The 72,089-nt window shown below is 44.1% G+C and overlaps 1 protein-coding gene, 1 long non-coding RNA gene and 1 other non-coding gene across 4 annotated transcripts; 1 reads left to right on the forward strand and 2 right to left on the reverse strand.

Moving 5' to 3' along the window:
• Positions 1-8,530: 8,530 nt before the first annotated feature.
• BNC1 (basonuclin 1) lies at positions 8,531-37,202 on the reverse strand. Of its 2 annotated transcripts, none has more exons than XM_025271179.3 (5): positions 37,013-37,202; positions 20,757-20,856; positions 19,474-19,709; positions 15,234-17,098; positions 8,531-10,765 (listed from the first exon to the last, which is right to left on the reverse strand). In XM_025271179.3, the coding sequence occupies exons 1-5, from the start codon at positions 37,019-37,021 to the stop codon at positions 10,084-10,086; spliced, it is 2,892 nt and encodes a 963-aa protein (XP_025126964.2). In that variant the 5' UTR covers positions 37,022-37,202; the 3' UTR covers positions 8,531-10,083. The 2 variants fall into 2 exon arrangements, with proteins under 2 accessions (XP_025126964.2, XP_025126965.2); XM_025271180.3 differs by lacking the exon at positions 37,013-37,202 and adding an exon at positions 35,731-35,823.
• A 79-nt stretch (positions 37,203-37,281) lies between these two features.
• On the forward strand, positions 37,282-50,306 carry LOC123465225. The gene is made up of 3 exons (XR_006640364.1): positions 37,282-38,542; positions 39,890-39,986; positions 47,746-50,306. It is a non-coding gene; the product is annotated as an uncharacterized LOC123465225 (long non-coding RNA).
• Positions 50,307-67,531: 17,225 nt separating this feature from the next.
• On the reverse strand, positions 67,532-67,603 carry TRNAW-CCA. The gene has a single exon. It is a non-coding gene; the product is annotated as a tRNA-Trp (tRNA).
• Positions 67,604-72,089: the final 4,486 nt, after the last annotated feature.

A 72,089-nucleotide genomic window follows, 5' to 3' on the forward strand; every position in this document is an offset into this window, starting at 1 on the left:
GACAGTAAAGAATCTGTCTGTAATGCAGGAGACCCGGGTTCAGTCCCTGGGTTGGGAAGATCCCCTGAAGAAGAGAATGGTTACCCACTCCAGTATTCTTTCCTGGGAAATCCCATGGACAGAGGAACTGCTGGGCTACAGTCCATGGAGTCGCAAAGAGTCAGACATGATGGAGTGACTAACATTTTCCCTTTCTGATCTAGGAAGTGGTACTGTTAAAAGATGCCCAGGTGATTTCAACATGCAAAACTACATTTAAGAATCACTGCTTTATCTATGGGAATCCCAGGTGACACAGTGGTGATGAATCTGACTGCCAATGCAGGAGACATAGGAGACACAGCTTTGATTCCTGGGTCCGGAAGATTCCCTGGAGGAGGAAATGGCAACTCACTCCAGTATTCTTGTGGGGAAAAATCTCAAGGACAGAGGAACCCGGTGGGCTACAGTTCGTGGGGTTGAGAAAAGAGTCAGACATGGTGGAGCACACACACATGGCCTTATCTATAGCAATTATAATGTTAAAAAAAAGAGAGAAATGGAGGATGAACCTATGACACTTAAGAAACATGTTGCTGAAACTAACACAACATTGTAGATCAACCCTACTCCAATAAAAAAAAAGAAATCTCTACACAATCCAAGCAATATGCGTGCATGCTGAGTCGGTCACGAGTCTCACTCTGCAACCCCTTGAACTGTAGCATGCCAGGCTCCCCTGTCCATGGCATTTTCCAGGCGAAAATACCGGAGTGGATTGTCATTTCCTCCTCCAGGAGATCTTACTGACCCAGGGATTGAACCCACATCTGCATTGGCAGGTGGATTCTTAACTGCTGAGCCACCTGGGAAGCCCCTCCAAGGAAAATATTTTGTATTAAAAATGTGGTATTAATTGAAATATGACTGGAGATATTTAGATAAAAATAAACTTAACCTATTAAGAATTCCCATAGAATTTTAAAATTATCAAAGAAATCCATTAAACCATTTATGTGAAATGATATGTATATATAATAAACTACATTTATAAATAAAAATTTTAAAGTTTGAAACACTAAAAAAAAAAAAACCACGTTACACAATCACAGTGCACGGCCTTTGCTTAGATCCTAATTCAGTAAACAAAGAGTAGAAATTAAAAAAGAACCAATGATATTAGAAAACAGTCCCCATAATACCTCAAAAAGTTAAATACATAGTTTTGATATGACCCAACAATTCTACTCCTAGGTACTACCCAAGTGAACTGAAAATGAAAGTTTACACAAAAAGTGGTATATGAATATTCACAGCAGCATTGTTCAGAGTAGCCCCAAAGTGGAAACAATCCATCTGTCCACCAACTGACAAGTGGAAAAACAAATTAAAATAGTTATGGCATATCCATATAATGGAATATTACTTAGCCGTGAGAAGGAAGGACATGTTACAACATGTATGAACTTTGAAAAAATTACAGTCAGTGAAAACAGCCAGATGCAAAAGACTATGTTTTATGACTATATTGTATGATTCCCTTTATATGACATATCCAGAATGAGCAAATTTATAGAGATAGAAAGCAGATTAATGGTTTCCAGGGGCTGGTGTGAGGGGCGATGGAGAGTGATTGTTATTGGGTACAGTGTTGTGTTTGGGGGTGATGAAAATGTTTTGGAACTAGATAGAAGTTGCAGTTGCAAATATTGTAAATATACTAAATGCCACTGAATTGTTTCCTTTAAAATAGCTAAAATGGTAAATTTTATGTTATGTGAATTTTATCTCAGTTAAAGAAAAAAAAAGAATCAGTGACCTACACAATTTCCTGATAGAGTCGAAGAAGTCCGGAAAATCTGCATGTGAGGGGAATTAGTTCATTCAGAATAAGCCCTAAGATGGGTCATATTTACCCTCCCCATGGTCTATTTTTTGGGGGGGGGTTCTTTTTTAAATGGAGGACAATTGCTTTACAATGTTGTGTTGGTTTCTGCTGCACAACAACGTGAATCAGCTGTACTACTACTACTACTACTAAGTCGCTTCAGTCATGTTCGACTCTGTGCGACCCCATAGACGGCAGCCCACCAGGCTCCCCCGTCCCTGGGATTCTCCAGGCAAGAACACTGGAGTGGGTTGCCATTTCCTTCTCCAATGCATGAAAGTGAAAAGTGAAAGTGAAGTCGCTCAGTCGTGTCCGACTCTTGGCGACCCCATGGACTGTGGCCCACCAGGCTCCTCCATCCATGGGATTTTCCAGGCAAGAGTGCTGGAGTGGGGTGCCATTGCCTTATCTGTAAGTATACATTTATCCCCCCCGCCTTCCCACTATCCCACCTGTCTAAACCATCACAGAGCACCGAGCTGAGCTGCGTGTGTTATACAGCAGCTTCCCACTAGCTATCTATTTTATACATGGTAGTTTACATATGTCAAAAGCTACTCTCTCAATTCATCCCACCCTCTTCTTCCCCTACTGTGTCCACAAGTCCATTCACTATGACTCCCAGTGGTCTTTGACCCTCTGCTAGAGGAGAGTGAATGGTTTTTGGAAGCTTGATTGCAGGAGTAGATATGATCAGATCCCTATGACCAAGGGTAAAGAAGCTAGTTTTCATCGGTCAGTTGAAGTTGTATTGATTTGAGTTTGCTCGCAGAATCTGGGAAGCTCATGCTGTTTTTACATTCAAAGGCTGATGGAGAAAATGACTGCTGAGAGATGAGTTCTCTTCAAGTGTGGGACTTCTTTAATGTGAATATAAACAGAAGGGTGATCCACACAGCTGCAGGTTTAGGGATGTGCAGCAAATTGACAGTTAAGTTACACTGATGTAGCCACATGTCTGGGAGGGGAGACAGAGCACCCAACCTCCAGAAGGGGAGGTCACGGGGAGGTCATGACCCCATGCCTTCAGTCAGATGGACCTAGCAGGGAGGGCTGCTAGGGAGAGAAGTTGTACAGAGACCTCTCTTCTGGAAATTCCACTTGTATAATTTTTTTTTTTTTTTTTGGTTTACTGTCTGTCTTCCTTGTTGTTGTTCAGCTAGGTTGTGTCTGACTCTTTGCAACCCCAAGGACTGCAGCATTCCAGGCTTCCCTGTCCTTCACCAACTCCTGGAGTTTGCGCAAACTCGTGTCCACTGAATTGGTGATGACATCCAACCATCTCCTCCTCTGTCGTCCCCTTATCCTCCTGCCTTCAATCTTTCCCAGCATTAGGGTCTTTTCTAATGAGTCAGCTCTTTGCATCATGTGGCCAAAATATTGGAGTTTCAGCTTCAACATCAGTCCTTCCAATGAACATTCAGGGTTGATTTCCTTTAGGATTGACTGGTTTGATCTCCATGCAGTCCAAGGGACTCTCAAGAGTCTTCTCTAACACCACAGTTCAAAAGCATCAATTCTTCAGCACTCAGCCTTCTTTATGGTCCAACTCTCACATCCATACATGACTACTGGAAAAACCATCATGACCTTTGTCAGCTCAGTGATGGCTCTGTTTTTTAATACGCTATCTTGGTTTGTCATAGCTTTTCTTCCAAGGAGCAAGCATCTTTTAATTTCATGGCTCCAGTCACCATCCACAGTGATTTTGGAGCCCAAGAAAAAAAAGTCTGTCACTGTTTCCATTGTTTCCCCATCTACTTGCCATGAAGTGATGGGACCAGATGCCATGATCCTAGTTTTTTGAATGTTGAATTTTAAGCCAGTTTTTTCACTCTCCTCTTTCACCTTCATCAAGAGGCTCTTTAATTCCTCTTGGCTTTCTGTTATAAGGGTGGAAAGTGAAAGTGAAGTCGCTCAGTTGTGTCCGACTCTTTGAGACCCCATGAACTGTGTAGCCCACCAGGCTCCTCTGTCCATGGAATTTTTCAGGCAAGAATACTGGAGTGGGTTGCCATTTCCTTCTCCAAGGGATCTTCCCGACCCAGGGATCGAACCTGGGTCTCCCACACTGCAGGCAGACGCTTTACCATCTGAGCCACCATGGAAGCCCATTAGGGTAGTATCATCTGCATACCTGAGGGTACTGATATTTCTCCTAGTAATCTTGATTCCAGCTTGGAATTCACAGCCCAGTATTTCGCATGATATACTCTGCATGTATGTTAAATAAGCAGGGTGAGAATATTCCAGCTTTGATATATTCTTTCCCAATTTTGAACCAGTCTGTTGTTCCATGTATAGTTCTAACTGTAGCTTCTTGACCTGCATACAGGTTTCTCAGGAGACAGGTAAGGTGGTCTGGTATTCCCATCTCTTTAAGAATTTTCCACAGTCTGTCTTTCTTGCTGGGCTTTAAATTCCACAAAAGCAGGGACTATGTCTATTGCATTTGGAGTTCTCTGCTGATTTAGAGCCAGAGGCCACAAATAAAGCCCTTGGTGAGCAGTGAATGTTGACAGCAGAACTGCCCAGTGAGGGTCTGGGGGCAGGGGAAGGCAAGCCAGCGAGTAAACCTACTACCCATGGGTGCCTAGAACCGGCTCTCTTCACTCAACACCAAGAGGGAGGCAGAGGGAGGTTGCCAGGGGCTTCTGAAAGTGATGACACCTGAGCTCAGTCTCCAAGGAGGACCAAGGGTTAGTGGGTCAGAGACTGGAAAGGCAGTTTCTGCAAAGAAAGCAGCAGTTGCAGGGCGTTCGGGACCTGACCAGCCCGGGGATGGTGAAGCAACTGCAGGGGTGTCTGCCTGGTTGAAGCCAGGCTCCAGGGGAAGCACCTGGAGGGGTCACACCGTCAGATCTTGGACTGCTGTCTGGAGGATGGGCTTGAGAGAGAAATAAAAGGAGGAGGCTGCTGAAGGACTCTCAGAGAAGGGAGTGGAGATCTCTTTGATGAACTGACATTGATGGTGAACAGGAAAAACAAGGAGGATGTGAGAGCATTTTTTAGAAAAACTTTTGGCTGTGCCAGGTCTCCGTAGTGGTGCAAAGGCTCAGTAGTTGAGGTGCGCAGGTTTAGTTTCCCTGAGGCACATGAGATCTTAGTTCCCGCACCAGGGACTGAAACTGTGTCCCCTGCGTTGGAAGGTGGATTCTTTATTTTTTAAAGTTTATTAATTTTTAATTGGAAGATAATTGCTTTACAATATCCATCGATATGAATCAGTCATAGGTATATGTCCCTTCCCTCTTAAACCTCCCTCCCACCTCCCACGCCATCCCACTCCTTGAGGTTATCACAGAGCACTGGGTTTGAGCTCCCTGCATTTGCTCCCAGCAAATGCCCACTGCTTTCCTATTTTCCATGTGGTAACGTTAGTCTAGGTCTTCATGCTACTCTCTCTGTTCCTCTCATCCTCTCCTTCCCCCACCATGTCCACAAGTCTGTTCTCTATGTCTGTGTCTCCACTGCTGCCCTGCAAATAGGTTCATTAGTACCATCTTTCTAGATTCCATATATATGTATTAATATTGTTTTTCTCTTTCTTACTTCACTCTGTGTAATAGGCTCTAGGTTCATCCACCTCATTAGAACTGACTCAAATGTGTTCCTTGTATGGCTGAGTAATATTCCACTGTGTATATGTGTACCACAGCTTCTTCATCCACTCATCTATTGATGGGCATTTAGGTTGCCGGAAGGCAGATTCTTAACCACTGGACCACCAGGGAACATCCATATTGGAATACTGTTGCTTTACCATGTTGTGTTAGTTTCTGCTGTACAGCAAAGGGGATCAGCTATATGTTACATACCTCCCCTCTTTTCTGGATTTCCTTCCCATTTAGTGTAAGCGTTTTTTGTAGGTATATGTGTTGAGATTTGGTGACTGAGTGCTGCTGTTGAGAGCGAGATGTAGAGAAAAGTCTAAAACAGGAATGATGTTATTGATGAAGACAGCGCTTACGGCTAACGTTAGATGAGTGTGTACGCGCCAGGCACTGTGCTAAGTGCTTTGTGTGACCATGTCATTTGAGTCTCATCATGAGCCACTGAAGCAGGGATTATTTTTGTACCCATTATACAGATGAGGAAACGGAGACCCAGGGAAGCTGTTACCTGGCCAAGGTCAGTCAGAACTAGAGCTATGCTTGTAACCACACTCATGACAGCCCCCCAGGGTTTTAGTTTGGTTTGGTCAGGCACCACTCCCTCAATTTGAGGAAATTGAAAGAAAATGGTTGGTGGGGAAATGACAACTGAGTGGAGGACAAGTTGAGCTGGAGATGCTGTGGATTATTCCGGGGTAACCAACAGTCAAGAGGGTAGCTCTAAAGGGATCCTGCTGGGGGTGCTGATTAAGGAGGCATCAGCCTGCAAAGAGCAAGTAGTCTGAGTCATGGGGATAAAGGAGCCAACTAAGCAGGAGAGTGAGGGGACAGATCAGGGTACAGCAAGGAACCAGATGTGTCCTATAAACATGACCATCTGGGAGTCACTGGAAGCAACAAGTGTGCAGTGACAGGAGAGCAGCAAAATCCACTATTATGGGACTTTCCTGGCAGTCCAGTGGCTAAGATTCCGTGTTCCCAAGTAGAGGGCCTGGGTTCAATCCCTGGTCAGGGAACTAGATCCCTTATGCTGCATCTAAGAGTTTGCAAGCCACAAAGTCTGCATTCTTTGCATGCCTCAAAGAGACCACAGGACACAACAAAGATTGACGATCCCATATGCCACAGCTAAGATCCAGCACAGCCAAAATAAATATTTTTAAAAATTTACCAAAGTTCTTGGCTGCACAAGGAGGAAGAAAGAAGAGTCACCAGAAGGGATTGGGGAAGAGGGGACAGAGAGTAATTTTTTCTCTCTTTTAATCATTATGATGAGAGAGATTTGCAAATGTTGCAGGCTAGAGACAGAACCCTTAGAAAGATGACTCTGATAATCGATGGGAGAGAGGAGTGACAGAGTGACATCCTTGAGGCAGCTGGAGGGATGAGGTGGGAGCATCCGTCTTCAAAAAGAAAATGAACACTTGAGTTCAGAGAAAAATACAGGTTTGACTCTACCTTGAACAGGCCCTGGGAGCTTTAGAAAGGGAAGGGCTGGCCAAGGGCTCCAGCCACCGGGATCTATGTCCATTGCTGCGCTTCCCATGGGCTGCTTGCAGCCAATGATGAAGCATGACAGGGACCCGATTTTCAGGGAACCCACCTTGGGAGGTAGGAGACTGCTCAGATGGTTCATCTGGGCTCAAGGACTTGCCACAGGCCTGGCCGAATCTTCCTCAGGTACAAGGCAGGCTCACATACTTTCACCCAACCTTCCCTCCTTCACTTGGGGTCAGACCTGCATTGTTTGCCAGCTCCTCCAGCTTTTTCCAGCTCCCTTCCTATTTTTCTCTCAAGTGTCTCTTAATATAATCTGTGTATATCTACTGTGTACATTTAGATCTACTGGCATCTGCTTCTTGGAGGACCCAGACTAACATAGCCACCCACAGGCACACAGGGGTAAAATCAGGAAGGCTGAAGGACTTTCCTGGTGGTCCATTGGTGAAGACTGCGTGCTCCCAAAGCAGGGGACCCCGGTTTGATCCCTGGTTGGGAAACTAGATCCTGCAGCCCACAGTTAAGCGTTTGTGTGTTCCAATTCAAAGAGTTTGCATGTAGAGACTTCCCTGGCAGTCCAGTGATTAGGACTCTGCCTTCCAGTGCAGGGGGTCAGGATTCGATCCCTAGTCAGGGAGCTGAGATTCAACATGACTTGGGGCCAAAAGCAAACAAACAAAAACCCACCAAAACATGAAAGAGAAGCAATATTGTAATGAATTCAATAAAGGCTTTGAAAATGGTCCACATCAAAAAAAAAAAAAAAATCTTAAAAAAAAGCTTGCATGCTGCAATGAAGATAGAAGATCCCAAGTCTTGCAACTAAGACCCAGCGCAGTCAAATAAATAAATAAATATTAAAAAAAGAATTCCCTCTGATGAGGGGCTTCCCTGGGTGGCTCAGCCGGTAAAGAATCCACCTGCAATGCAGAAGACCTGGGTTCGATCCCTGGGTCAGGAAGATCCCCTGGAGAAGGGAATGGCAACCCACTCCAGTATTCTTGCCTGGGAAATCCCATGGACAGAGGAGCCTGGCGGGCTAGAGTCCATGGAGTTGCAAACAGTCAGACATGACTTAGTGACTAAATCACCGCCAACATATAATGGAAAGGTAGAAAAAAGATGTGAAGAAGTTGAAGGATAATAAAAACTTTAAAAAACTGAATATTTAAGAAAGAGGCGGCTTAGCTCTTTAATTGCATTTCATTTTGAGCATTGGCCATAAAGCTTATCTTTGACAGCACAGTATTTTTAAAAATCCCAGTATTTTCCTTGATATTTGATAACCAAGCCCCTCCTCCCAGGGAAGTAACGACTTAATTTCTTTGGAACTCATGAACCGCTCAGTTCCTGTGTGGATGTGGTGTGCGTGTGCATGCTAAGTCACTTCAGTCACAGCAGTTACTGATTCCTGTCCACTAGACCTCCCCTGAGTGCTGGGATCTGTCAGATGCACAGTGTGTGTGTATGATGACCACATGCACTCATATGACAGGCAGGATGTGTGACAAAACTGCTCTGACAAATGTTTGCCTTTTTAAACAAAAAGTGTGCCATATATTTTTATTAAATCATAGAAAACTCATTTGTATACAAATTTTTCCATTTTGGGGATACTGGAATATGAAACACCTGTGTAACAAAACATTTCAAAGATACATCTCACTTTAAGCAGAGACAAAGTTTAAGTTGTCACATTTATTTTTTTTTTAAATGTTGAAATAATCATTAACACATTATTGGCTTTTTTTACCTTTGGGCCAGAGGAATAGAATCTATTTTGACTCCCCGATTCTCATTACTCAAACCAACCATGAGTTTAAAAAGTGATTAACTTGAAAGTTTAATACAAAATCATTTTCTTTTTTGCAACCATGGGCTTTTAGGGCAAATGCCAAATTTCAGGAGATGGTCTCCTTTCACAGGACCTGTTAAGCTTCTTTTCTACAACAGCAAACATGTATAATGGTACAGAATATATTTCAGAATAAGTTAAATATTAAGACATACAGTATGGCAATAATGTCCTACTTTTCTTTCTACCATGTAAATTTGAAAGTTCATCCTAATCTTACACATCTGTAAAAGGGTGAAGACTGAGGGATCCAGTGATACTGAAAATACACAACAACTGTCAGAACCACATTCTCTAAATGCTTTGGCTGATTATATACAAATGGTCCTGCCAGCATCATGCCTGCATTCGTTCCACGGGGGCTCTAAAAGAACAGATTCCGGAGTTCACCAAGCGAAAACAGGCAGTGGTTTTGAATTTTAGGCTGTCACTCTCTCTGCTTCTGAGCAGAGACTCAAAGGTCACACTGTGACATGTCTGCACTCACCCCAAATACTCACATAACATAAACACAAATTAAATACTATCAAACTTATTTTAAATTAAATTGAAGACCACTATTTTTAAGTGCATGAAGTACTCACCGCTAGCTTCCTGAACGTGTGTTATGGAGCAAGAACTAACATCCCAGGGAACATCCGTGTTCCTACATGTTAAGAGGCCAACCCTCTTTTTCTGAGAACTCCCTGGAGTAACACGTGAGACCTATAGGGGGAAGAAAGCAATTCTCCAATCTAAATGGAGGGAGTCTCAGTCATTTTCCCAAACTTCAGTTTGGATTTCAGACTCATTAAGGCAGGAACTCAAAAAATGTGATCTTTGGGACTGGCTCCTGGTGTCACCTGTGGTGACAGTCTGTGTCCTCAGGACACTTCATTGACCCTTAATACTACAACCTCCCTTCCAGCTCCCCCCTGGGTCCTGGGCCCCTGTGGTCAAGACACAGACCTGGCACTCTCCCAGGTGATGTGTAAACAAATCTGGGAAAACCGCGTTTCTGCAAGTGTTTGCTGTCAGTGAAAAACTTCTTGGGCTGAGAAAGATAACAGGAAACACTGCCCCTATGACAGCTTCTCACAAGGCCTCTCTTCTGTTCATCCTGCTCTTGAAGACTATGAAGTCAACCCACACACTCTTTGCCTTGCTTGCCCCAAATGGTATTAAACAGAGTGAGAAACTTTCCTTTGGACTACCTTATTCCTGAATTCCGACCAGTGCTTATTCAAGCCAAGTGGTCTACCGTCTTGTTACCGCAGGTGACTAGGAGAGGAGGTGAGGCTTCTGTGCAGGTTGGGGTTCTGGCTGTGTCTGTTCCGACTGCGGACAGATGAGAACATGGTGTTGCAGCCGGGGACCTTGCATTTGTGCAGCTGGCGGAGGTGCACGGTCTTGTAGTGGGCCCGGAAGGTCCCCTTATTGCTGTATGTCTTCTGACAGAGGTGACATGTCAGGGGCAGCCCGGAAGGCAAGCTGGCGAGGCTCTGGTCAGCTTTCCCCATCAGGACGCAGAGTGGGTAGTCCTCCCCGGGCACCAGGCCTGGCCCATCACAGGTCCCGTCGCAGTCCTCCGTGAGCACGGCGCCCTCCTCGCTGGCCCCGTCTGAGTCCCAGGAGGAGTGGCTGCTGCTCTCCGACTTCACACTCGAGGTAGTGCTCAGATCCAAGACAGTGCCCTCGCTAGGCAGACCAGAGGCATAGGTCTGTAGGCCGGCACTGTGGACCTGGGCTAGTGGGTACACCAGACTGCCCATCCGGCTCATCCCCTTGAAGATGACAGACGTCTGGGAGGCTTGCGGTGTGAAGGCTGCCTCCTGGTATGCCTCCTGGGCTGTATCTTTCAGGAGGTAAGCTGCCCGGAAGGGGTCTTCGCCTCTCTCCAGCACTTCTTGGGGCAATACTTTCTGGTGGAGGTTTAGGTTTGAACTGTGTCTACAAGAGTGAAAAGGTGGTTAGCAATGGGTAGGGCTGTCATCTTTGTTGTTTTAAAGACAGTCTTCGTTCTGAGTAGAGACACTAGGCAGATACCGGGAAAGCTTGTGGCGTGAGGGAAGTGATGCTAAGGGGCTCAGGATGCAGGGCCTGTGTGGTAGACACTGCCCACTGCCATCCATCGCTTGTCCCAAGTCAGCATCTGACAAGGGGAGTTGACAGAATGTGTAGTTCTCTTCAGCTTGCACAGTTTGACTGACATGTAAGCTCCTGTACCTCATCTTTAGAGAATGGCTCGACTGCTTCAGTTAGGCCCATTCAACTGGTACACTGGAACCAGGAGATCCCAGAAGAAAACTGACCAGTTTTTTCTTCACAAACAGTAAAGAACTAAGCAGAGGACTTGATTTCAATGAAACCAGGAGACATGCTCTTCTAGAGCTGTACTGTCCCAAATAACGGCTACTCATAAGCAGCTACTGAGCGCCTGAAAGGTGGCTAATGTCATATACTGAAATGATAATATTTTGAATAGACTGAATGATAGGAAATACTTTACTAAATTTACTTGTTTCTTTTCACTTTTTTAATGTGGCTACCATAAAATATTAAGATTTCCTATGTGGCCTGCATCGTGGACTAGAGTATCTGAATGAAACATCACCACATGGAAGTTCTACAGGTGAGAGGCTAGAAGTGGTATATATGTGTGTGAGTGTGCGTGTGTGTGAAATTTAGTTCATATTTGCAACATTTCACTATATACCAGACAGGAATTTTGCAAGTGCAGCACTGTGAGCACACTGCCAATCACCCACCCAATGGTTAGTCCTGAAGGGCAGATAATGAGTATCCATTATGACACATGCCTTTTACTCATAATATATCATTTGGATGTAACTTGTCAATCAATGCTGGCCTTGCTCAGAGATCCCCTAACTTCTGACGAGCAAAAATACCCCTTACTATAGGGCATAGTCTCAAAGGTGACTGGAGAATTATTCTGAGCAGGGAACATACCTCCCCCAGTACAGATCAGGATGCGTGCCAGGGTCAAACTGGGAAAAATATCCTCACCAAAATAACAAGAAATCAGATTTTCTCTTCTAAATCTCCAAAGATGTCTTCAGTGGGGGGTGGGGGGGAGGGATGTTACTCAAAGTGCATGAAATTTGTTACTCAACTTCTTTTTAATCCTTGTACACTTTCTTTTTTGGGGACATAATCAGAATTATACTCCCAGATCACCTACTTTGCAAGCAGCTCTTCTCCACTGCAACTCTGCCCTGTGATTATGTCAGCGTCCTGGGTTGAAGGGGCAGGTATGTCTCGGCAAAAAACCAGACACTGGATTGACATATAGATTCCAGGATATACAAGTGGTCAAAAAAAGGTCAGACAAACACATTTACTGGAACCCCACATAGATGTAACAGAGGGATGTAACAGAGGGATGTGATGTAACAGAGGGAACCTCTGGGTCCTGTGCTCAACTCCTGAGGATTCTATGAACACCAAAAGCTAACACGTGGGCAGCGCTCTCTCCTTCTTAACCATCCTGAGGGTTAGATGTACTTTCCAAGGTGCCATGTCCCCTAAGGCCAGTGACAACCACATCTGCAAAACCCCAGGACCATGTGCTGGGCTTTCTGTTTCCAGGACTTTGCTAACACCGTGCCTCCTGCCCAGGTCTGCATTTCTTCACTTCAACCTCAACCTCACACTCCAACTCTCCCCTCCCCTGCTCCTGACTATGTAGATTAGCTGATACCAGTGGGTTTCAAAGTGTGATCTGGGTACCCTGAGTGGTCCCTGAGATCTTTTCAGGATGTCCCTCAAGTCAGACTCATCTTATAACAATACTAAGACATGATTTTCCCTTTCAGCCTCATTCTCTCACTGGCATGCATGTGTGTGTGCTAAGTCACTTCAGTCGGGTCTGACTCTTTGCAACCCCATGGACTGTAGTCCACCAGGCTCCTCTGTCCATAGGATTCTCCAGGCAAGAATACTGGAGTGGGCTGCCATGCTGCTACTCCAGGGGATCTTCCCCACCCAGGGATCAAACCTCATGACTCTTAAGTCTCCTGCACTGGCAGGCGGGTTCTTTACCACTAGTGCCACCTGGAGTGGTATTCCAGAGGCCACATGACATGTGATATTTCAACAGACTGAATGCAGAAGCTGACATGAGAATCCAGTCGTCTTCTACTAAAGATACTAGCAAAGTGTAAAACAAAGCCACTTCTCACTAAAGTTCTTGATCCGGAAAATGTAATTTTTCATAAAATTGTAATAAACTAATTTATTAAGTGATGTGATGTACATATTAATTTTTTCAGTTTTAATTTCTAACACAGTAAATATTGATAGATATACACCCAAACAGACATAAGTTCTTGAGGTTTTAAGAATTCGTAAAGGGGTTGTGACATGAAAACTTTTCCAAGTGGTTGATTTAGACATAATGCCACATAAAGATGGTTTCTAGGAAACCATCCCTAACTTCTGGAAGAATTTGGTGAGATGCCCTCCCAAGTGCCCATTACAGTCTGTATCCCCCAGTTAAAGCAGCCACCACAGTCAGTTGTAATCGCCCGTGTACTACTGCCTCCCCACTGGCCTTTGTGGGCAGGGACTGTGTCCAGAGCACCCAACACAGAAGGTGATTAAACACCTGCGGGCTAAGTACCCACAGTGCGGTGGCAGTCCCCTGGATGGGTCCTAGGAAGCGCTGTGGGCAGTAACTGTGGCTTGAAGACAGGAAGGCAGCTTCCCTCACAGCAATGCAATTCTCATCTCTGACTCAGAAAAATGGTGGTGGACCTGGGACTGCTAGCCAAGTCCTGTTCAAGATGGTATCGTTTTAATCACAGATCCCAGGGAAAACGCAGTGCCAGTTCTAGATTACTAGAATTAGTGGTTTACATTTAGCATGCGAGATGCTTTCCTGTGGTGTGGGGAGGAGGCTCACATCTCAGATAGATCCAAAAACAGGAAAATATTAAATATGTGAAAAATAAATACGAATAGTATTTTAAATTCAATATGCCTAACTTAGCAGGTGATGTGGGTCAGAACAGTATCATAAATAACAAGGATAATCTGACTGATAGGACTATCCCTTCTTTATAACAACAGCTTATTCATGAACAAATTCTTCTCTCGGAGGCTGGAAGAAGAGGACCAGCTCACTAATTAGGTGTCCTGGAGGCTGGGTGCAACACCCAGCAACGGAAACAGGAATTTGAACAAATATCACTCCTGCCCTATCCCCTCTGCTCGAGACAATGAGTGTGTTCTTGGGAGCCCTGTCTAGGAATGTGTATGGGAGTCTATACCTTTTCACCCTGTTAATAAATTAGGGGCTACAATTTGGACTAAGGCAATGGGGGTGTTGAGCTGCTTGAAATAAAGCTTGTTTGGACAAATGTAACATTTTAATGTTCTGTGAACCATTTAGCATCTCTAATGCTGCAGCTGAGGGCTGGTTTCATCAGAGGGCTGGTTCTCTCCCTAAAACCTCCTGGTATCATCTTTTGGTAAGCCTCTTCTTCCCTTTACAGGCTGGGGAGGTAGGCGACCTGAAGCATGTTTCTGCGACCTAAGTTCATCAAGAAAAACAAGACAGGAATGCCAGTGCTGTGTGACCACAGTGATGAGGGGTACTCTAACCCCCGGCAGTTGGCGAGCAGTCTGATTGAAAACCCAGCACTGACAGACCTCTCATCTTTCAACTACATGTCACAGACATGGAAATAACCTGTTAATTGCCTTTACTCTTTGATAACTCAATATTTCAGACATCTTCAATCAGGCAGTTATTATTCTTTTCAAATAGAGCAATTAAGTAGAAATCAGAGAAAATGCTTCATTCTGTGGACTTCAGTTTGAAATGAAAGTCAGACAAGTTTTGGGAAGCTACAATCCTAACGTGAAAAGCTCCCTGCCTCCCTTGCTCCTCTAACGCGTGACCTAGTTCATGGTTCCTGATATCCCAAACCACTGGGACCAGATGTGTTTCTGAATCCAGAATTCCTCAGGCTTTAGAAAGGCAGAGTGATGCATACACTGTGATATCACGGTAATGTCCCCATAAGAAATCCATTAACATTTCTGTACTGAATATGTACAAAACCCCACACAAAGGGAGACTCTAAAAGATCAGATAACCTCATGTAATTTCACATCAGGTCTTGTGACTAAATGAGTTTAAACACTGGAGCCGAAAACGCAGGGACCTGGATCTATAGGACACTCTTCCTCAGACCGTGGCCCCTGGAATAGCTCAGTGTCCCCTGGGAACTTAGCAATGCAAACCCTCACACCCGGTCCCAGACCTGCTGTGACAGAAAGAGTAGGGGTGGGGCTCCGAAGTCTGCTTTAATGACCCTCCCGGTGACTCAAGTGCACATTAAAGGTTAAGACCCGCTGCCCTGGAAGCAAAGGTCGCCACCCGGCGTCTCACCTGTCCCTGCTCCTGCGGGACTGGAAGGTGGCCTCGCAGCCCTCCACGGTGCACGTGTGCATCTCCCGCGAGTGCATGTTTTTCTGATGCATCTTCACGCCGCAAGCGTTTTTAAAGGTCTTCTTGCAGATGTCACATTGGAAGCGATTTTCCTCCTTCGACCTCACTGATGCCAGCCGACCCAAGTGCTCCGACTCTTTGGCATCTTCGAAACAGGGAAAAGCCATTCCTTGGGTGGACAAGGCACCGAAGAGCCCCCCGGCCAGTAGGTGCTGCTGCAGTTTGATATAGTCGGGAAAAGGCACACAGGGCTCCACCCTGGTTGTGAGGTGAGGTTCACGGCCATCCTCCTCTGCGTCCTGTGGCACAGTGTTCAACACTGACTTCTGCCCAGTCTCCCTCTCCGAGTTGTGCGTGGCCTGCTCAGGAGTCTGGCGGATGGCTCCACTGGACTCAATTCCTGGCTCGAGATAGCAGGGCCTCTCTTCCTCAAGGCGAGGCCTCTCGGAGCTTCCTGCTGGCGTGTGCAGCTCCTCTGGGGCTCCATCTGACCGGGGGCTGCAGGTCTCCAGCTCGTCTTCGCTGACCACCTGCAGGGGCATGTCTTCGTCAGAGCTCAGAGGCTGCCTCTTCTCGTCTGCTGTCTCCATGGTCTCCTTCTCTATTTTGATGGGCATACTGGACTTGCGGGATTTCTTCTTGGGCAGGGTGTCAAACGGCGTTTCGTTGGAAGCCAGCTGTTCCGGGATGGATGAGGACAGCAGAGGGAGGGAGGGCAGCATCCCTGGGGTGTTGGCCAGCTCGGCCGGAGTGGCCGGGCTGCGGTAGAAAGGCAGGACTGGCTGGACAGTCTTCAGGTTGGGGAAGAGCACCCCGTTGTGGCTGAGGCTCGGGAAGGTTGGCTGGCTCCGGGAGTCTTCCACTGCCCCAGCATAGCCAGGGAGAGGCCGGCAGTCTGGAGGAGTCACCCCGAGGCCTGGGCGCTTGGCACTCTCCGAGGCAGCCAGTGTCAGGCCGCTCCTCAGGTCTTTGTCCCTGTTGTTTCTGTTCATAGGCATGTGCAGCCGGGGGTTGGGGTTGGCGCTGTGGCGGTTGCGGCTCCTCAGGGAGCTGAACACCATGTTGCAGCCTTCGATGGTGCACTTGTGCTTGATCTTCAGATGGACGGCGTTGTAGTGGATCTTCAGCGTGCCCTTGTCGTAGAAGGTCTTCTCACATGCTGTGCAGAACACCCGGCCCTTCTTTGTGCCCAGGCTGTTCCTCTCGGGTTTCACTTTGGCCTCTGGGGACAGCTGTGTCCTTTCGAGCTTCGTGACGATGTTGTATGAGCTGGAGTCGCTGAAGTGGGTGCTGTCTTCCTTTTTGGTGACAGCATCGGGACAGTTGAGACACGGATCTTTTTCAACCTGAAATGGGGTAGAACTGGAAGTGAGGAAGCTGCTGTCAGGGAAGGCTCCATGGACTTCCTGTTTGGGGTCCTGGCTTTGGTCTTGACTCTGCTCCAGCACATAGGGGTCGGGCAGTGACCCTATCAGTGCTGGGGGCAAGGGGTTGAAGAACTGGAAAGGCAGCATGAAGGTCATGTTGTTTATAAGGTTCTCAAAGGGGTGCACGCTGCTGGGGTTTCCTTTGTCCACGGGAGTGGGGAGGCTGGCACTCCGATGGCTGCAGCTCTCGATGAAAGCCCTGATGTCAACGTTGGCCGTGGAAGGTGGGATGACAACAGACTGCTCTTCTTTCTCCTGAATTGCCATGAGCTCAACTATGGACTTGGTCTCTCCAAAACGAAGGAACTGCTGTAAGGTGGCCACCTCCTCCTCACTGGTCATGATGCTCCAGTGATCCAGCACTTTTCCCGATGCATCCTAAACCCAAACCAGAATTTAAAAGGACAGTTAATTTACTGTTCCTTACCCTTCCCAGGTGGCTCAGCAGTAAAGAATCTGCCTGCAGTGCAGGAGACGTGGGTTTGATCCCTGGGTCAGGAAGATCCCCTGGCATAGGAAATGGCAATCTACTCTAGTATTCTTGCCTGGAAAATCCCATGGACAGAGGAGCCAGGTGGGCTACAGGCCATGGGATTGCAAAACATTCAGATACGACTGAGCGACTAAACAGGAACCACCACAGCCCTTTTCTCTAAGAAAGGAGCCATGCCATCTGGTTAGGGCCTCCACTAGCATCATGGAACACTTTTGTATATATTAGAAAAAGACACTCCTGGGAGTGCTGGGTTCGATGAGTTCAGTCCTCACTCACCCCACTCTCCTAGGAAAGAAACTCTCTGTGGAAAAATAAACTGCACAAATGTGAGTGGTGGTCCAGAAAACAGAAATAAAATTATATCTCCCAAGCCTAAGGGAAGTTTGGTGATTATATTCCAGCCTATTTCAAACCAATTCGTAGTCTTGCATTAGGCATAATAATTTTCTCCCACTAAAATTAAAATATGTATCATTTGATCAACAGTAACTTCTTTATCTAAAGAGTATAGATGGGAAATCAGGCCTAGATATAGCTCAAGTATTTATTTGCTGCAGGTTGAATGATCTTTCCCAAGCAACTAACATCAAAATACAAATGAACCTGTATTGATCTATTGCCTGTGTTCACAAAGCAGAGCGGTAATTACACTGGAGTGTTGGAGATTTTTCAAACTCTAGAAAGACCTAACTTTTCCCAAAACTACAATAAATATTTTATCACAGAACATGTATTTGATGGCCTACTGAGATTTTTCACAGTGCATGTAAGAGTTTTGAAGATGATGAGGAATGTAACATCATAAATTTTTCATGCGCTGGAGGTTCAAGGTAATTGATTCCATATTTTTAATCCTAACACTAGAAAGCAAGATTATTAGGATCATTAAATATTGATCTATGTCATAATGTAAGAGCATAATGCTGCTCTACATAAAAGGTGGTTTCTGGCCTGCTAGGGTTCCCGCACTCGAGGTAAGCCAACAGGGTTCCAGAGGAAGCCTGCAGGTGTTGTCAGAGTCAGAGAGAAGTGGGTTTACATTTCCAGTCTGCTGCATGCAAACTGAGGGACTTCAGCAAGATCCAGAAGCATTCAGCCTCTCTTTTCCCACCTGGAAAATGGGGATAATCGACCTACCTTGTGAGATGACTGAAAGAAGGACTAAGTCAGTAAATGGTTGTTTTTTGTGCTTGTTTCAAGTTTATGGCCTCGCTGAGTTAGACTGAATGTATGTGAGTCTTGGAAATACATTCCTCTGCCCATCTCACTGAAATTTTTACCAAAGTCAGCTGACATTTTCTAGCATAGTGACAGGGAAGAAAATGCTGTAGCTGTTTCCTATGTCAGAGAAATCCAGGAAACATGTTCTCTGCCTGTGAAAACACCTTGACAGCCTCTCTGGATAGGAAGCATAAGGTCGACCCCTGGAACACAAAGAGAGGTGAAACCACTCTGCAAAGGAGAGAGATGAGAGAAGGGATGAAAGGCATAGGATGATGGAGTGATGCAGAGGAGAGGCAAGAAGGCTAGAAGAGAACTGGTAGGAGAGACAACGAGCGAGAGCACGCCCACAGAACTATCACAAGTCATCGGGGCCTGGGAAGGAAGATCAGCAACTGGGTGGATGGCAGAGGGCTTTAAAGGACAGGAAGGCATGGGATGAAATTGAAACTGTCTGCTGTGCCTTTCTGCAATGTTAAGTTCCTCAACCCCACACCCTCAGTAAAACTGGAAACCAATGATGTCATGTGTCAGTAAATGCTCTGAGGATGATAAAAGAAATGGAGGCAGTGCCAAGGATGGGGCCAACAGCTGACTGTGCAAGTGAGTGTGCAATGTTGGCTGTGCAAGCTGGCGAGTGAAACCCAAATCAGAGAACATGTAATGGTCCAACTCCCTGAAGTCTAACAGATACCAGTGCCTGTGTGCTCAGTCATGTCTGACTCTTTGCAACACCATGGACTATAGCCCGCTAGGCTGCTCTGTCCATGGGATTTCCCAGACGAGAATACTGGAGTGGGTTGCCATGCCCTCCTCCAGGAGATCTTCCCAACCCAGGGATCAACTCACATCTCCTGCACTGGTTCTTTACCACTGTGCCACAAGGAAAGCAATGGATTTCTCCCAGAATGTGAGATAGGGCTGAGGCCAAGACGAATGACGATGAAAAGGAGGGATGACTACTGGCGGCTGGAGCACTGATGGCACTGGGTTACACCTGTCGTGCTCTCAGGCAGTGGCACCCACATCTCCATACCTGTAGCACGTATCCTCGGATGTAATCCTGGAGGGTCCAGTCCAAGGCGTGCAGGATCTGGAGGACTTCGTCTTGCTTCAGCACACTGAAGAGCCGGTCCAGAAGGATCTTCAGGCGGACAGGGATGGCCTGGGTCCCATAGAGCATGAGGCTGCTGATGTCGAACACCACGTTGGACTGGACGATCTCCACCTGGCTTGTGGGGTACATGGCAGGGATCCTCAGCTTACTCAGAGCTGAAAAAGGAAATTGAAAAAATGTTGTTTTTCAAGATTCTACCTTTAAGAGGAAAACACCGCTTGGGAAGTCGGCTAAGGGCTAACTCTCAGTTATTTGTGCCAATGGAAAAGCCACAAATATGCAAACAATTAATAATCTTAATGGCTATTTGGCTCCATGTTATTCACAGGAACCTCTAAGGTAAAATGGAGTGCCCTGAGAGGCCTCTTTTCCCCCTTTCCTGTGGCATGCCTAAGGAGTACAACAGCCACAGGTAAGGACCACACCTGGGAAACTGGTAAAAATGAAGGTGGCAGGAGTGTAATCAAGAGGATGAAAACCAGGAAGCACAGGGCCTGGGGGAGAACCTGGACTTGGGTTCTCCCCCAACACCTCAGACTGGGGTGGAGCCCCAGTCTGCCACCCTCCAGCTGTCAGGCTCGGCAATTGAGCCCATGCTGTCCAATGCAACAGCCACCACTCAAACACAGGTGTTCAAATTTAGATTTACATTAATTAACATTAAATAAAACTAAAAATTCAGCTCGCCCGTTTTGCTAGTCACATTTCAAGGGCTCATAGCCACATGTGGCTGGTGTAGTGCTGGGTTGTCAGGTTTAGCAAATAAAAACACAGGAAGTTCCTGTTAAACTTGAATATAGATTTCAGATAAACAACAAATAACTGGGATATACTTAAACCAAAAATATTAATTGGGATATACTTAGGCTAAAAAAATTATAGTTTAACTGAAATTCAAATTCAACTGAGCATTCTGATTTTTCATCTAGCAACCCTGGGCTAGAGGCTACTTACTGTATATGCACAGAATATTTCTTTCATTGCAGAACAGCCCTGAAGCACCACTTTCTACATCTTCAGAAGGCAGTGGATAAACACTTTCAGAGTTAAGATCCAAAGAGATAACACATAAAGCTCTTAGCCTGTTTCCTGGCACAGAGCAGTAACTTCAGATGTTAGCTGTCATTCGTGGATATTAAACCTGTTCCTGAGTAAGTGCGTTAGTTAGAGGAAACACTACAGGCCAAGGGGGAAATGGTTACCGTGAGCCACCCATCCATGTCTGCACTGCTCACACTGACGGTGGTTGATCTTCCCTGGTTTGAAGCTTTGGCAGCTGCAGTTCAGAGTACAGCCGATAGCCTACAGGAAGGAACAAGGGGACACCTGGCATGTTAGCGATGTGTGGAACACACACAGCATCTACAGAACAGAACGCGTTCCTCCACTGAGCAGCGTTGGCTAAATGACCTGTGCCCACTGCATGCCAGGCCCAGACATGCATACTGTCCCTTGGAAAGAGGAGCAGCTCATCCTGGCTCTGGAGACAGCAACATACTACACAGATATTCCACATGCAAGGATGGGTTACAACCCTAGAGCTCTTTATAAGAAAGGATTACAGGCAGGAAGGAGATATCCTGCTTATTATGGAAAGGGCATGGAGAGGGTAAAGAAGAGTCACATTCTCACTAAATCTATAAGTAGACCAGAACAGCCACCCAGAAAGGGATACTGGGGCTGCCTTGAAACAAGTAAATAGGAAAATGATCCGAACTGAGAGTAATGCACATGTGTACTTCGTTACTCCCTCCCCCAAACAGGGTAGATGCTGAATATCAAGACAGACCTGGGGACATGCAATGGCTGACCACACCAAGGATCATTCCCTGACTGGACTGTGTGACTGACAGCCAGACGCAGGCTGGACAAGCCCTGCATCAGTGCCCAGGTGCAGGTTAAGGTGGTGGGAGTGTCTTGGGGGTGTGGAGTGTGCAAACATACGACTGAAATAGAAGATACAGATGTATGTGTCAACAAAGTTCTAGGATTAAGAACAGAGGTTCACATATATTTTTAGGATGGATTTTTCAAAAAGGGATAAGAGGCCTGAGGAATGTAATCTATTATTAAAGAGAAAAAGCTCTCACTGGAGCTCTGTCAGTGAGATTTCTGGGAGGAGGCGCTGGGCGAAATCGTTACTATTCAAGAGAGCTTGGACAGCTGGGGAGTGCCCGGGTGTTTGCAGGCATGAGAAAGCCCGACGACTGGGGTTTAACCTCCATGTGGCAATTAAGGGACTGTGTGGCCTTGTGTGTGGACAGGGAAGGAGAGAATCTGGCTGAGGACACATTAAGGAGCATATTAACTAGTCTTCACTTAAAAATCAGTTGTTGGTAGGAGTGTAAAATGGTGCAGCCACTTTGGAAAATAGTCTGACCGATCCTCACAAACAGTTACCTTACCACCAACTGATTCCACTCCTAGGTTTAAGCTGAAGAGAACTGAAAACCTATGTCCACACAAAACTTGTACCTGAACTTTAAAATCAGCATTATTTACTAGCCTCAAAGTGGAAACAACCCCCATATATATTGATTGATGAACAGATATACAAAATGTGGTATGTCCATACAATGGATATCACTAGACAATAGGAAAGAATGAAGTACTGATATCTGCTAGAACATGTGTGAACTCTGAAACATTTATGATAATGAAAGAAACCAAGTACAAAAGGTCACAGGCTGAATGATTCCACTTATGTGAAACGTCAAGAACAGGCTAATCCATAGAGACCCGAAGCGGACTAGTGGTTACTGGGGTTGTGGGGAGCAGGTAGGATGAGGAGAGACTGCTAATGGGAAATGGGGGTGTTTTTTATTGTTTTTAAAGACAGCTTTAAGTTGACAATATATTAATAGTTCACATATCATACAACACCCATTTAAAGTAAACAAATGATTTTTAGAATATTCAGAGTTGAACAACCATCATCACAATACAATTTTAGAACATTTCCATCATCCCCAAAAGAAACCCTGTGAACAAGTTTATGACAGACATATGCTTTCATGTCTTTGGGATATATTCTTAGGAGTGGAACTGAGGGATCATATAGTAACTCTATGTTTAACTTTCTGAGAAACCCCCAAACTATTTTTAAAGGTTTATTTTCCCACCAAGGTATGAGGGTTCTGATTTCTCCACATCCTCGCCAACACTAGTTATGGTTTGTTTTTCTATTGTAGTTATCCTACTGGGAATGAGGTGGTATCTCATTGTGTTTTGATCTACATTTCTCTGATGGCTAATGGTGTTCAGCATCTTTTCAAGTGCTCAGTGGCCATCTGTGTGTCTATTCAGATCTTTTGCCCATTTTTAAATTGGGTTGTATTTTTAGTATTGAGTCATAAGAGTTCTTTATATATGCTAGGTACAAGTCCCTTACCAGATATATGAGTGGCAAATACTTTCTCCAATCCTTGGATTATCCTTTCACTTTCTGCATGATAGTCTTTGAAACACAGATGTTTTCAATTTTGACCAGTTTCTTTTTGAGGTAATGGAATGTTCTAAAGTTCTTAGATAGCAGTGATGTTGCACAACTCAATGAATACAGTGAAACCACTCAGTTGAATTTTATGGTATGTGAATTATATTTTGATAAAAATATAATTTTTAAAAATCAGCCCACTACACTATTAGAATGGTTGAAATCCAGAACACTGACAGTATCAAGTGATTGTGAGGATATGCAGCAACAGAAATCTCATTCATTTTGATGACAACGCAAAACATAAAGCAACTTTGAAACTCAGTTTGGTGGTTTCTTACAAAACTAAACACACTCTTACCACACAATCCAGTAAACTGCATTCCTTGGTATTTAAAAGGCATTGAAAACTTATCACACAAAAACTGCACATGGATGTTTACAGCTGCTTTATTCATAATTTCTAAGATTTAGAAGCAACCAAGATGTCCTTTAGCAGGCAAATAGATAAATAAACTGTGGTATGCCCAAACAACAGAATATTATTCAGCATTAAAAGACATGCACTATTAAGCCATGAAAAGTAAATGTACATTACTAATTGAAAGAAGCCAATCTGAAAAGACTCCATGCTGCACGATTCCAACTATATAACATTCTGGAAAAGGCAGAACTATGGAGACAGAAAAAGTTGGATTAAAGCTCAGCATTCAGAAAACTAAGATCACGCATTCGGTCCCATCACTTATGGGAAATAGATGGGGAAACAGTGTCAGACTTAATTTTTTTGGGGCTTCAAAACCACTGCAGATGGTGACTATAGCCATGAAATTAAAAGATGCTTACTCCTTGGAAGGAAAGCTATGACCAACCTAGACAGCATATTAAAAAGCAGAGACATTACTTTGCCAACACAGGTCCATCTAGTCAAGACTATGGTTTTTCCAGTGGTCATGTATGGATGTGAGAGTTGGACTATAAAGAAAGCTGAGCACCAAAGAATTGATTCTTTTGAACTGTGGTGTTGGAGAAGACTCTTGAGAGTCCCTTGGACTGCAAGCAGATTCAACCAGTCCATCCTAAAGGAGTTCAGTCCTGGGTGTTCATTGGAAGGACTGATGTTAAAGCTGAGACTCCAATACTTTGGCCACCTGATGCGAAGAGCTGACTCATTGGAAAAGACCCTGATGCTGGGAAAGATTGAGGGCAGGAGGAGAAGGGGACGACAGAGGAGGAGATAGTTGGATGGCATCACCGACTCAATGGACATGAGTTTGGGTGAACTCCAGGAGTTGGTGATGGACAGGGAGGCCAGGTGTGCTGCGGTCCATGGGATCACAAAGAGTCGGACATGACTCAGCGACTGAACTGAACTGATGGAGACAGAAAAAAGACCAGTGGTTGCCAGGGGCTTGACAGGGGTTGGGGAATGAATAGGTAAAACACAAGAGGGCATTGAAAATGCTTTGTACAATGATGTAATGATAGATATACAATGTTGTACATGTTTTTCAAACCCGCAGGATGTACAACAACAAGCGAGAACTCTGAGGTTAAACCATGGATTTTGGGTGATTATGATGTGTCAATGCTGGTTCATCGATTGTTATCAACCAATGAGGGATGTTGAAAATAGGGCAGGCTATGTTTATGTGGATGTAGGGGTTATATGGGAAATCTTTGTATTGCGTTGGCCAAAAAATTTGTTTCCATTTTTCGGTAAGAAGTTACCAAAAAACACAAAGTTTTTGGACAGTGCAACACTCTCCTTTCAAATCTTCTGTGAATCTAAAAGTGTACTAAAAAAAAAAAAATAGTCTTTTAAAAAAAAAAATCAGTGACCTTACTTAAATACAGGTTAAAATTGGCATGATTTGACTGTTATCTATAGTTTCTTTTGGATTACAATGGGCCTGAACAGAAGAACTAGACAGAGATTTTCAGGTGAGGGAATAAGGCTGCTGATAACTGAGGTGTGCAGCAGGTAGCAACAGTATTACCTAGTCCCTTCAAGAGGCTATGAAAAAACAGGATATCTAGGGGAAAAGGGCTTCGCTCTGTACTAAGTCATAGACTATAACACAAAGAACTCCAGATGATCAGAACAGCCTCCCACTCTAATCATGCATACATTCTCATCTGGGGCACACCATCCCCCAAAGGTGAGAACTGGTCTATTCTTTTTATGTATAAAGCACACATACACATACATAAACAGATATACAGTAGATGGTGTGACACTAAAATTTCGTTGGTGAGGCACAGTTAGGAAAAACATTTCCAAAGTCTCCTTAGACGTGTGTGGGGAAGACGTGTGTGGGGATGAATAATGAAAAAGATTGAGAAATATTGCTCTAATGAAAGACATTATATTACTTTTTCATTATAGAGTTTCTACTTGTGTATATACATAGGCAAATGTATTACATACATAAATACACACATCTAGACTCATATACACATAATTATATAGTTATCTTGGCTGGAAGTTAAAGGATAAAGATGAGTGAAGGTTTAATTTCTATTACACACTGTCAAAATTTAGAAGAGCATCATTAGGTTAGTTTGTGGCATTCCTATGTCGCCCAGCTTCTAAACTTCTGCAACTCTCTGAACATCAGCTCACAGGTGAACCAATCATCTATATTCTTTTTTTTTTTCCACAGATCTCAATAGCTACCAGCACACTAAGCACTAAACTTCTGAAATATTTCACCACCTACATTCTACAAATATGACTGTCTTCAAGGAAATTTTTAAAAGAAGAAAAGTTCTTATTTTGGATAATGTCCCTCAAGATGCATTCACTTTTTAAAAACAAGGTATTTGAACTATACAAAGTGAATTCACATTTCAAAAAACAGGACCTATCTGAATCAGAGAAAGATGTCCTTGAGCACACACCTCCTCTACTCACTAAAAAGTGCTTGAAAAGCTCACTACTTCGGACCCAGCACAGCAAAACTATAGAAGGAACAATTCCAAACCCATTTCATAGCCTAAGGTTGAAAGTAATTTTTTCTGCCTCTCCTGACACCTAACTCTGTGATGCTGTTTTTGCCAGCATCACAGACATTCTGAGCTGGGTAATTCTCTGTGATGGGGGCTGTCCTGTGCATTGTAGGATACAGAGAAGCACCCATGGCATCTACCCACAGTAACACCTCCCTTCTTCCCCAGCTGTGAAAACCAAAAAGCCTCCAGACATTGCCAAATGCCCCCAGCTGAGACTCCGTGATCTAACCTGACTATTCAGATACAGAAGCTTCTAGTTTGGGGCCTGAATTTTAAGCAGCTTTATCTATAATTCCAGTGTATGAATGCTGCTTTATAAAAAAAAAATCATGTAGTTCTATATGAACTTATTTGAATAAGGCTTAATACAGCTCATTAAACATCTATGGAAATACATCTCAGAGGAATTATTTATGAACTAAAAAAAGCTGATTACAGAGTCTAAGAAAACTTCCAATATTAAAGTCCTTGGGTTTTTCCACCCATCTCAGAATTCCACGATGTAGTAAAATTATAGCACCATTATCTAAAGACAAATTAAAACTCCTAGAGTGAAATCAAACCAAAAATTCTAAATACAGGACGAAAAGTACTCATGTAAATCAAAATGGAAAACTTAAAACTTATATCCTTTCTTTTAGAATTCTGATACTCATTCCATTCTTCAGAAACATAAAGCAGATGTTTACCACATTCTGAATTCATCAAGGCATGATTATGCTTTTTACGCACTCATTTTAATCAGACTATTTCTGAATTGTTATTAGTCACTTTGATGCTCTACAAATCAACATTCAAAATTCTGGCTTGCTTTTTTGTCACTGTCATTTGCTCATTCATCCACCCAGAAATTACTGACACACCTAGCAAGGGATGGATGCTTTAGTTATTTGCAGTCTTGGGCTGCAAAGTCTGGAAAGTTATGACCTAGATATTAGGTAGATTTGAGGGCCCCACTTCCTCTCCTGGATACCTGTCATCTACCTTGAGCATGGCTAGATGCTGCCATGGGCCTCCTGTCAGAAAGGCTGACTGCAGTTCCTAGCAGCAGCCGGAATGGGCACATGGTGGGGAGCATGCACAGACATCCACTGCTGGACAGTGCGGGCCTTTGATGGGATTTGAATTATTGAGCTTGAGAATAGAAACTACCCACTTCAAAGCTATTTTCATCTCTAGTACATGCAAACATTTTCATATCACTGAAGATAAATTCAGGGGGATACTCTTGGGGGACCAGATGGAATGCGGCAGGGGAAAATCACAGGACTTTTGGGGTTTCCAGACTCATGATACTGACCATCTGAGGGGAGTCATTTGTAATCTGGCTCAGGAACAGAACTGAATTGCATACCAGCCAGACAGCTTTGTAGCATCAAGTTAATCTGCCTTAATAGTAGCCACTAGCCACGTGTGGCTATTTAAAATTAATTAAAATAAAAATTCAGTTTTTTAGTCACTCTAGTCACATTTCAAGTGTTCAGGAGCCACAGGTGGCCAGTGGCTACTATACAGGACAGCAGAGACAAGAACATTTCCATCATCACACAAAATCCTACTGGACAGTTCTGAGTCCAATGGTGAGAAGAGCTACTCTTCCAGCATGTGTCTGTCCACACGGTGGCATTCGTATGGAATAGGTAATCTCATTCAGTCCACACTGCCTCACTGTGGGGCAGGAATTATTCTCAGGAAACTTAAATTTACAGAAGATTTGTAATCTGCACAAGGTCACATAGTTTGTGATGGTGATTATTTATCATGTGTGAGGGACTGCAGTAAGCAGTACCAATGAGCTATTTCATTTCTTACTATTTCTTTATCAAGGAAAAACCCAAGGACTTTCTATTCTCAAGCTCAATAATTCAAATCCCATCAAAGGCCCACACTGTCCAGCAGTGGATGTCTGTGCATGCTCCCCACCATGTGATCCCATTTTATAGATGAGGAAACTGAAGAGCTTATGGGCTACTTGAAAGTGGTCTCAAATTTGGATATTGAGGGCAGATTATATCTTGGAATACCAATATTTGGTACTAACTGCATTTGTATTTATGGTTTTATTTAATCTCAATGGCAACTATAAGAACATTAAGGTTTCACATGGTAAAGAAACCCCATTCATTGAATAAATATTTATTGTTTATGAGCCAGGCTTTCTAAACTCTGGAGGCTAAAGTGTTGAATGAGAATGGTAAGTCCTTGCCCTTGAGGAGGAGGGAGACAGAATAAACAAGTAAACAGACAATACCTTTTCAGAATAAGGCAGGTGCTATTAAAGAAACATGCAGAAAACTTTGCTAGCAATTTTCCTGGGTGGCATGGGGAGGTGGGGTAGTGCCTTTCAAACAGGGTCATCATTAAAGGCTTTTGAAGAGAAGACACCTGAACTGAGTTCCAAGGGATGGCAAGGGGCCAGTGAAGAACTGGAGACCGAAGGCAGAGGGCAGAGCAAGTGCAAAGGCTCTGGGGCATGAAAAGAGGCTGGAGGTGTTCAGGGAACAAAAAGGGGCAAGGGCAGCTGGAGTGGAGTTATAAGTTCCATGGTAGAAAATGACGGTCAGAAAGGTGACAGAACCACTCTGCACAGGATCTCATGGGGAAGGCCAAGGAGTATGGATTTTGTCCTGAGTCTAACAGTGAGTCATTGAAAAAAGTATGAAACTATTGTAACACCTCTGGATGCATAGCTGGGGAAACTGAACTCCTTCCTAAACTCCTTCTCATCATACTGAGCATCTTTCTCTGAGAGACACTGCAATTAATGAGGCACATTAATGAGGATATACAGATAGAGAGTGGAAAAGACCAAAGAGAACAGCAAAACTGCTGTTGCTGCCAGGCCTATGACAGATCTTAGGTCCTCTGGGCTCTGGTGATCTGACTCTGCACAGAGAGAGCTACCAAAAATACCTATGATAAAAACCTCCCCAAACGTTGTTCCATAATGAATCATCCCTGAAAGGGGCAACAAGACAAGTGAAACTCCAAACCTCGTGGCTAGCATTGGGTCTGCTATTCCGTAAGCTTTCCAACTGGTATTAAGAGAATAAGGAATGAACCAATGAGAAAGCCACACCATGCTTATTAATCACAGACACACATCCAATATCCTTTGCCTGATCTGCCTTGGTAAAGAATCTGCCTGTAATGCATGAGACCCAGGTTTGATCCCTGGATGGGGAAGACCCCTGGAGAAGGTAATGGCAACCCACTCCAGTATTCTTGTCTGGACAGAGGACCTGGCAGGCTACAGTCCATGGGGTTGCAAAGTCCAGATAGTTGCTCATGAACGAGCGACTAATAATTTTGGTGGCCAGATCACTAAGGACTGATGTGTGTAAGTATAAGTTGTTGCATAGAGGTTTACAGAAAGCTCTTTACAAATGGGAGCTGACTCAGCTGGAGGACTTTTTTTTGCCATTCTTCCTTCTTCCCTCTTGGAATAAGAGCATGATGCCTGGACCTCATAGGTGCACATAAGCCCAACCTTGAAATCAGGCCCTAAGGATGGCTGAGCAGAAAGGATGGCAACTATTATTTAGGAGCTTTTTCACTAAGCAGCAGCCAAGTGCCATTCCTAATTTACACACTGATCTTCCTATTGATTGTTAAGAGTCCCTTGGACAGCAAGGAGATCAAACTAGTCAATCCTAAAGTCACTGGAAGGACTGATGCTGAAGCTGCAGATCCAATACTTTGGCCATCTGATGCGAAGAGCTGACTCACTAGAAAAGACTCTGATGGGAAAGACAGAGATGGTTGGATGGCATCACCAATTCACATGAACTTGGGCGAACTCCTGGAGATGGTGAGGGACATGGAGGCCTGGCATGCTGCAGTCCATGGGGTCACAAAGAGTTGGACACGACTTGGTGACTGAACAACAACTTCCTATTGACTGTGGAGAAGGCAGCATAAAAATTATGCAAAAAAACTACTATTAATAGTAGAGATCACCGAGGCCAAGTTTAGAGTTTATGGTCCTCTCTTTGAGTGTGAGATTCTAAGGTTGGGCCAGATTCTCATTTCTAAGAATCATAATTTCCCAACTTGAAATCAAAGGATCTGGTCTGCTAAATCACAAATCACTTTTTAAAAGTCACCAAGCTTTGGAGGAAAAGTGATTCAGGTTGTTCCAAACTGTATTTTTAAATGTTGAATATAGACAATTGCTGTTCATATGTTTGAGTCCTGGAAATCTACACTGCATATCAAAAACTGCCAATCTATAATACAAAACATCTTCTGAAGTGGCTGGACCACCCTTACTTTTGGGGAGAGGACTTCTTTCTTTTCATTTACAGTGACAATGTATTTCCATTCTCTCCTGGCTGCAGATCTAGCCTTCCTCGTTTGGAAAAATGCTTGATTCAAGGGTGGGAGATCTCTACCCCATTGCTCTTTGCCGCTTACATGCATTTTGTACTTCTAACTTCTCTTACTAGAATTGGCTTTGTTGTTGTTGCTGTTGTTCCCTACTTTCCCTCCTGCCTTTTTTCTCTAACTTCTTCCACTTTCCATTAAGTTTTTCTAACATATGCAAACCCACAGAGTTACAACTAGGATTCTAAAAGTAGTATGATTGTTTGCCAGGTGTCCCAGGACAACTCGGGTGAAGGGAGAAGAAAATCCACGTGGTCCTTTTGTGTGAGGCAGTTTATCTGCTGCTGGCAGCACCATACTGAGGTCCACCTGGAGAACTCTACATGGACCAGAAGTGCATCGTGCCATCGTCTTCCACAGTAGTTTGACAAAATGAAACCAAAATCTTAACGAACTGTTTTTTTGTTGTTGTTGTTGGGGGGGCGGGGGTGTCATCATTTGTTTTTAACACACCTACCATGTACAGGTAATAAGTAACAGTGGGGAGCCTTGGGGAGACAGGAGGAGGAACTCCTGGTGTCTGCTCTAGGGGAGCAAGCACATGGCTTCACTGGGAAAGGAAAACCATGCATCCTGGTTGACCAAGAATTGCTGAACAGAGAATATGATTTGCTAAAAATTAGTGTGAGCCATTCAGTATTACTAGAACCTAGTAAATTCAAAAGATAGTAAAAACAAATGTAAAACTCACTGGCCACCTTTCGAGGATGCTATGGAACCAAAAAAATGGTTAAAAAAAAGTGAAGAGTCAAGCACGCATCCTTTTTTATACAAAATGCACTGCAAGGCAAGCAAATGGTTGATGAGGCAAGGATTCTCTTTAGAGTATTCCAGTGAATAAATAAATGAAGAATTAGAATACTAGCATTCTGCAACTCTTAACGAAAAGACAACAACCAGGTCGCTTGCCTCAGCATTGGAGGATACATACGACTACAAAGGTGTTCTCGCCCTGGAAGTTCGAATCTGAATTAGATCAAGCCTTTTGGTATAGGGGATGGAGGAATGCTTAAACTTTCCTCACAAAGATATCACAGGGATTGCATGACATCCTTGTGTGACATCACAAGAAAACAAAACCCCAAATCAGGCCGGGGAGTACTCCATAAGACAAATGACCCAGCTTTTTCAATAGGTAAATTGCAAGGAAAAAAGTAAAACATAAATTTGTAGATTAACAGACACAATTTATGGACCTTATTTGAATCCTGATTTGAACAAATCAATGATAATATAAACTTCAAGAGACAACTGAAGGAATCTGAACGCTTAGAAATTTAACGACATTCCAAAGTTATTGTTAATTTTTAGGTGCTAAATGGTCAGTATACTGCATTTCTTTAAAAAGAGCTTTTTATTTTAGAGCTACATATTAAAATATTTATGAATGAAACAGTTTGAATGTTCAGGATTTGCTTCAAAGGAATTCAGTGTTGATGATGGTGAGGGAAATGGGTAGAAAGAAGAAACAAGACGAAATGGGATTGGCTCAAAGTTGATCACTGTGGAATCCCCAAGCACGTATCACCAAGCATTCTTAAACTAATCTAATTTTGCTTAAAATTCTGAACAACAAAAAGTGAAAAAAAAGATAAATCAAGACTCCACCTCTCCCCCCAATTTTAGTTTTGAGTAAGATGGTGTAGAGGGAGGGAGCAATGTTACGTAGAGGCCAGAGGAGTCTTCATGCTCTCAACAGCGCACGCAAGAAACACCACAGTTTGTGTGTCAGGCCCAGGAGGCTGATTTCTGTCATGGGCAATGAGAGCTGACTCAGAAAGGCAAAACAGGGTTGGGGTGGGGGTGGGCTGTCCAGATGGGCAGCCACGAGTCTCTCTCTTAGGTTCATGGAATCATCAGGTTCTTCACAATGGGAAGACAAACGTTTACTGTGAGCCTGGTTGAAAGAGGGATGTGAAAAGCCTCAGAAACCGGGAAGGTGGCATCTGCAATATAAAAATGACACTGAAGGAAAACTGACAGAATCTGGTTTCTCACTGCAAGGATGGGGATGAAAAGAGAGGCTGGTCAAAGAAGACTGAGAGGGTGGAGAAGGGTCTGGCAGAGAAAAGGGCAGGTGGGAGGTAGAACTCAGGGAACAGATGTTGGGCCAGGTCTACCTGTGAGTAGAAAGCATGCGTGACACACGTGGAGTGTTCTCTTGCTGCTCAGTTCAAAGAGGGAGATGGGGAAAATACTTGTTCTTTTGATCTCTATAAATCAAAGTATAAACTCTGTGCCAAACTAATTTAACAGCTGTGCCTTTTTTTCTTAAAATTATTAGTTCTAAAAACAGAAAATATAAAAAGCAGAAAAATATGCAAATAAGACCATAGAAGCCAAACCAAATATTTCTTCTTTAAAAAAACAACAACAGCAACAAAAATCTATAGTTATATAAATGATACAGATACATTTTTTTTCTCCTTTATGTGTGAGAGACCTCAGTTGTGATTTTCAGAAACCTTTGATAACAAAAAAATGGAAAAACGTTATTCATGTAGGGAACTTCTGGACACAACTGTCAACCCAGGGAAAAAGAAATAAAAACCAAAACAAAAAAAACCCCAACACATTTACACTTCAGGATAATTCTAACCACACAAACAATGCTAGTTCACCCTTTCTGCTATTGCAAAATAGTGATGAAATTATGAACATTGCTAAGTAAAATTCTGCAAACCTTTCAGGGACTTAGTGAGAACTAGATTTTAAAGACTAAATATACTAAAAAAAAATCCCGAGATTTCCCAAACGAAGTTTTTAAAAAGAAAAGATCAGATTTACATATGCCATCCTGATCACAGTCTTAACATTCAGCATGGTGTTATTGTGAAACAGAGTTGTCTGTATAAAAATTTTATCCTCATAAGGAATAATGAAAGAAATAATCAGAGGGCTACAGAAGGAGAACAATGCTTCTGGAAGCTGATGCAGAGTTGAAAACAACTTTGATGTTCGCTAGCACCTACTGAAGGATCACACAAAGAATCTGTAAGAGTAGACAAAGTAATATAACTGTGAAAAAAGTTAGCAGCCTGGATTAAGTTTACTTGAGACAACCATTTCCTTCCACATAGGCTGTTTGGACCTGGCCTTCACAACATTTTATTTGTCTGTCTCTCTATTCTCTCACATTAGCTAACTGAAATTATCAGCCCCCACCGGCTAGGCAGAATCCTCCTGTAATACGTTAGGCTGGTTTATAATCATGAGTCCATGTGTGGACTGGAATAGCGACAGCTGGTTTGCTTATTCATGCAAAGTTTGAGGAGACCCCAAGTTGGACCCTGGCGAACCAGGTCTGCTCTGTTTAGACCCACCCTTTCTGGATAAAATAGGCATGTGTCTGAGTAGAGAAATGGGGCTGCACCGTAATCTTGGAATTTCCAGAATTAGGAAAAAGGGCTTCAAAGAATGACAAGAGCAAATAAGGTTTTTCAGGTGGAAACCAATGTAAAAGGAAAAAAACAACAACAAACCCTTTCCAGATGCCTCTTCTGTGCAGATCCAGTTATCTTTAACATCTCTCAGAAAAGTCATCAAAAATAAAATATCTAAATAAATACAATTTCAAAATCTATAGACTGCTCAGAATAGTAATTTCGAAAATCTATTGACTCTCTAAATCTCGATCTCAGATATCAAAAAGATGTGCTGCTCAGCACTGAGATTTCACCTTAGCTGTGATATTTCTCCTTCTTTTAAAACAGGACTGTTTCTGACAAAAGTAACTCATTCTAAATGACATCTGTAGAGGTGAAAATTCACCCCGGGGTAAAGCACTTGCTCCTCCTGCAAGTAATTTACCTCGTGGAACCTTCAGGGCAACTCTTTAATGGTCACTGTCAAAATAACTTCTAAAGCCATACACAAAAGCTAAAAGACACTTATACCCCTCACCCTGTACACTGTGGTTTAACTGTACTGGCAAACTGAACTTTTCAAATGTCTTCCCATTTATATTTATCCCTAGGCGTTCATAAATAATAAGTGTATTCTTAAACGACAGTTATGATTTGTTCCACAGGGAAACCAATATGGCTCTTCTCACCCAATAGGTTGGTTCATCCTTCTTCCCAAGCTGAGGTACAGAATGCCAGCATGGGCTCAGGACGCAGGCCTAACTGCTGCATGGGAGAGGTGTGAAAAATAAAAATAATATAAAGGTAACTCTCTGTGCAAACTTTATGCTTCTACTGCAATAACTCCATTTGGGTTAATATGTCTAGTGTGAATTATAACCAAAACAAACAGATCATCATTCCACATTCCTGTAGATATCAACACTTCAAACTCACTACACTCTCTGATTGAAAAAGAAGCATCCTTACTATTCTGAAGGGAATACAACAATGGACATAGATGATATTCCAAATTAAATTATGCAGATGTCTGAACATGAGTTCCCAAAATATGAGCAGTACTTGTGCTAAGTGAAGATTCCACCACTTCTTCTCAGCATTTAGCTACAACAGAACATGTTCAACCAACTTCCTTGGTGAAATTAAAGTCAGCAAACTTATAAGGTAAGAAATCAAATAATGACACATCTTATTCTTTTAGGTATGCCACAAAGGATAAAGCTATTTATCAAAATTTATTTTAGCAAAAGCGGTGGCTATCTTTCCACACTTTTATAAAGCAAAAATAAAATCTTGGACAATCTGTAACATTTGAAGTAATGTTCTTTTACATGATGCACAAAAGTTTTATTTTGACATATTAAATTTAAATGAAATATTGATAAATCAAGAGATTTGGGGACAAAGGAAAAGCCATATTTATCACTGAACAAAACTGTTAACATATAAGCACATACTCGCAACCAAGAGTCTAAGAAATCTTATGAAAAGATGCCATGAAATCCAACAGCAAATTAAAACAATAAGGAACAGGACACCAGAAAAAGAAATGACCTGCTAAATGCTGTTTTTCAGTTCACTTACTGTCAAGCCAAAATCTTTGTTGCTTTGATAAGAATATGCTTTTTAAAAAATGGTTGCTAAATCTGCTCTATGAATCCCAAGCTGTAGGAATACATATTTCCCCCTACACACACACACACACACACACACACACACACACGCATACACACCCCGACAGGGATTCCCAGGACACCAGCGGGGCCTCTTTTAGGCCCCTTAAGTGTTAACAGCAGAGGCCTGGCTGCGACCAGGCGTCTGGCCCCATTTAAACGCCCTGTCTTCAGAGGGCTGCGGTGAGCCCAGCCATAAAAACGAGGGGACATTACTGAACCTTAGCGTGTCTGATCCTCCCCCCAACAACACACAACTTTACTCATACAATTAAGGCTGCTAGTTGGCATTCCATTTAACTGTCAAAATCAGGCCGGTGGCAGCCCCGCCGCCACAAAGAGATGCCTTAAATGAGAAGAACATGTTTCTACACCGCATTTGAGAAAGTTTGGCTCCGAGCTATGCGCTGATTAATATCAGATCTCCTCCTTCACTCGCCGCTCTCGACAATCTTGTCACATCTGGCTGACAAATCCTTAGGAGCTTATGCAAAGCCGGGCGGCCGCGAGGGCTCGGGGTCTGGCCCGAGGAGCAGCGGGGACCACGCAGTGGCCGCCGCCCCCTTCCCCGCCCGCGGGGGGCCCCTGGTCCACCGCCCCGCGGGCCGGGACCCTGCTTCGGAGCGCGGGAGGAGGGCGGTCGCGGCACCTCCAGGCCGGGAAGCCTAGGGCGGCCCGGGATTCGACACCGCCGCCGGCTCCGCAGCCCGGTCCGGCCCGGTCACCCGCAGGCACCCCGTCCCCTCCAAGGGCCAGAGCCCCGTCTGTTAGGCTCGGACGTGGAAACACTTGAGCCCGACCCCGATTCCCGGGGCTGCGGCAACATCTCGTGCTGAACCGTTCCGCGCACCCGGCAGGTCAGCTGGAACGTTTATAAAAACCTGACCCTGAACCCTCGACTCTCTGCTGTCCCAGGAAGCCCCCAGACCCGACCGCGTCTCCATTTGTCGTTTTGTACAAAAGACTCCCATCCTCATCCAACCACCCCATCCCGACAGGAGCCCCCGTCACTGCCCCTCGCCCGGCTCCGCAATTCTCTGAGGGACCCGAAGGCACGTTCAGTTCTCCAGAAACAAAATCCAGGTGAAAAACGGTCACTTTAAAATAGCAGCTGTGTAATTAATTCTGCGGTAAGAGCGGTTGAAACAGTTAGTCCCAACGTACTGGACCGAACAGTGGAGGTGCTGAGGGGGCGGGAAAACGCGCTAAGGGAGGACGCGGCCGCCCGGTCCGTCCCGACCCCGCACTTTCGACGCTTCGACGCGGCCCCGGGGACGCCGGGGACCCGCCCTCGCCCGCCGATCCCGGTCTCACACCCCGAGCGCGTCGGGCGGCTCCGGGACGTCGGGCGGAGTCGGGTCCGGGCGCCCCCACGGGCCCTCCCCGCCGCGGAGACGCTCCCTCACGCCCGGCCCCGGAGAAGGGCCGCGCCGCCGCCGCCGCCCCTACCGCGCAGGTGGCCTTCGGGGAGGTGGCCCGGGGCGCGCCCCCGAGAACAGAGCGGCCCCGGATCCAAGTGGCGTTCCCGGCCGTCCCACCCCGCGCGCTGAGGGCCCCGCTTCCGCGGAGTGCGCCGTGCTTACCTCGGCCATCCTGCGGCCGCTGCAGTGCCGGGGCTACCGGCGCGTGTCCCCGTCCCGGGTCGCCCCGCGTCCGCCCCAGCTCGGCGGGCGCCGCCTCATCCAAGCTCCGGCCGTCGGGGCCCGCCGCGGCGAAGTGGGCGGCTCCCCGGGCGCCCCGGCCGCGCGGCGCGGTGGCCACCCCCGCCCGCCGCGCACCGCGTGTGCCCGCACGCCCGCCCCCTGCGCCCCGGGGGGCGCCCCTCCCCCTCTCCCCTCCCCCTCCCGCCGGGCCGCCGAGTCGCCCGCGGCTCAGGCGCTGCTGCTGCGCCGCCGGGAAGCAGCCTCCCGCCGGGGCGGCCCACGAACGCGTTAAATCGATGCAGCTGAGGCGAGGCCGTGGCCCCCGCAGACAGCGGAGACCTCGCCGGCGGCCGGCGCTGAGGTGTCTGCCCCCGCCGGGCTTGAAGGCACTTGTCGGGAAAGACACGGACGTGTCGATGTTTGCCTATCCCGGGGAAGGGCGAAACGCTCTGAAGTTCTCTCTCTGGCTCCCATCGCGGGCGATGATCCTGCAGCCCTGCCCACCCCGGGGCGCACTCGGGGTCCCACCGCGGCCAAGAAGAGGGCTGTGCCACCCTCATCACCAAAAACTTTATTTCCAGAGGAAGTGGTGGTGGGGGTGGGGGACGTATCCCAGGATGTGGAGAAAGGAGGGCGCCAGGAAGGTTTATTACAAACGCTAACGGGGCAGTCCCGCTTCCTTTCTGTAGTGTGAGTTAGTCAGTTCCCGCTTTACCGAGTCCCGAGGACGAGTGACTGCTCTCTAAGCCTCAGTTGCTTCCGTTGTAGAATGGGATTAAGTTTTCACCTACTTTATGGGGTGTTAAGGACAAAATGAAATGTCCTGGGAAACCTAACAGGAACTCAGGCCCCCATGAGGAGAAGGGGAGGCGGCCTGCGGGGGGAACCTGGCCTTCTGTCCTGGGGACACAGCGTCCTTCACCATTAGGAGCAGACAGACATGGCCTACGGCTGCTGAAATAGGACCCAGCTTTTCTTCTGCCCCGCGCTGGGGCAGACGCAGACCCTGCAGGAGAGTCTTGCCTTTTCTCCCTTTTCAGGTCCCTAAAAGAATTCTCTGAAGGCTTTCAGGTCCCTAAAAGAATTCTCTGAAGGCTGGACTTAGTGGGGATCCTGCCTTCGTCTCCCCCAGTTTATCCCACCTACTTTGCTGCTAGTGAAGATCTTTGAAGGAGAAAAAGGAAAAACAAAAACAAAAACCTTGCACATTGTGAAAAAAGATATGAAATGGAAGGGAAAAGAAGGGAGTTGCAGACATTCAGACAGAAGGTCCTGGCTCTGAACCTCACAGACCTCTGAGTGGAAAAGGAGAGAAAGGAGCAGCTGTGGTGTCTGTGGAGGAAAGTAGGAGAATATGGGCTTCATGGAGTAGTCCAGAGAGCTCCTACTGCCTGTGCCTGGCAGGCTGGACACACACATTTTGCATCCTGGTTGTGCCCTGGGTCTGCAGCGTGGTGCCCTTCTGTGCAGGTATGAGGTTGCCTGACCTCCTGTGATGGTCTCTCTTTGCCCTGCCTTGGCAAGGTGTTGGCAAGATGCATTTTCTCACATGAATGTTTTTATTATGAAGCTTTGCTTTGTGAATGGCAAACCTAAACAGCTTACCTTCCGTTCATATCCTCCTCCTTCCCAATCCCAGCATTTTGACCTTTCTCCTCCTCTCTGCCTGTTGTAATGCAATGCATCCTTCAGGACCTTTCTCAAATGTCACTGCTTTTCAGAGGCCTTCCCTGATCCACCAGCCCTCCACTCCGCCTGCCTTTGTCCTCTTCTGACCCGCAGGCACTTGCAGCTGCGTCTCTTATTGTGCTTATTACATTCTCTAGCCTGGTCGTGATGTGTCCTTGTCTTGACTTCTTCGGTCATTACTCATCTTAGTGACTTCTGTGTTACGAGTTGCTGCAAAAGACAAAGCCCAGGTTTTGGAGTTAGAATGGTTTGGGTGTAGCTGGTTCCCACAATTGGAAACTGGTTGAGGAGGACAGCTTTCTTGGTCTCACTGTTCTCATCTTTAAAAGTAGGTATGAAGTCCTGTCCTAGTTAGATAGGTAGAGTTAAATAAGATAGTTTCTGTTCTGTAAATGCTATTCTACTCCCTTTCTGCTGCTCGTAAAACTGATCTTGTAATTAATTTAAATTCATTTCCAGAGAAGTTCTTGATTTCAGCATTCTTGAATAGCCGTATAGGCTTATTATAAATACACTGAAATGTCAAAGACCCAGACAGTGGCCCAGCTGTCTCATTGACAATTTTAGTCAGTATCTTTGTGTTGTAAAATTAATTTACAACTTAATTATATTTTAGTAAAACCTTTCACTAGCAGCAAAAATCAGGATCAACCTGTTTAACTCTAGTTACAGACAAGGAGGATTTTTGGCAATACACAATTTGAAAATGTGAAAAAAGCCTGTCTGTTCCAACATGCACCGTTGGGATACACATATGCATGCATGCATGCTCAAGGATGTCCTACTCCTTGTGACCCTATGAACTGTAGCCCGGCAGGCTTCTCTGTCCATGGGATTTCCTAAACAAGAATATTGGACTGGGTTGCCATGCCCTCTTCCAGGGTATCTTCCTGACCCAGGGATCGAACCTGCATCTCCTGCATTGGCAGGCGAATGCTTTAGCACTGTGCCACCTGGACCCCTGAGGATGCACATATACATTTCTCCAAATGTGACAATTTGGACTCATATAGGGAATCAGTTAGGACTAGATGAAAATTGCTGATTTATTTTCTACAGGTTCATCGAGAACCATATACCTACCTGGTAAGTGTGACTTCTGACGTCAGCCTTCCTATTTATTCCCAGATTTGATGGACTTCTCTGCCTCTCCTTGGAAACATGTAAGCAGAAACTGGGCCAGGAAACCACCCCTGAATGAAGAAAAGGATGTGGCACTGGCTGGGTAAGGACCATCCAGACCATACTTCTCTTCTTCTGGTCGGTAATGGGCATGAGTTTCCTGTCTCCAGGCCTCAGCTTCTTCAGCTGGTGAATGGTGTACCCCGAGGGCCTACCCCGTTCTCACAGTTCTCCCTTTTTGCCTCTGTGTGCTTATTTGCTTCAGCCTGCCCATTTCTCGTTTGTGTCCAGTTTGTTGTTGTCGTGAGCATAAAAAAACAGTATCTTCACTGATACCAGGGATTAAAAAAAAACTTTATTAAAAAGGGTAAAAGTCGAGAAGGCGTAAATTAAGAAAAGCCCTGTGACCTGTTCTTAAGGAGGCATAAAGCTGCTCTGTTTTTTTTTTTGTTTTTTTTTTTAAGTAATTCCTTTTAAAAATATTTTTATTTATTTATGACTGTGCTGGGTCATTGTTGCTGCATGGGCTTTTCTCTAGTTGTGGCGAGTGGGGGCTACTCTCTAGTTGCTGTGCCCTTGCCCTTGCTTCTTATGGTGGTGGCTTCTCTTATTGTGGCACGTGGGCTTAGCTGCTCCATGGCATGTGAGATCTTCCTGGATCAGGGATCGAACCCTGTGTCTTCTGCATTGGCAAGCAGATTGTTTACTGTTGAGCCACCAGGGAAGCCCAAAGCTGCTCTTCTTAAGTGAGAGGCTTGGCTGGGTTGCCCTGTCCTTGAATGAGGCCTTTCCTGGGAGGGTATGCTATGATGGCCCACCCTGAGAACTGTTGGTGTATCCTGAGAGGCGGGGCAGCTTGAGCTGGGGTAGGCAAGACAGGTGGGGGTTGTGTGAACTGAGAGCCAGTGCCTGTGTGAGGTGATCAGTTTTTATTCTGCTTGTCATCAGCTGGGAATGTGGGCTTACTTATGCCAGATTTCCTGAGTTTTCAAGAGAAGCTGGAAATATCCTGATATCTAAAAGTTGGCAACTCATTAAAATTTTTGATAAATACTGTTTGAGTCAAACAAAGTATGTTTTCGGGCTGAATCTGGCCTATTTGCTGTTCATGTGCATGCTCTGCTATATATAGTGATGTCTTCTTTGGGTCCTGGGTTTGTACTATATAGTAGATGTGCAGTAAACATTTGTAGGGTGAGTATCACTCCTGATGCAAAATGGCTCAATGCCTACCTTAGCTTTAAATGGAATTCTCAAAAGCCACCTGGAGATTAGTAGCAACCTTTTTGTTCTGGATTCAGAGCTCACTAACGGGCTGATAAACTTTTTTTTTTTTTAAGATATTTTTTGATGTGGCCTATTCCCAAAGTCTTTATTGAATTTGTTACAGCACTGCCCTTGCTCTGTGTTTTGGCTTTTTGGCCAAGAGGCATATGAGATCCCAGCTCCTCAGCCAAGGATCGAACCTGCACACTCCCTCATTGGAAGGCAAATTCCAAACCACTGGACCACCAGGGAAGTCTCTGGGCTGGTAAACTTTTACAGTGTTTATACACTGATGAGACTTCCTCTAGTTGATAATAGTTCTATGAAATATAGAATTGCCTCTCACTGAAAAACTAATTCTCACAAGAAGTTTTTCTCCAGTGGGAACAAATGAACTTGAAAAAAAAAATTTGTTTTTTTTAATTAAAAAAGGGTATTTTAAACCATGGGGTCCTCATTATAAAAAGGAAAAAAATCTCCAGCTTTAGCTCTGTGGAGTTTTGGGCACCACTGATGGGAACAGCGTATTCCAGCATGGTGTGTGGGTGGCTGCCCCCCTCTCTTCTGATCTTACCTGTGGCTGGAGGAGGAACTGCCCTTGGGCGGTTGGCAGGAGGACTGTGAGGCCAGAGGAGCTGGACAGGGAAAGGCTTCTGACATGCAGGGTGGGCAGAGAGCCATGGCTCTGTCAGAAGTCTTCTGAGGTGGCCTCACCTGAGTCCTTCACGTTCTTCAGAGGACGGTGTCGGGAAACACTAGGAGGCAAGAGTCATATTGGCTCGGTCACCTCCCAGCCCAGACACAGACACCTGGTGGCGGCAGGTCTGGGCACATCTGGAGCTCAGCTCAGCAGTGGATCCTGACTAAGCAGCGTTCAGGCCAAACTGCACCCCCCACCCCACCGCCCCCAGCTGCCTGCTGAGGGGCAGGCCGGCCTGCTGCAGGCCTGGCCCAAGTGTTGCAACTTCTTCCCTCCAGCCCCTGGGCTGCTCCCTATGGAGAGGAAGGAGATGAGGCTGTCCCAGAGGTGACACAGGGTTTTGGTGGCAGAGACCTGTTCCTGTTTCTCCACTTCTCACACAAGGTCAGGGACTAGGGAACCACAATACCCTGAAGGGCCTGCTCTACAGAGGGGAATGCGCTGGGTCTTGTGTTGTGGGTTGGGTAGCCAAGACTGCTAAATCTCAAGGAGGGGATGTCAGAAAAAGAGTGATAAATTCTGTCGTAAATTCCCAACTGCAAACAAACCCAGGCCTGATTCTCAGCTGCTTCCCTGATCGCGTTTGCCAGTACTGCGGTGTGTGAGCATCATTGGCACTCTCAACAACTGGGAAACAATACTCATTTCTGACACAGACAGGTTGAATGCTTATGATGGTCTTGCAAGTGTAAGGCTTGGAGAAAATTTTGTGAGTTTGGCTACTACTGTTTTGATATGTTTGGGATATGTGAAGTTAGCTTCTCATTTAATCTGTCCTCCATGGCCTTTAAACAATTGGCGACAGTCGTAAGAAGGCCTGCCTTCTGAACAGCTCATTCTCTCTTCACCAAGGCAGTGGAAAGAAAATATTACAAGTGGACCCCTCCCTGTACACTTTTATGTAGTATTACAATTTCAACTCTGAACTTAAGGAGCTCTGTTTCTAAGTAAAGTTTAGAAAAAATACTTAGTTGTTGGAAATCCTTTAGATTGGCCCTTCGCATATCAAGTTGATGGATTTGGAGTGGGTTTTATCAGGAAAGGGAAACAAGTGAACATGTGTCAAAAGAAAACTTGTAAGGTTCATTATACCTTGGAATATGGCATCTTCTGCAAATTTAATGACCTATTATTCAAGTTAAAGAAGAAAATATTTGGGTTCCAATAACTGAGAATTCAAGATTAGGTCATATTGCTTTTGGAAATTGGGAAAGAAAGGGTTAGGGAAGATGGACCATAGGATGGATTTTAAATCATTCTCAATTACCCACTGATATCAAACTAAAAATATTTCTTTGGGAGTATTCTTAAGGGAAAAGAGAGCTGTTGGAAAAACAAACTTAGAGTTATGCATTTTAAGTTTTTGAAGCAGTAAGAACCATCTTAAAATTTTTCATATCAAATTTAGAGGAAATAGATTCCTTTTTATAGCCCTCATCTCTGATACGGAATAAAGATTAACTAGGGGACTTCCCAGGTGGTCCAGTGTTTAAGAGTCCGAGCTCCCAATTCAGGGGGCCCAGGTTCGATCCCTGATTGGGGAACTAGACCCTGCATGCCCCAACGAAGATCCCACGTGCTGCAACTAGCACAGCCAAAAAAATGATCATCCAGTTTATGCATGAAAAAGGATTGCAACAGATGCTATGATGTGATTGCCTCCTCAATCTCCATTTCATTCCTTCTAAAGCACGTAGCAGCTGTTTATCCTAGGTAGGGACCCAACCTGAACCCCACAGGTGATTGGTTCAGGTGAAAGACAGTAAAAGTGTTAGTTGCCGAGTTGTGTCCGACTTTGTGATTCCATGGAGGGCTCCACTCTCCATGGAATCCTCCCAAAGAATACTGGAGTGGGTTGCCATTCCCTTCTCCAGGGGATCTTCTGACACCGAGATCAAACCAAGGTCTCCTGCATTGCAGGCAGATTCTTTACCATCTGAGCCACCAGGGAAGCCCCAATCAACACCAAGGTATTTTCCTGGTCAGAGGGATTGGTTCTATCATAGGCCAATCAGCTCAAAGCTCAGGATTTTTGCTTGATGGTTATGGAAAGCCAAATTCTTCTTTCCCCATTGTCATGAAGGAGTCATATAATCTCTGATGTTACCTGTAGCTGAAGCTTTGATCAAACCATGCACGAAGCCTTAAGCCTTTTAGATTTGTGAACAGTTAAACCAGTTTTATCATGTAAGCCAATTTGAGTTTTTCCTCCTTACAGAAATAGAAATAGAAAGCTTCTCTGCTGATATAGAACTTATATTCAGTTTTACTGGAAGATTATTCTGGGATAAAGGATAAATGAAATACCAAGTGCCCTCTGTTATAACAGTCTTTGTTCAATCTTTCACTCTCAGATGATAAAAGATTAGGAGAATCTCCAAACACAGACCTTAAATCCACAAATCCTAGGCAGGTGAGGAGATCCTTCTAATTAAAGCACATCGATTTTTCTGGTCATGCTTACGTCCTTGATCCTAAGTAAAATATTTTCCAGAAATGCACTGACCACATAACTTTAATTTTTGAAGAGATTTTTCTACTTGGCTTTTGAGATTCAGAAGTTAGGGACTGTTGATTCTTACTGTATCTAGAACAGGGCTCTTCTGGTGCTTCTTAAATAGGGGCTAACCTATAAATGTGTATATGAAGGGATTTAAAAACACATTCTTGACTTGTAGCTTCTTAAAAGTACCTTCTTATAAAGTGGCATAATTGAAGACTTCTAAAAATGTAATTGCCGACTGCACTTGGGGATCCACTTTGTCAAACTGTGGCCTCTAACACCTTGTCTCGACACCAAATCAGTTTTGATACCGACATTTCTCAGAGGTGTGGCTTGAAATCCTCAAATTACCACGCAAGTTTTAACAGGCCAGTTTTGTCTGTCACCAGAAGTTTAGTAATTAACAAAATGCCCCAGCACTAATGGTTTATCCAAAGGCAAGTCAGTAAGAGACATTATACAGGAAACAGACCTGTTGGCTCATGAAGGAACTTACAGAAGGAGCACCCCAGGTACATGTTATGCTCAACTTGGACCCAGTCACTGAAGCTCAGTCTGAGACTTCAAAAGGAGACCAGAAGCAAGCCCTGGGCATAGAGCCTGTATATTAAAATCGAGTGACCTTCGTAACGTCCGTTCTAGGAGTCACACACCTCCAAATCATTTTCACAGCTGTGGGTATTTCGCAACAGCCTTTGTTACACACCTTCTAATCAAAGCTAGTGGTTTTCTTGGGAGTCTGAAACAGAGCACATAACAGCCAGTGAGTAACCTGCCAGTAATGCCGTGGTGACAATTCTGCTTTGTTCTGTGGGAGTGTAAGAAGCCGAGTCAGGACACCCATCACTCTCCGCGAGTGCTGAGAAAGGAAGGTCTGCAGACTCACAGAGGGGAATGCTGTCTTTATCTGAGGTGGCTGCCAAGTCTTAAATACTAAAACATGTAGGTGTACTTGAGTAAAGAGAAGGCACTGACATTTCAAAGATAACACGATAGAAAGGAACCAAAAAAAAAAAAAGAGGAACCAGGTTATTGGGCAGAGATGTAAGTTTACCCCTGAAAAGGCGACCTGTCTTAGAACCTCGCCGTCCTCAGATCCTGGCAGAAGGGTCCACACACGTCCTCATGCTCGTGTTTCTGCCGAGCAGGCTTTCTGCCCAGACCTTTCCTCTCACTTTCTCTCTTCAGGACACCCCTAATGGATTGCAGATGTCCCATTTGGTTAGAAGCACGTTTCGGATACATCTGCCCTTCTTGCTTTTATGCAAAACACACCTGCAAATCTTTATCTTTGGTTAGATTTACCACACATTTGAAGCTTTGAAATCTTGGTCCAGTGGGAAGGAGTAGTGTGACACCACCCTCTTTCTTCAGCTGGATTCCACAGTGGTCAATAGCCTGTGGGGGGATGTTTTCATTTTTATTAATATTTAAATATAAGAGTCAGGAAGACTTTCACAGCCCAGACCTACTCAACTGGAGACCAATTCATTTCTTAAAGCCTATAGAATCTATGGAAAAAAAAAAAATCTATGATGACTGTGGATGGACAGCCATAGTGTGTGTATGTGATTTCCTGATTTTCTGAGTCTTAATGAAGAAGGTAGGACCACAGCACCTGAAGAAGAGAGGACAATAAAATGTTGGCAGACTGGTGAGGATATGGTTACAGGACCAAATGTGCCTTGAAAATGCATGTGATGTATTATTTCCAATAAGTGAGTAAGTCCCTCTAGGCCTCAAGGAAGATTTTCAACCACTCCCTTTATTCATTCAGCTTTAGGATATTCCATCCCAGCACCCAGGGAATGACAAATGCCACTTAAATAGTTCTGAGAGAATAAAATAATAAAATCATGAACTGCCTCTGGGAGGTTGAGAAGGAAATCCATATTTAGTGTGGTTTTGCAAGCAAGTGGTAAGCACTGGCTAGCTGAACACTAGCTTTCGGAGGCTGGGTTTTCTACATGTGTTAAGTGATGGAGGTGGAGTAAAGTCATTTGTTTGTTGCACAAATAATTATTTTTTAAGAACATTTTATTTTATATTGGAGTATAGCTGATTAACAATGTTGTGATAGTTTCAGGTGAACAGTGAAAGGACTCAGCCATACATATACATGTATCTGCTGCTGCTGCTGCTAAGTCGCTTCAGTCGTGTCCGACTCTGTGTGACCCCAGAGATGGCAGCCCACCAGGCTCCCCCGTCCCTGGGATTCTCCAGGCAAGAACACTGGAGTGGGTTGCCATTTCCTTCTCCAATGCATGAAAGTGAAAAGTGAAAGTGAAGTCACTCAGTCATGTCTGATTCCTAGCGACCCCATGGACTTCAGCCTACCAGGCTCCTCTGTCCATGGGATTTTCCAGGCAAGAGTACTGGAGTGGGGTGCCATTGCCTTCTCTGATACATGTATCTATTCTCTCCCAAATTCCCCGCCCATTCAGGCTGCCACATAACATTGAGCAGAGTTCCTTGTGTTATACAGTAGGTCCTTGTAGGTTATCCATTTAAAATATAGCAGTGTGGACATGTCCATCCCAAGCTCCTTAACTATTCCTTCCCCTAGTCCTTCTGCCTGGCAAGCATAAGTTCCTTCTCTAAGTCTGTGAGTCTGTATGTGTTTTGTAAGTTCATTTGTAGTATTTCTTTTTAGATTCCTCATATAAGTGATGTCATATGCTATTTCTCCTTCTCACAAATAATTTTTGATACTGAGTGCCTTGTGTGTGTCAGACATTGCCAGTGCCTGAGGCCACAAGAGACCAAGTCTCTGTCCTCATGAGCAGCCCCTCCACAGAACTGTCACTTCCTGGTCATCACCTGTCATTCACTGATGACCCTGGGTATTGGCTAGAATTTTCCACCCCACCTGGACCTTCATTAATTCCTGGATTTCAGTGTTCACGTGGTCTGCCTATCCAGTAATCTGGCCCTACGATTCTTGGACCTCCCGGGCTTCAGCATCTCTTCCCTTTCTGCCATATGTGTATTTTGGCCTATAAAGATATCTAGTTTCCTGACTCCTCTGTTTTCCCTATTAGTCTCTTCCTTGCCTCTGTCTCTTACCTATGGAGTAAGAACCCCATTTCTATTACTCAGATTATTATCTCCCATAACCCATAATTCCCTGGCACCACTATCCTTCTGCAGCATCCAACAACCAAATTCTAAACCTGGATCAATACCTTAATCAGCTTCCTCAGCTTCAGCATACAGACTGACTGTTGATGGAGAAGCAGAATGATGGCGGGGGTTGGTGTCTCTACCCCAGTGCCACATTTTCATGGAAAACTCCCCTTTTTATTCCCCTCAGTGATTTAGCCAAAATAACATTTAAACACCTGTTTTACTTTTTTATTTTTTAATTATTTCTTCTCTCCCTCTTTTTATCAGGCCGTACCACGGAGCATGCAGGATATTAGTTCCCTGACCAGGGATCGAACCCGTGTCCCCTGAAGTGGAAGTGTGAAGTCCTAACCACTGAGCTGCCAGGGAAGTCCTAAACACCTGTGTTAAATATCTTCTCCAGTCTCAGAGGATGGTGTTCCTCTTCCCTTCCCTACTGAGACCTATTAGTAATACTTTCTCTTTGTTGTATCTTCAGACACTGAATACTAATTGAAAGATACGCCCTTTCAATTAGTTCTGTCGGTCTTGGCCTATAAATATTTTAAACTCTCCCATTTTAGGGGAAGAAAACAGTTAACTGTTAGAGTGAACTGTTGTATCAATAGACTCCTCCTTCCAAGTCTCCCAGTGTTCACACGCTCCATAGTCCCCCCCCCCCATGTGGACTCTAGGTTTGACCATGTAATTTGCTTTGGGTAAAGGGTCATTGGCCAATGTGATGCAAGTAGAGGCTTGGCAACACTGAGCTTCTCTCTCTTAGTTTACGGTAAGTCCCCTACATACCAACAAGCTCCATTCCAAGAGTATGTTCATAAGTCCAATTTGTTCATTAAGTCCAGTGAAGTTAGCCTAAGTACCCAACTAACACAATCCGCTGTATAGTACTGTATTATAATAATAGGTTTATAATACTTTTCACACAGAAAATATGTAACAAAAAATAAAGAGAACATTTTTAATCTTACAGCACAGCACCTTGAAAAGTGCAGTAGTACAGAACAACAGCTGGCACTTTTTAGCAGTACCTTCTGCATCACTGTTGCTTTTCCACTTGCTTCTGGAAATCCTGGGCTTGAAATAAAGATACTGTGCTGCTGTACAGTAAAGTGCGCACAAGCACAGCCACTTGTAGAGGATGCGTGCATGTGACGACGTACGCCAGACACGTGAACTAATGCACGTGATAGGGCAGGTTCTCATCTTTGAAAGTTCACAAGTTGAAAGTTTGTATGTAGGAGACTTAACTGCATTCCCTTTTGGAGCCCAGCCACCATGTTATAAGGAAGCCCAGACTGTTCTGCTAGAGACAGTGGCCATGTGGAAGAGGCCCTGTAGCATGCCTGACCAGTTTGGGAGAGGATCTGTGATCACGTGGACAGAGAAGCCTGGTGTCCCAACTAGCCCAAGCACATGACCCACCAGTTGAGTATAGCCCAAGACTGACCACAGGAGAGCTGACCAGCAGGAGAGCTGCTAGAGCAATTGATACGATCCTGAGAAATTATATATCTTTAAGTCATAACCTTTAGAATTATATCTGAAACAACCCTGTACAACAACAAAAAAACCAGAACATTCCTTTGGATCTCACACCTTCTCCACTCTTTCCTCTTCTTCTTGTCCTAGCTTTTCAGGTAGTCTACACTTGTTGCTCACTTCCTTGTTCCCATCCAACAGGCATTCCTCCCCTGTTCACACTGTCCTCTGGTGTATTAGTCTCCATGGACCACAACTTCCCTGAGTTCCACAGCATCTCGTGCTCCTGGTTCTCCTCGTTCCTCTCTCACCAGACATTTTCCATGAGCTTCGTGGGTTCCTCTTTCATCACCTGCACTTTGGATGTTCCTCAGGGTCTGTCCTCAATCATCTGTTGTTTGTACTTCACACTCTGCCTCCTTTGGTTTAGACCCTGCACTTAGAGTATAAACAGTATACACCGTCCTAAGCCTGTAGGCCACTATTGTGCATAGAAGTTTTTTCTAAGCAAGCTTACCTCCATGTCTCTGCTCCTATCTCTCTCTTTTAAAAAAGATATTTATCTATCTGTCTGTGTTGGGCTTGGTTGCAGCATGCAGGCTCTCTAGTTGTGTCATGCAGGCTTGGTTGCCTGGCAGCATATGGGATGTTAGTTCCCCAGGATTGAACCCATGTCCCTGAATGGGAAGGTGGATTCTTAACCACTGAACCGCCAGGGAATTCCTTCCACTCCTCTCTCTTTTGCCTGGAATAACTTCACCAGCTGAGGTGGAACATTGCTCCTCAACCTCCCTATTGGCTAATTCCTACTCTTCCTTTACGCTTAGTTTAAGCTCATTCATGGTCCTCCAAGAAGTCTTTGCTGAAAGTTCTGTTTTCCTTTTCCAGGCTGGGCTAGATGTCCCTATTCCTTGCTATACTCTGAGAATAGGTTTCCTTTGCATGTAATACATTTAAATTGTTCTCTTACATGCCCTCTCCATCTATTAGACTCTGCTCCTTGATGACAAAGGCCATATCTTACTAATTTAGTATCTTCCAGGGTTTAGCATAAAATGCTTGGTGTATCATCTTTGCCCATAATAGGTGTTCAATGAATGATTGTTGAGAGACTGAATTGTAGCATCAATATCCTTTGGAATTCTGTTCCATTTTAGGTTTTCATATCTCTATTTATAAGGGAAGTTGGCCTGTAATTGTGTGTATGTAAGTCAAAGAAATTTGGAGTCCATGGACATATTTGTTTTATAACATCAATTGGTAGCTTCCCATTTTCCCCAATGCTGCTGCTGCTGCTGCTAAGTCACTTCAGTCCTGTCCGACTCTGTGCGACCCCAGAGACAGCAGCCCACCAGGCTCCCCCGTCCCTGGGATTCTCCAGGCAAGAACACTGGAGTGGGTTGCCATTTCCTTCTCCAATGCATGAAAGTGAAAAGTGAAAGTGAAGTTGCTCAGTCATGTCCGACTCTTAGCGACCCCACGGACTGCAGCCTACCAGGCTCCTCCGTCCACGGGATTTTCCAGGCAAGAGTACTGGAGTGGGGTGCCATCACCTTCTCCTCCCTAATGCTATGGAAAAGTTATTATTTGTTTTAACATAGAAATTATATTTCTCTAATATTTGACAGCACTCAAACCTGCTGGTCAAATAGCTGGCAAATAGATGGGCAAACAGATGGGCAAATAGATGGGGAAACTTCATGGCAAATAGATGGGGAAACAGTGGAAACAGTGGCTGACTTTATTTTTCTGGGCTCCAAAATCACTGCAGATGGTGATTGTAGCCATGAAATTAAAAGACGCTTACTCCTTGGAAGGAAATTATGACCAACCTAGACGGCATATTAAAAAGCAGAGAAATTACTTTGTCAACAAAGGTCCATCTAGTCAAGGCTATGGTTTTTCCAGTGGTCATGTATGGATATGAGAGTTGGACTATAAAGAGAGCTGAGCACTGAAGAATGGATGCTTTTTTTTTTTTAATTTTATTTTATTTTTAAACTTTACATAATTGTATTAGTTTTGCCAAACATCCAAATGAATCCGCCACAGGTATACATGTGTTCCCCATCCTGAACCCTCCTCCCCACTCCCTCCCCATACCATCCCTCTGGGTCGTCCCAGTGCACCAGCCCCAAGCATCCAGTATAGTGCATCGAACCTGGACTGGCAACTTGTTTTGAATGGACGCTTTTGAACTGTGGTGTTGGAGAAGACTCTTGAGAGTTCCTTGGACTGCAAGAAGATCCAACCAGTCCATCCTAAAGGAGATCAGTCCTGGGTGTTCATTGGAAGGACTGATGTTGAAGCTGAAACTCCAATACTTTGTCCACCTGATGTGAAGAGCGGAGTCATTTGAAAAGACCCTGATGCTGGGAAAGATTGAAGGCAGGAGGAGAAGGGGATGACAGAGGATGAGATGGCTGGATGGCATCACCGACTCAATGGACATGGGTTTGGATGGGCTCCGGGAGTTGGTGATAGACAGGGAGGCCTGGCGTGCTGCGATTCTTGGGGTGGCAAAGAGTCGGACACGACTGAGAGAGTGAACTGAACTGAACTGAAACCTGCTGGTTGGGCTAGAGGGTTTTTTAAAATAGTTTTTTTCTATTCATTTTCCTTTATTACTCTTCAAGTTTTCTGTTTCTTCTACCTTATTTTATTTATTTTTAGGCAGAAATGTCCATCTAGTGCTATTTTAAATTAAATCTAATGCTGTTTTAAAATTAAGTAACACATAACTGTGTGCATTGCTGCTGCTAAGTCGCTTCAGTCATGTCTGACTCTGTGCGACCCCATAGACCACAGCCCATGAGGCCCCCCCGTCCCTGGGATTCTCCAGGCATGAGCACTGGAGTGGGTTGCCATTTCCTTCTCCAATGCATGAAAGTAAAAAGTGAAAGTGAAGTCAGTCAGTCGTGTCCGACTCTTAGCGACCCCATGGACTATAGCCCACCAGGCCCTCTGTCCATGGGATTTTCCAGGCAAGAGTGCTGGAGCGGGGTGCCATTGCCTTCTCCAAACTGTGTGCATTATTTAATAATTAAAAATATTATAGTTATTATGTGAATTTTCTCAATTCTAATTTTTCTTTTTTTGTCTTAATCAGATTTTTCACTATATTGTCTATTTTATTTGTTCCTTCATCAGTTTCTTTTATCTTCATTATTTTCTTAATCTAATTTTTCTTAGGACTTCTTTAGTGCTGTATATCTAGAACTTTAAGTTGAATGCTAAATTCCTTTCAAAAAATTTTTGTGCTATGATTTCAACTCTGAATGTATCATTAGCCACATTTGCTATATTTTTTTATGTAATATATCCAGTTATTTTTCTGGATCATCTCTTACTATATTATCAGTATTTTTCATTGAGCCAGATATTATTTAAAGCTTTCCAGGTCATTAATGCCTTCTGTTTTGTTCTTAAACTGTATGCTTTATTACTTTACTACACTTTGATCAGAGACTATAGCAAATATAATTTGTGTTTGTTTGTGTATATCTTAGGGCTATGTCTTGGGAATCTTGGAAGGCTGTTTGGAAAGTGGTGTTGATTTGTGGATAGCCTAAAATAAAAGGGGTTAAAAATACTAAGGGAGAAAAAGTTACATCGACCAACTTTTCTTATGTCCTATTTTTCCTTCACCATTGCACTTACTATCCTGTGTCATAATTGCTTGTTTGTATTTAATGTCAGACTGAGTCAGGCTTATTCATCAGGTATCCTGGTTGGGGCTCAATAAATATATTTCTTTACTAAATAAATAAATATTTTTGAGTTTTCTTTTTTAACCCAACGTGAGATTCCTTGTTTTCTAAAATGGTTCCTGGTCTAATTGCTATACTTGCTCTGACTTAAGGGATTTCATTACATGCTTTCTCAGTATTTGTTTGCTATTTTTCATGCTACTTTAGCACACAAAATATGTTCTTTTTACTTTGACTATTTGGAAGCCAACAACCATATTGTTAAAATAGTAATAATTTTCTTTAAACATTTTATGCGTTTTTTTTTTGTTCTGTACTGAATCAAAGCTGGTATTTCTTGACTCCCTTTGGCAAAAAGAAATATTATGCTCTTCTGCGCTTTCCTTTTCTTTCTCTTCCTCTTCCCATTCTTCTAAAATATAATCAGACAGTAAGTATGATAGTTATATATTGCTGTGTAACAAATTGTCCCAAAATGTAGTGACTTAAAAGAACAGACATTTATTATCTTGTAGAATGTGGCTTAGCTAAGACCTATGGCCCAGGGTCTGTAGTAAGATTGAGTCAAGGTGTTGGATGGGGTTGCAGTCATCCCAAGGTTTCTCTGGGGCAGCATTTGTCTCTCACTCACCCATGGGGCTGTTGGCACCCTCAAAAGATCTAGTTCCAAGCTCACTCATGTGACTCTTGGCAGTCGCCAGGCCTGGCTGGCTGTTTGCCAGAGTTATCAGTTTCTTGTCACGTCTATAGAGCAGCTCACAACATCATGGCAGTACTTCCTTCAGAGAAAGCAGGCTAGAACAAGAGATGATGAGCTAGGTGGAAGTCAGAGCCGTTCTGTAACCTCATCTCGGAAGTGATATCCCGTTCCTTCTGCTGTCCTTTGCCAGAAGAGTGTCCCTAGGTCCAGCTCACACTGGGTAGGAAATTGCACCAGGACCTGAATGCTGGGAGGAAGGGCTCTGTGGGAAACCCCTTAGAAGCTGTCTCCCACAATATAAAACTTCCTCTTTTTATTCTTTCAAAGTGTTTTTCTTTCTTTTGTTCCAATATCTCTATCAGTTATTATTTTATTTGTTTGAATTGGAGGCTAATTACTTTACAATATTGTGGTGGTTGTTGCCATACATTGACATATTATTATTTTTAAGTTGGCTTTGTCAGGTCTTAGTTACGGCACGTGGGATCTTGATTGCGTCTTGTGGGAACTTTCATTTCAGCATGAGGATTCTCTTGTTGTGGCCCTTGGGCTCACTAGTTACAGCGCTCAGGCTTAGTTGCTCTGAGGCATGTGGGATCTTAGTTCCCTGACCAAGTATCGAACTTGTGTCTCCTGTGTTGCAAGGCAAATTCTTAACCACTGGGCCGCCAGGGGTGTCCCTGTATCAGTTATATAGACATCAGTAATATTCTTTTCCTGTTACTTGTAAAAACCTGATGCAGATTTTAATACTTATCTCCAATTTCAATAACAACCCCTGTTTATTTTTAAATTATAGGTTTATGATTAATGATACCTGGGTCAGGAAGATCCCTGGAGAAGGAAATGGCAATCCACTCCACTACTATTGCCTGGAAAACCCCATGGACAGAGAAGCCTGGTAGCCTGCAGTCCATGGGGTCACTGCAGTCCATGGGGTCACAAAGAGTCAGACACGACTGAGCGACTTCACTTACGATTAATAGTTCTTTTACTAATTTGGACCACAGTGATTTGAATACTCTTGAAGAGTCTCTGCTTAAACAGCACTGAGTTTACTAATGTTTTTGAGTCTCTGCAAATCTCAGAATGTTTTTTTTTTTTCTTTTTTATGAAAACTTGTGGCTAGGAATGAAATCCTTGGGTGTCACATCTACATAATAGTGGACTATATAATGTTTCTCCTTTGGCTCTTTTTTATATTTATTTATTTTGCTGCACCAGGTCTTAGTTCTGGCACATGGGATATTTTAGTTGTGGCAAGTGGGATTTTTATTAATAGTTGCAGCATGCAAATTCTTGGTTGTGGCACATGAGATCTAGTTCCCTGACCAGGGATTGAACTTGGGCCCCCTGCATTGGGAGGGTGGAGTCTTAGCCACTGGGCCACTGGACCCACCTCTGGTGGGTCCTCTTGATTTCCAGTGTCAAGTTTTTTTCCCTCCAAATTCTGAGAGCTTTGATAATTAATTCTTAACCAGCTGTTCCTTCTTTGTCAGGAATGTTTTATTCACAATTTGGCTGTCAGGTCTGTGTCCTGTTTTTAATATCTGTTGTCTTCTTTTGTTTTGTATAAAATATTTTATATTGATTTATTCTGTGTTTGGTGTATCATTCTTGACATTATCATCTGTTTGAATGAGTAGATTCTCTGTATTTTTCATTCTGCTTTTATTACTTTAAATGAAGACCCAATTTCTGCTGTTATGAGTATACTTCTGTTGCATTCTTTTTATACTGACATTGTTCATTGATGGGCGTAATAAATTCTTTTATGTTATTGGAAATATTAAGCAGCTTTATCTTCAAGTTTACCTACTTGAGGAAGATTTTCCCTTGGGGTCTTACATATTCTTTAGTGCTGTAGAATTTTTTTACAAGTCCCATGTTCCATTTTTCTTTGAGTTTTTCTAAAAAGTCTTTGCTGTGCTTGTCTAAAAGACTTGAGGAACTGGATTGCTTAAAAAATACCGCATCCCGTGATTCATTTTAACATGGAGAGCCCTCCCTGGGACTAGTGCCAAAGGTTCAATCAAAAGGCTGCCAGTGACTCCCTTAGGAAGTTCCTGGATCTGAAAATGAAGGATAGACCAGGAATAGCTGTAGGTTAGCTAACCTAAATCTTTCTTGGAATAAGACTTGTGTGTAAATCAATCATTAAATACAGGTCACTCATTCCTCCTTTGCTGAATGGCTGAACAAAGAGAATCTAGAGCAGACCAAGTTCTTTCTTATGAATGGTGGTGAATTATTTCTTTATTTTGGCTCATGTTTCAACATTTCCTCTTTATCTTATACATCTCAGGTAACTTCTGGCCCAAAGTTACAGTCAGCAGTTAATCTGCCAATTCATTTTTTCCCCTATTTTGGTTGATTTTGTTCATACCACCGTCCATCCCTTTGGGTTCACTTTTCTTCTTACTGAAGTAAGCCCTTTGGTAGTCTTTTCAGTGAGCATTGTGAATGGCACATGCTCTTAGACTGTAAATCTGAAAGACTTTATTTTGCTCTGACTCATAAATGGTCATTTAGCTGTGTGAAGAATTCTGAACTGATTCTTTTTTTTTTTTTAATTCCATCAGAAGTCTTCTGCCTTCTGATATTGTTGATGTGTGGTTCACTGTTGATCTAACATCATTCTGTAGCAGGAAATCTATCTTGCCACTTACATAGCTTTAATTTTTTTCTTCCTATCCTTGATTTTTTTCAGTTTCATGAAGATTTGCCAAGGCATGATTTGAGTTATCCTGCTCAATATTTGATGTGTATTTCTATAAGAGGAAAAATTCTCAGTATATCTTCAACTATTGCTGTCTTCATTTTCTTTGTTCTCTTAATCCAGAATTCTATTAAATATATGTTCAGTTCAGTTGAGTTCAGTCGCTCAGTCGTGTCCGACTCTTTGCGACCCCATGAACCGCAGCACGCCAGGCCTCCCTGTCCATCACCAACTCTCGGAGTTCACCCAGACTCACGTCCATCGAGTCAGTGATGCCATCCAGCCATCTCATCCTCTGTCGTCCCCTTCTCCTCCTGCCCCCAATCCCTCCCAGCATCAGAGTCGTTTCCAATGAGTCAACTCTTCGCATGAGGTGGCCAAAGTACTGGACTTTCAGCTTTAGCATCATTCCTTCCAAAGAAATCCTAGGGCTGATCTCCTTCAAAATGGACGGGTTGGATCTCCTTGCAGTCCAAGGGACTCTCAAGAGTCTTCTCCAACACCACAGTTCAAAAGCATCAATTCTTCGTCACTCAGCTTTCTTCACAGTCCAACTCACATCCGTACCTGACCACAGGAAAAACCATAGCCTTGACTAGATGGACCTTTGTTGGCAAAGTAATATCTCTGCTTTTGAATATGCTATCTAGGTTGGTCATAACTTTCCTTTCAAGGAGTAAGCGTCTTTTAATTTCATGGCTGCAGTCACCATCTGCAATGATTTTGGAGCCCAAAAAAATAAAGTCTGACACTGTTTCCACTGTTTCCCCATCTATTTCCCATGAAGTGATGTGACCGGATGCCATGATCTTTGTTTTCCGAATGTTGAGCTTTAAGCCAACTTTTTCACTCTCCACTTTCACTTTCATCAAGAGGCTTTTGAGTTCCTCTTCACTTTCCGCCATAAGGGTGGTATCATCTGCATATCTGAGGTTACTGATATTTCTCCCAGCAATCTTGATTCCAGCTTGTGTTTCTTCCAGTCCAGCGTTTCTCATGATGTACTCTGCATATAAGTTAAATAAACAGGGTGACAATATACAGCCTTGACATACTCCTTTTCCTATCTGGAACCAGTCTGTTGTTCCGTGTCCAGTTCTAACTGTTGCTTCCTGATCTGCATACAGGTTTCTCAAGAGGCAGGTCAGGTGGTCTGGTATTCCTGTCTCTTTCAGAATTTTCCACAGTTTATTGTGATTCACACAGTCAAAGGCTTTGGCATAGTCAATAAGGCAGAAATAGATGTTTTTCTGGAACTCTCTTGCTTTTTCGATGATCCAGCAGATGTTGGCAGTTTGATCTCTGGTTCCTCTGCCTTTTCTAAATCCAGTTTGAACATCTGGAAGTTCATGGTTCACGTATTGCTGAAGCCTAGCTTGGAGAATTTTGAGCATTACTTTACTGGCGTGTGAGATGAGTGCAATTGTGCGGTACTTTGAGCATTCTTTGGCATTGCCTTTCTTTGGGATTGGAATGAAAACTGACCTTTTCCAGTCCTGTGGCCACTGCTGAGTTTTCCAAATTTGCTGGCATATTGAGTGCAGCACTTTCACAGCATCATCTTTCAGGATTTGAAATAGCTCAACTGGAATTCCATCACCTCCACTAGCTTTGTTCGTAGTGATGCTTCCTAAGGCCCACTTGACTTCACATTCCAGGATGTCTGGCTCTAGGTCAGTGATCACATCATTGTGATTATCTGGGTCGTGAAGATCTTCTCTTGTACAGTTCTTCTGTGTATTCTTGCCACCTCTTCTTACTATCTTTTGCTTCTGTTAGGTCCACATCATTTATGTCCTTTATTGTGCCCATCTTTGCATGAAATGGTCCCTTGGTATCTCTAATTTTCTTGAAGAGATCTCTAGTCTTTCCCATTCTATTGTTTTCCTCTGTTTCTTTGCATTGATCGTTGAAGAAGGCTTTCTTATCTCTCCTTGCTGTTCTTTGGAACTCTGCATTCAAATGGGTGTATCTTTCCTTTTCTCCTTTGCTTTTTGCTTCTCTTCTTTTCACAGCTATTTGTAATGCCTCCTCAGACAGCCATTTTGCTTTTTTGCATTTCTTTTTCTTTGGGGTGGTCTTGATCCTGTCTCCTGTACAATGTAACGAACCTCCATCCATAGTTCATCTATTATTTATTCATTGATTTGGCTGTGCCAGGTCATAGCTGCAGCACATGGGATCTTTAATCTTCATTGTGGCATGCAGGATCTTTAGTTGTGGCATGTGGGATCTGGTTCCCTGACCAGGGATCAAACCCAGGTCCCTGGCATTAAGAATGCGGGGTCTTAGCCACTGGACCACTGGGAAGCCACCGATCTTTGTTGTTTATCTTTCTATGCTCACTTTGAGTAAATTTCCTGTATTATCTCTCAATATTCTACTTTTCTTTTTGTGTTCAATATAGAAGAATATATTTTATATTAATAAATACATTTTTCAATTTTAAGATTTATTAAAAGTTGTTTTTCATATTCCCCTGTTCTTGTTTCATTTCTACTTATTTTGTTTCATAATTTTTTATTCTTTATTTTTTTTATTCTTTTATGCATGTTACTCATTCATTTACCTCTTTGAAGATCCTGAAACAGTCATCTTAAAATCATTTTCAGGTAGCTTTTTAATTGTCATTTGATCTGGATTGAATTCATCTACTCCTTGTTTATTTGGGCTTCCCAAGTGGTTCTAGTGGTAAAGAACCCATCTGCTAATGCAGGAGACATAAGAAATGCAGGTTTGATCCCTGGGTCTGAAAGATCCCCTGGAGAAGGGCATGGCAACCCACTCCAGTATTCTTGCCTGGAAAATCCCATGGAGAGAGGAGCCTGGTGGGCTACAGTCCATGGAGTTGCAAAGAGTTGGACACAACTAAAGCGACCTCTCATTGTTGATTTAAGAGGGGACCAGATATAGTATCTTGGTGTAAAATTGAGATTAATGTGGGACTCCTTCACTCATTAAAGAAGCCTGTAAAAAACAGACTAAGACTATCACCTGGACCTGTGGTTCTTAAAGTAGCCACATTCTTAAGGAGTTGAGAGAAACTCTACGTAGCATCCAGGACCTGAGAAAAGCCATGTCAGTACTCAGTGTTTGGATCTGTGTGGTTCTGCAGTGATCCTGGCTTTGGTTCCCCATTTCCCATGGGGTACTTTTTTATTATTTTTAAAAATAATTTTGTATTTGGTTGTGCTGGGTCCTCGTTGCTGTGCAGGCTTTCTCTAGTTGCAGTGAACAGGGGCTGCTCTTTAGTCTTGGTACTCTGGCTTCTCATTGCTGTGGCTTCTCTTGTTGCAGAGCATAAGCTCTATGGCACTGGGCTTCAATAGTTGCGGCTTCTGGGCCCTAGAGCACAGGCTCAATAGTTGTGGTGCATGGGCTTAGTTGTTTCACGGCATGTGGGATCTTCCTGGACCAGGGATCAAACCCATGTCTTTTGCATTGGCAGGTGGATTCTTTACCACTGAGCCACCAGGAAAGCCCCATCATGGGGTACTTTTGAACTCATCAAAAGTACCACTGCTTGCAAGCTTGTATTTCTACTTATTTTCTATTTGAGCATCATTATACATTTTTAGTGTTCTGTTTTTTACATTTTATCTTTCACTGTCTTTTGGTTAGAGAGAGGCTTAAAGTGTGAACTTAATTTTGACTAAGCCCTGATTCCAAATGTATAGAAGTTCAATATCAATCTCATATCCTCAGTGTCTCTACATTTCAATAGGTGTTCTGATTTCCAAGGACACTTTTAAAGTTCACTTATAAAAAGGAAGTGTTAGATATGATTCTTTAATTTTGAATTTCTTTTATCTGTATTGAAAGGTTGCATAAGCTTATTATACATTATTCTCCCAACCACAGCTTCTACCTAAACTGAAATGCCTTGTGAATCTTTGAACTGTGGGTATATGTCAAGGGATGTGATCATTCTATTCAACTACCAGTGTAAGTTATTTCCAGCTCACAGTTCTTGTTTTTACGCATTTGGTTGGTTCTCTCAGGCAGAGATGTTTGTTGATGACTTTGCTCCTGGCCCAGTGCAGTCCCCGAGCCTGGGGGCAATCAAGCACGCTCGACACAGGTCAGCAGAGGCCCCTCCTGCACCCACGAGGCTCTCGACCTCAGTGCACGCTTACGTCATGCTAACTGTGTCCACCAAACATTTGTGTAATGGCCAGAACAAAGTGGCAACTTGAAGGATGGGAGGGTGATGTCCCAATGGCTAGGGAAAGGATTTGAGGTGTTAAGTTACTCACATCCTCTTCCTTCTATCTCATGTCACCAAAGAATACTCGCAACCTCTCTACCTCTCTTCTTTGCTTCCTTGGCCCCAGGGTGTGTGTGTGTGTGTGTGTGAGTGTGAAAGAGAGAGAGAGAGAGAGAGATAACACTTTACAGGAGACTTGAAAAATACAGAACAAAGTTATATACAGTTCTATTATATATTCCAATTATTTTTTCAGTAGATAAATTAAGATTTTTTTGATTGGAGTTTCAATATCAAACTCTCAAAAATTAACAGGATAAATTTACAGAAAAGTAGGACAGACCTGAAAAGCACCAGGAACCAATTCAACATAATTAAGATCTCAAGGTATCATATAAACTTTTAAACAGCTGTCTTAAACCACTATTGACCTACTCTAAAGGAAGGATTGCTGTCTAGGGTTTAATATGAATTGCTGGGAGCAATGAACTGAAGGGCACTGGGAGCGAAAGGGCTCTCGAACTCCTATTAGGAACTGAATCCATACTTCTGTGGCCAGTAAGCAGGTGACAACATTCTGGTTGTGGGAGCCTCTAGGATCATGCAGCTGGAAGGACCAGTCCTATTCACCCAGCCTGTGCATGTTCTGGACGGGTAATGCCACAGAGTGGAGAATGCCTGAGGAAATGTGGCCAAGAGAACTGGTACTTCATCACCCATCATGTACTCATTTTGGTGGTTTAAGGTGAGAAGGGTGAGTACCTAAAGTAAGCAGCACCCACCTTAACACTCGCTCAATGTTATTGTTCAGTCACTCAGTCGTGTCTGATTCTTTGTGACCCCACAGACTACAGCACACCAGGCTTCCCTGTCCTTCTGTATTTCCTGGAGTTTGCTCAAATTCATGTCCTTTGAGTTGGGGATTCCATCCAACCATCTCATCCTCTGTGTCCCCTTCTCCTCCTGCCTTCAATCTTTCCCAGCATCAGGGTCTCTTCAAATAAGTCAGCTCTTTGCATCATGTGGCCAAAGTATTGGAGCTTCAACTTCAGCATCAGTCCTTCCAATGAATATTCAGGGTTGATTTCCTTTAGAATTGACTGGTTCGATCTCCTTGCAGTCCAAGGGACTCTCAAGTGTCTTCTCCAGCACCATGGTTTGAAGGCATCAGTTCTTTAGTGCTTAGCCGTTTTTATGGTCCAATTCTCACATCCATACATGACTACTGGAATAACCATAGCTTTGACTATATGAACCTCTGTCGCCAAAGTAATGCCTTTGCTTTTTAATATGCTATCTAGGTTTGTCATAGCTTTTCTTCCAAGGAGCAAACATCTTTTAATTTTATGGCTGCAGTCACCATCTGCAGTGATTTTGGAGCCCCCCAAAATAGTCTCACTGTTTCCATTGTTTCCCCTTCTATTTGTTGTGAAGTGATGGGACCAGATGCCATGATCTTCGTTTTTTGATTGTTGAGTTTTAAGCCAGCTTTTTTACTCTCCTCTTTCACCTTCATCAAGAGGCTCTTTAATTCCTCTTTGCTTTCTGCCATAAGGGTGGTGTCATCTGCCTATCTGAGGTTATTGATATTTCTCCCTGCAATCGTGATTCCAGCCTGTGCTTCATCCAGCCTGGCATTTCACATGATATACTCTGCATAGAAGTTAAATAAGCAGGGGTGACAATATACAGCCTTGACATACTCCTTTCCCAATTTTGAACCAGTCCGTGGTTCCATGTCCGATTCTAACTGTTGCTTCTTGACCTGCATACAGGTTTCGTACTATGTACAAGATAGAGAAGGGATTTGTTTCATGTTACTAACTTCTGGCCACATGATATAAATTTTATTTCCTATGTTGTTAATCTCATATTGGAGTTATTTTTTAAAAACTATTCATTTGGTTGCACCTGGTCTTAGTTGCAGCATGTGGAATCCAGTTCCCTGACTAGGGATTGAACCTGGGCCCCTGGCACTGTAAGCATGGAATCTTAGCCAGTGTACCACCAGGGAAGACCCTATATTGGAGTTCTGATAAGGGACTCTCTGTCTCAATACTTATCCCTGTTACAAGAGAACACTCTGCTACTTTTATTCTTTTCTAGTCTATTCTATCCGGAGAAGGCAATGGCACCCCACTCCAGTACTCTTGCCTGGAAAATCCCATGGACGGAGGAGCCTGGTGGGCTGCAGTCCATGGGATTGCTAAGAGTCGGACATGACTGAGCGACTTCACTTTCACTTTTCATTTTCATGCATTGGAGAAGGAAATGGCAACCCACTCCAGTGTTCTTGCCTGGAGAATCCCAGGGATGGGGGAGCCTGGTGGGCTGCCGTCTGGGGTTGCACAGAGTCGGACATGACTGAAGCAACTTAGCAGCAGCAGCAGAAACAGCAGTCTATTCTATCAGATTCATTGTATTTTTTAAAAAAGTTTGCAAATGTGAATCAATAGATGACTAGATAAACAAATTGTGGTATGTATACAACGGAGTATATTTCACCTTAAAAATGATGGAAATCCTGTTACAGGCTACCAGATGGATGAACCTTGAGGATGTTATGCTAAATAAAATAACCAGTTACAAAAAGACAAATACTGTACAATTCCACTTGTTATATGAGGTACCTGAGAGTGATCAGATCCCTAGAAACAGAAAGCAGGATGTTGGTTGCCAGGGGAGAAAGAAATGGGGTACTGTTTCATGGGTGCAGAGTTCCTGCTTTGCAGAATAGAAGAGTCCTGGTGATGGGTCATGGTGACAGTTGCACAAAAGCGTGAATGTACGTAACACCACTGCACTGTGCGGGCTTCCCTGGTGGCTCAGTGGTAAGGGTCTGTCCGCCAGCGCGGGAGATGCAGCTTTAACCCTGGGTTGGGAAGATCCCCTGGAGAAGAAAATGGCAACACACTCCAGTATTCTTGCCTGGGAAATCCCAAGGACAGAGGAGCCTGCCGGGCTACAGTCCATGGGGTTGCAAAGAGTTGGACACGACTTAGCAACTGAACAGCAACAACAACTGTACAGTATACTTAGAAATGGTTAAGATGGTAAATTTTATGTTATATGTATATTTTTAACACACACACACACACACACACACATCACAGTGAAGTAATTATGACAAAGCAAATGGGCTTCTGTGGGAACATACAGCAGAGGGACCCTACCTAAAATAGGGAGTTGGTCAGGGAGGTCTCCCTGGAGGAAGTGGTATTTAAGCCAAGACCTAAGGGGTGAATGAAGTCAGCCATGGAAAGGTGTAGAGGGTAGGGCCTGGAGAAGGCTCTAGACTTCTACAATAGATTAAGTAGCCATCTCCCAGCCCTTATCGAATGGTGCATGTGTTTACTACAGTCAACCGGCTTCTTGCTTTCAGTTTCTTTCCATGTACACGCTGGTGCCAGATTAATTTTTCTAGGATACCACCTGGATCATGTCACCCTCCCACCTTCCTGGGTAATCCTTTCAGAACTTTTTTCTTTCTGCCTCCTGAATAACCCTCCACCTGGCCCAGCCCTGGCTCTCCAGCCATCCTCTCTCCTCTCCTCTCACTCCCCTGGGTGAACTCTTGCATTCCCATAGTCCTTGGTTATTGTTCCCCGAATGCAGCTTATTAGTTCCTGCCTCAGCACCTTGTCTTAGGTCATTTCTCCCATCAGGACACCCTGCCTTTCTCCCTCCATGTCCTGGTGCTTTTTGTTCCTTCAAGCACCCTCTCAATTCCTTCCACTCTTTGGGGATCATTCTCTTTCTGGATTCTGTCACATGTTTGCTTTCTTGACCTTTAACCTCCCCCCTCCCTCCCCCCACCTCTGCACACATTACCTGGGGATGGAGTCTTACTCATCATGAATCCCTAGTGTTTAGTGCCACATCCAAGGGGCTAAAACAACACTTGTCGGTACATAACAGCCATCATGGCAATGAGTCCTTAGGGTCAGCAACTTATCAGCGGCCAGTGGGAGCTAGCCAGCCCGAGGCTGATGTCCAGCAGGGAAGAAGCCTGTTTACCCTCAGCCCCGGGCCGGGAGCCCACCTCCAGCACCATTCCATCTCATCCTGACATTCTTGAGTTGAACATCCCCTGGCCAGGCCCTCCGGATGCCTAACAGGATTATCTGCCTCACCGCCCAGCCCTCCCAGGCGAGTGGCTTTATCCAGGGAGATGGAGAGGCTGTAACAAGCACAAGGCACATTTCCCTAAAACCCAGAGGACATGTGGTTCGGGGCTGGGACTCTGGTGGTGGGGAGGGCGGAGGAATCAGGTGGAGGCCCTGGTTTAACTCAGGAGAAAAGCCACTTTCACAGGCTGCAGTTTTGCACAGCAGCTCCTTGCCTAGCAATCGCATTGGCAAAGGCAGCCATCTCCGTGGGCCTGAGTGGAGAAGTGGGGGCGGAGAGCAGGGAGGCGCGGGGGTTGAGAAGTCCACCTGGACGCCATCAGTCTTGCCAGAGTAAACAGAGCTGACAGGGAGTGCTTGCCGGCAGCCTGGTACAGGTTAGGGGGGGTCACAGCAGCGGCCTGGTGACCCGCCTGCCTTAAGGTAGAGACGCTCTGCAATCCGTCACAAAGGACAGAGCTGAAAGCTCACTTCTTGCTGAATGAACTCGGTGTCCTGGCATTCCACACGACTGGGAGTGCACACACTTTTAAAATGCTTGAAATGTAAATCCGGGCTGGGATCAAATACACACATTTAAAGCAAAACAAACAAAAAAGATCCCCCCACCAACCTCAAAGTGGGACCTGTATTATAGATGTCACTCGCAATAAAAAATAATATTTTAAAAGCTCTCTCTTGGTTTTCGAAGCTTGAGGGTTTAGGGGAAAAAAATAGCTGGATTTATAAGAAGAACTTACCACTTAATTATCTAGAACTCTCCCATATAACAGCAGAAGCTAACTTGAGCAAAGGACCTTTTATTAAAATCTTTTAATATGGAAGATGGAAATCTCTCTCTTCCTAAAGGACAAAAACCTGCAAACAATTCTTCTTAGTGCAACTGGGAAAACGATAGCAGCATATTTAGCATACCTTACAGGACTCTTCCATATGCTGTACCAAGTGGGAGAGAAATTGTAAATTAAAGAGTTGGAGTAGCTAATAAGGAATTTTTGAATTGAAAGCACCAGTGCAACTACCGTTTATTCCTCCCTTCAGCAGGCACTGAAGTCCTCTTATGTGCCTTGCGTGTGCCAGAGTGGATGGGGGCCACCCCAACACTGAAAGTCATGGCCGTGACCCTCCAGCTTAAAAGACACACAAGTGATTTCTTGCAAGGCTTAAGAGAAACAGTCACTGCCTAAACCTGCCTGTGTTCTCCAAGATGTCCCATTTGTTCTGTGACCTTGGGCAAGTCACTTACCAGCCCATGTCTTGTTTCTTTACCTATAAAAGGAAGATAGTAAAACCCTGATGCCTTCAGGGCATTCCTGGCACTAATGAAGGCTCATAAAGCGCTTTGAGATCCCTAGGATGAAAGTCTCCCCCGAACAGTAAAGCCTGATTATTATGCTTCGAACATGACATTCCCATGAAAACCCCGGTCAGGCTCGTACCCCCACCTTCCAGTGAAGATTTAATAGCAGAGAGTTGTAATAAGTTCTTGAAGACTGGAGACCTCCATTACTGATACAGAATACACTGCCATGAACTAGTATATTAAGGGCTATTATCATGAATAATTAAGGCCAGGTTCTACTTACTGATTAATGAGCCAAGTATATGTTGTGATGCAGTGGATTTTCATTGTGGCTTCCCCTGCCCAGCTAATATTGTGAAATTTATTTATTCTCAGCGGATCCTCTGGTTTGTATGGATTCGAAGGTTTACTTCACAAACGATTGGCAAAGTAAACTTCTGAGGGATATTTGTATTTCAACGGAAAGAAATAAACCCAATTAGAGCTCTCTTTTTAGTACAGACGAAGTGTTCATTAATGATAATGAAGGGCTGAGCTGCAAGAGGCCCCTAAGTTTGTAATTAAACTTGCACAGATCTTCCAGCTTGAAAATATTGAAGAATATCAAAGTCGCGTACATTGCCCTGGGCTAAGATACACGCACGTGAAAAGGAGAATGCCAGCGTATGCACAGACATTTTGGCTGATCTTGGACAATGCTCTACTTCTGACGATGCGTGCACTTTGGAAGGTGGAACCATAATTAGATCAGACGAGCCTCTGGATAACTCACTAAGTCTGAATATTAAAAATCCGTAATTTCTGAATTGAAGAGCATTAAGAAAGTTGTCCAGAGGAGAGGACAAAGTGTGGATTTTTTTAAACATTTCTTTTTTGATGTGGACCATTTAAAAATCTTAAATGAATTGGTTACAGTATTGGTTCTGTTTTGTATTTTGGTGTTTTGGCCTTGAGGCATTTGGGAATCTAGCTTCCCAATCAGGGATCAAACCCACACCCCCTGCATTGGAAGGTGAATTCTTAACCACTGGACCAACAGGGAAGTCCCCAAAGTGTGGATTTTAAAAGACATGGTTAAGACGAATTACAGACACTAGTGTGTCTGAATTAATTAGTGGGATGACTTAGGTTCTTACTGTCTCAAAGTGATTTTAAGCAAATATTCCAAAGTATTAGTGTCTATGTTGTGTGCTCCTTTCCCCGATTTCTCTCTGTGTGATTTTTATAATAATGCTTCTGTTGGAATTAGCCAACATAAGGTAATTAGCAATGCCAGGGTACCCGTGACTGTATGAGAGAAAAAGAGGTTACCCTATGCTAGAGATAAGGGTCATGTTCAAATTTCTGGATTGTTATTTGAAAAGGGAAAGGTGCTGGGTAACAGATGAAGGATGTGATTACACCAGTGATTGCTGTCTTTGCAGCTGGAAAACTCATCTGCAATTCACCTTGATGGGCCAAAACACTGAAAAAATAATTACGGCCATCCTGAACCATTAGGTTTATAGATAAGCAGGGTAAACTAACTTTCAAGGCAATCTGAAATTCTCTTCCTGACTCAAAGCCAAGTTTTGCAAACATGCTGTGCAGTGGGGCACCTCCATGCCTTTGCTCTGCAAGTACCTCCACCCCTAACCCACTCTCTGTCTGGGAGACTCATACTTATCCTTTAAGTGAGTGAGTGAAGTCACTCAGTTGTGTCTGACTCTTTGCGACTCCGTGAACTGTAGCCCGCCAGGCTCCTTCGTCCACGGGATTCTCCAGGCAAGAATACTGGAGTGGGTTGCCATTTCCTTCTCCAGGGGATCTTCCCAACCCAGGGATCAAACCTGGGTCTCCCGCATTGGAGGCAGACGCTTTAACCTCTGAGCCACCAGGGAAGCCCTCTATCCTTTAAGACACAGATCTAAATGTCTTTAGTTCTGTGATGCCTTTGTTGGTATTTCCAAATAGATATACTTCCCTCCTTTTTTTTTTTTTTTGGCCATGCCCCAAAGCATGTGGGATCTTGGTTCCCTGACCAGGGATTGAACCCCCACCCCCTGCAGTGGAAGCGTGCAGTCTCAACCACTGAACTACCAGGGAAGTCCCCATTTTTCCTTCTGACCCTCTTACAACACTCAGTTTACACCCTCTTCTATTGTCCAGTATATCCTATTGCAAGTATTTCAGAGTGCCTGTGTCTTCCTTGAGGTCTTTAAGCATCAGGACCATATTTTAATTACCTTTGTTGAGCATTTAGCAACAGGAGTGGTGTGACAAAGTGTGTGTGTGTGTGTGTGTGTGTGTGTGCATGTGCGTGTCCAGTGCTCTGTTGTGTCTGACTCTGTGACCCCACAGACCGTATCCTGTCAGGCTCCTCTGTCCATGGGATTTCCCAAGCAAGAATACTGGAATCAGTTGCCATTTCCTCCTCCAGGGGATCTTCCCAACCCAGGGATCTAACCTGAGTTTCCTGCATTGGCAGGCAGATTATTTACCACTGTGCCACCTGGGAAGCCCTTCTTAAAGGGCTCAATTGGTTCTCAAATTCCCTGGCACATTAGAATCACCTGGAGATTATCAGAAAGCTGGGGACTGGGGATGTGTGCCAAATGGGTTATGTTGATGAATGCTAAGTAGAATTTTAGGGGTCTTGAGACTACCTCTCAAGACCACCACCACTTTGTAGATTTTATAGATACCAAATTAAAATGTTATACATGTGGAACTTACACAGTGTAATATACCAATTTTACCTTAATAAAATTTTTTTGGTAAATTTTTCAGTTTTTCCTAGTCATAAAGGAAAAAAAAAAATCTCCTTGGGAGCTTTTAAAACTATTACCGAGGCTGTGCCCCAGGTGAAGTAAATCAGAATCTTTGTGGGTACGACCCAGACATGGGTATTTCATAAAGCTCCCTTGGATTGTTCCAACAGGCAGCCAAGTTTGAGAACCAGAGTCTAGGGCCTGGGGGTCCCAGAGCGAGGTGCCCACAGAGGCTGGGCTGTGGACAAGTCAAAGTCAGACAGTTCAGAGTGGCGAGGACAGTGGTAAACTGGACAGCATACGTCCTGTTTACAGGTTCTCAACTTGTAAAAGATGAATCCACTGTTCAGGTCTAATGAAACACAGCTGTGAACCTGATTTCACCCAAGGGACTTTGGTTTGGAAGCCCTGCCTGCGCTCCTATCACCTGGGAGGCCCAGGAAGATTCTCAGAGTAGGTCAGCGCCAGGCCTCAGGAAGCTCCTGCAGCCATCAGTGGCGTGCTTCCCAAGGATTTCCCCTGCATTCCAGTCCCTTTCCCCTAAGCGGCGTCTCCCCAGATGCTACCGTTAATTGGCTCTTATTTATTCTACATGCTTTTACATTTAAGGTGCCTAGAAAATATATTCTTAAAAAAGCTGCTGCAGCAAAGGCACCTACAAAAGTTGAATTTCATCTCGGCAGAGAGGTTTTTTCACAGTGATTACTGCTGACATGGCTCTTGTTGAAGCAAGCTACTCGGTTCTTCTGCTTAAGGGGGAGGAGGGACGTCGGGTCAGCCACTAGTCTGTTCAGAGAAAAGACTGGATGGTCTTCAGGACAGACTACCTCTCAAGACCATCCTTGCCACATGAGGGTGTTTTTTTTCCTCATAGAGGATTGAAAAAGGTGGACATTAAAAAATCTGAAGCCCCAGGTACGACCTCTGCTGTGTCCCTTTAACGTTCTTCGGGTTCAGAAATCATTGACTAAACTGGGTGTGGCCTGGACAAGGCTGAACGAGTCCTGTCACATTTTGCTTCCAGCTCATCCCCACCCGTTATTAGTAAGTAATTCCTTTACCAAGCTGAGGTCTCACAGTCTTTATCCCCAGGTAGGCCTTGGGTGGGACAGCCACTTGGGTTAGGGTTAAGGCCACTTCCTCTTCCACTACTGCAGGTCCCAGAGTCACCATCAGAGGGTGAATGAACAGCATCTGCTCCCCACCTGAAATGTCTCAATTTCCTTCCAGAAACTTCCCCATTTTGTATTAAATTGCTGTTCCTCAATCAGCATTGCAAATTAATATTTTTTTAAGATTTATCAATTTATTTAAAAATTTTTGTACAACTTCTTTCTGTATAAAACATCTACTTTTCCAGTCAGTATCATTTATGAATTGCTACTTTGTACCTTTTGTTAGGTCCAACCAGTCCATCCTAAAGGAGATCAGTCCTAGGTGTTCATTGGAAGGACTGATGCTGAACCTGAAACTCCAGTACTTTGGCCACCTCATGCGAAGAGTTGACTCATTGGAAAAGACCCTGATGCTGGGAGGGATTGGGGGCAGGAGGAAAAGGGGACAACAGAGGATGAGATGGCTGGATGGCATCACCGACTCGATGGAATGAGTTTGAGTGAACTCTGGGAGTTGGTGATGGACAGGGAGGTCTGGCGTGCTGCGATTCATGGGGTCGCAGAGTCGGACACGACTAAGTGACTGAACTGAACTGAACTGAACCTTTTGTTAAATAATATTTTGAAAGCTGGTTCTTTTTTTTTTAATTAAAATTTCTTTTTAATGAGAGGATAGAGTCCCTTGGACTGCAAGGAGATCAAATCAGTCAATCCTAAAGGGAATCAATCCTGAATATTCATTGGAAAGACTGATGCTGAAGCTCCAATACTTTGGCCACCTGATGTGTAGGGCTGACTCAGAAAAGACCCGGATGCTGGGAAAGATTGAGGGCAGGAGGAGCAGGGGATGACAGAGGACAAGATGACTGGATGGCATCACCAACTCAATGGACATGAGTTTGAGCAAGCTCTGGCTGTTGGTGATGGACAGAGAAGCCTAGTGTGCTGCAGTCCATGGACTTGCAAAGAGTAGGACACAACTGAGTGACTGAACTGAATTCCTTTGCAATGTTATGTTGGTTTCTGCTGTACAACAAGATAAACCAATAAATTATATATACATAACTATATATATATGACATATATATGTGTGTGTGTGTGTATATATATATATATATATATATATATCCTCCCTGTGTTTCCTTTCCACTTCCCCCATCCTACCCCTCTAGGTCTGGAAGCTTGTTCTTGATCAGTAATTTGTATTAAGTTAGTGAGTTCTGCAGTGGATAAGAGACTGAAGTCAATCAAAAAATAATATTCAGAGTATCAGCTTTTCCTTTCATGAATACAATTTCTTTGTCTCTTCCAGGTAACATGGATTCTAGTCAGCCAAAACTGTACCATGTATGCACTGGCCTTTCAAATAATTTCCATGTACACTTGCTTACTAAGCAGGAACTATTTCTTACAACCACTTCCATCTAATGTATTCTTAATGATTACCTTGGGGTAAATTGAAATCTATCATAAAAACAGATACATAAACATGTATGAGACACTAATTTTTCTTTTTGGTTTATTAAGTATAATATAACAAATTAATATCTTTAACAAATGAAATTACTGAGATCAGTGACAATAAAGAAAAACAACACCTAAGCATAATGATGGTGACATAAGCATACACAAGTATATGTGAAATGAATGAACAAATGATGCCTCACCCTAGACCATATTTCTCACAGACCCATAGCATCTAAGTTTCATGGGGAAAGATGAGGACAGGCTGTGATTCCATTTTTGGTCCCACTAGACATTTTGAGCATCTGCTCTGTGTCAGTCGCTACATCAGAACAAGGGAACAAAGATGAGCAAGTAAGTTGCTGCCCTCAGGGAGCTGCCTGGAGAGTGGGGTGATCTAAGAGTGCTCCTGTGTGCCCAGCACTCCAACAAAACGGGTGTACTTGGTGCTGTGAGAGCACGAGAAGGAAGTGACTAACTCTGCCTTGGGGCACAGAGAACGTGTCAGAGAAGCTGGGACATCAGGGCTGGGTCTCCAGGACACTCCCTTTCCCAGCAGGAGCCTGACTCTAAGTTTGGGGACAACATCTGCCTTCAAGGGAAAAACCAGAGTTGGACCCCATGCCAGGCTTCCCCGCTTCTCTTTCCCAGACACCTTCATGGGGAGAAGAGGCAGACACAGACTTTAAGGCCATCCATCTCCCTCCCTCCCAAATAAAGCCTCTCATCCAACTCAGCCATCATTCAGGGTACCCAGTGAAGAGAGAGGGTATCCGGGGTGGACAGTCAGCTTCACAAATAAAATGGTAGAATGTAAAGGCCTCCCTGGTGGCTCAGACAGTAAAGAATCTGCCTGCAGTGCAGGAAATCTGGGTTTGATCCCTGGGTTGGGAAGATCCCCTGGAGAAGGGAATGGCAACCCACCCTAGTATTCTTGCCTGGAGAACCCATGGATGGAGGAGCCTGGCAGGCTATAGTCCATGGGGTCACAAAGAATCAGACACACACGCAAGAGAAACTAGGAATTAAAGCTGTGG

The sequence above is a fragment of the Bubalus bubalis genome, chromosome 20 (assembly GCF_019923935.1).
Source record: "Bubalus bubalis isolate 160015118507 breed Murrah chromosome 20, NDDB_SH_1, whole genome shotgun sequence".
In the NCBI taxonomy this organism is placed as follows: Eukaryota; Metazoa; Chordata; class Mammalia; order Artiodactyla; family Bovidae; genus Bubalus; species Bubalus bubalis.

Bases quoted from the DNA above. Each gene is read 5' to 3' on its own strand.
- BNC1 (XM_025271180.3), bottom strand. From the start codon at position 35,808: ATGCGGTGTAGAAACATGTTCTTCTCATTTAAGGCATCTCTTTGTGGC. The intron at 19,710-20,756 runs GTAACCATTTCC...TTCCTTTTTCAG, and splicing joins ACATGGATGGGTGGCTCACG to CTCTGAGTAAGCTGAGGATC. The intron at 10,766-15,233 runs GTGAGACGCCGG...TCACTCTTGTAG, and splicing joins TCCCGCAGGAGCAGGGACAG to ACACAGTTCAAACCTAAACC.